The sequence below is a fragment of the Sapajus apella genome, unplaced genomic scaffold, assembly GCF_009761245.1.
Source record: "Sapajus apella isolate SASKATOON/1434 unplaced genomic scaffold, GSC_monkey_1.0 scaffold86, whole genome shotgun sequence".
Taxonomy (NCBI): Eukaryota; Metazoa; Chordata; class Mammalia; order Primates; family Cebidae; genus Sapajus; species Sapajus apella.
The window spans coordinates 345,329-417,417 of record NW_022437026.1 but is presented as its reverse complement, the minus strand read 5'-3'; the positions used below and the strand labels follow the sequence as shown (position 1 = coordinate 417,417).

The 72,089-nt window shown below is 36.9% G+C and overlaps 3 protein-coding genes and 1 long non-coding RNA gene across 4 annotated transcripts; 1 reads left to right on the top strand and 3 right to left on the bottom strand.

Moving 5' to 3' along the window:
• Window positions 1-23,310: 23,310 nt before the first annotated feature.
• On the top strand, window positions 23,311-24,877 carry LOC116534129. Its single transcript, XR_004261599.1, has 2 exons — window positions 23,311-23,591; window positions 24,753-24,877. It is a non-coding gene; the product is annotated as an uncharacterized LOC116534129 (long non-coding RNA).
• Window positions 24,878-60,146: 35,269 nt separating this feature from the next.
• TAS2R7 (taste 2 receptor member 7) lies at window positions 60,147-61,298 on the bottom strand. Its single transcript, XM_032254303.1, has one exon. It carries the CDS (start codon window positions 61,223-61,225, stop codon window positions 60,287-60,289), a length of 939 nt encoding a protein of 312 aa, XP_032110194.1. The 5' UTR covers window positions 61,226-61,298; the 3' UTR covers window positions 60,147-60,286.
• A 3,697-nt stretch (window positions 61,299-64,995) lies between these two features.
• Window positions 64,996-66,303, bottom strand: TAS2R8 (taste 2 receptor member 8). Its single transcript, XM_032254317.1, has one exon. The coding sequence runs from the start codon at window positions 65,975-65,977 to the stop codon at window positions 65,048-65,050; it is 930 nt and encodes a 309-aa protein (XP_032110208.1). The 5' UTR covers window positions 65,978-66,303; the 3' UTR covers window positions 64,996-65,047.
• Window positions 66,304-68,004: 1,701 nt separating this feature from the next.
• TAS2R9 (taste 2 receptor member 9) lies at window positions 68,005-69,006 on the bottom strand. Its single transcript, XM_032254302.1, has one exon. The coding sequence runs from the start codon at window positions 68,920-68,922 to the stop codon at window positions 68,005-68,007; it is 918 nt and encodes a 305-aa protein (XP_032110193.1). The 5' UTR covers window positions 68,923-69,006.
• Window positions 69,007-72,089: the final 3,083 nt, after the last annotated feature.

Sequence of the window (72,089 nt, the reverse complement as noted above, 5' to 3'; positions counted from 1 at the left end):
TTGACTCCTTTTAGTCATGGCTGGAGTAGCTGGGGTGCAGGGCACTAAATCCCTAGACTGCACACCGCAGGGGGTCCCTGGGCCTGGCACACAAACCATTTTTTCCTCCTAAACTTCCAGTCCTGTGATGAGAAGGGCTACTGCAAAGGTCTCTGACATGCCCTGGAGACACTTTCCCTGTTGTCTTGGTGACCGACATTCGGCTCCACAATACTTATGCAAATTTATGTAGCTGGTTTGAATTTCTCCTCAGAAAATGGGTTTTTCTTTTCTATCACATTGTCAAGCTGCACATTTTCCAAACTCTTATGCTCTGTTTCCCTTTTAAACAGAATGTCATTAACAGCACCCAAGTTATGTTTCGAATGCTTTGCTGCGTAGAAATTTCTTCTGTCACATACCCTAAATCATCTCTCTCAAGTTCAAACTTCCACACATCTCCAGTGCAGGAGCAAAATGCTGCCAGTTTCTTTGCTAAAACACAAGAGTCGCTTTTGCTCCAGTTTCTGACAAGTTCCTCATCTCCATCTGAGACCATCTCAGCCAGGATTTCACTGTCCATATCATTATCAGCATTTTGGTCAAAGCCATTCAACGAGTCTCTAGGGAGTTCCACACTTTGCCTCATCTTCCTGTCTTCATCTGAGCCCTCTAAATTTGTCCAACCTCTGCCTGTTACCCACTTTCACGAGGTGGTGGAAAAGTTTGGAAAAGACAGACACTCCTGTCGCTCATGGAGCTTACATCAGAGAGGAGTCAAATGTTAAAAAAAATGATTATAATAAAACAAAGCCACTTCCACATATTTGGGTATCTTTTCAGCAGCAACCCACTCCTGGTACGAATTTACTGTATTAGTTCGTTTTTTTGCTGTTAATAAAGACCTATCCAAGACTGGGTAATTTATATAGGAAAAAGGGTTTAATAAGCTTACAGTTCCATGTTGCTGGGGAGGTTTCACAATCACGGTCGAAGGTAAGGAAAAGCAAGTCATGTCTTACATGGATGGCAGCAGGCAAAAAGAGCTTGTTTAGGGAAACTCCCCTTTTAAAAATCATCAGATTTCATGAGACTCATTAACTATCATGAGAACAGCATGGGAAAGACCTGCCCTCATGATTCAATTACCTTCCACTGGATCTCTCCCACAACATGTGGGAATTCAAGATGAGATTTAGGTGGAGACATAGCCAAAACATATCATAATTGAAACAGTTCTAAGCTCTTTCAATATAATCTTTACTATATTTTTGAGGGCAGTACTATAATTAATAACATTTTGTAGATGAGAAACTAAGAGATGGGGAAATTAAATAATTTGCCAGTGGTAACATGAGTTAGTTGGTAATTTGAATGAAATTTGAATGCAGACTGATTATTAGACTAGTAACCTAGTAATCCTAGCTACTTGGGAGGCTGAGGCAGGAGAATCACTTCAACCTGGGAGGCGGAGGTTACAGTGAGCCAAGATTGTGCCACTGCACTCCATCCTGGGCCATAGAGCAAGAGCATCTCAAAAAATAAAATTATTTAAAAAAATAATATAACATACACTCAATAATTGTAGTAGTTGTTATCATTATTGCTATAATTTTATCCAGCATCTTTTACTGTATATTATTGTATATAAGACATTTTACATAAAATGTAAATTTTCACAGTCCTTTTGAATTTAGGGATAAACCCAGAAAAAATAAAAGGACTCTAAAAGTACAATATGCAAAAATACACACATGCATACATATATGAAATTATTGTCAATCCATTTTGAATTGCTAGCTCAACCTGGTGCTTCAAGGTTCTAGACAATAAAATGTGTCAGGAAAATAGTGTTGAAAAAGACAGATACTCCTGTCTCTCATGGAGCTTACATCAGAAGAGGACTCAAATGTTAAAAAAATGATTATACTGAAACAAAGTCATTATAATTATATTAAGGGCATTAAAGCAATAAATAATTTGGCAATGTACTGCTCAAAAGGATCACGTTCAGTCATGACGACTGCAATTTTATCTCCTTGAAGCTATACCTGGAAAATATGGTAGTTGCTTTTTAAATTGTTAAAAAAAAAGTGGTAGCAGAATATTTGTACTTTTGTTGGGATAATTAAAAACTTAGAACATTTTTATTTCCATTTTTACTCTACAGGTGAGAAAAACAAAGAATCTAACAGGCAGGATAATTCAGGACTTCGGAGACATGCATTCCATTGTGAAGAAAATGACAGATGTTCTGTTGCCTTTGTTGTTAGAAAATTCTGGAAGTGGGGAGACGGCTAAAACAATAAGCATGCATTAGTATGTTCATGGATTGTAAGCAGTATGTTAGGAAAGTAAAAATAAACGCTTTCTGTGTATTGATCAGAGATTGCTACACACAAGAATTCTTTCATTACGCGTGTCGTTAATCTATATTTAACTCAAAGTGGAGCTAATAAAAACAGCTTCTGGGGTTTCTAACACTTAACGTTATATAAGATTATCAAATATATTCTGATTGCCTATCATGTCCTAAGCACTCTTCTAGGTATTTGGGAGGTATTAGTGAGCAAAATAGATGAAGATCTCTAACATCAATGCACCTCAAATAAGTCAACAGAAAATATCCACTGTGTTCCATGAACCCTGTCTTTGTGGAGGGAGATGAAGGAGGAGTAGGACTCGGCTTCTGAGGATAGAACTGAGGGCAAACTAAAGGTAGCTAAGTTCCAAAGAAAGGGACAGCTGTCATGACATAGTCATGACATGCTCCTCATGCTTGTTCCAATGTTGTTTGCTGTCCTGAGGTATCTTCATAGTTTACGCCTTAACAAGCAACTATACTTGGAGGCTCATTTGCAGCCAGGTAAACTGTTCAAGCAAAGTCATGAACTAATCCATGCATCTCAGGTCATCATTATTTCTAGACAGAATATTCAGGGCATCAGGAGATACCAGATTACAATGGATTGAGAAGTGAATGATTGCTACAAAAGTATTCTTAGATGACAGAGTAAGATTTTGATGGCATTAAAACAATCATTCAGGATCCTGCTCCTTAGATTTTTGCCACACAATTCCTGTTGTAGGAGCTTACATGAAAATAACAGTGGAAAAAAGAAAAGCACACTTCTGTTGAGTTGCATCTAAAATAAACATAAGAACCAAAGCTAGAATACCAGGGGAAAAATTATGTATTGACAGAAGTACCCTTCATGATCCCATAAATCCCATAAAAGCTCAAGTATTTGGTACCAGTTTTATTTTTACAACTATATATCAATTCCTGTAATCTTTCATTAGTCAGTGTTTTTTATGCCATTAGTTAATTCTCCAGTTGCTGTCTCAATTATATTAACAAATCCATCACTGCTCACATCCCCAGTCATATGAACCATGCATTTCTTTTCTTCTTCTTTTCTTTCTGACTCTATCTCAAAAACTCTTTCGAATCAATTGTTTATTATTTCCTTAGGTTTTCCCTTGTATACGGACTTATTTCAGCCTGATTATACTTAGTAAAGGTGATCATCAATGTAGTATATGCTACATTTCAAAAATTTTAATGTGTGAATGGAAAGTTTCCGTTGTAACATTTGCAATTATCTGGGTAAGAACTGGGTAATGCAGGACTATTTGGTACAAACCAGATTACAAGTACCTTTGACTCTATTTCTCCCTTGAGAAGGCTGAGCACAAGAGGGGACCCTTAACTATTTATTGACCTAGCCAAATGATGGCAAGAGAGGAGAATAATCAGTCTGCCTTGAGGGAAAAAGACCAGCTAAAATACATTCCAGGAGGTAAATGACCAAGAGTGTGCACTGCACATAGATTCTGAAACAGCAAACATATCCCTAAAATGTAATCTAGTTAATATCCTTGGTTCTGAACATTCAGACAGAAAATCCTTATCTCCTGGGAGGGAGCAGCAGGGGAGGTGGGCAGAGATTGGAAACATGGAATGAAGGATAAAAGTGTATGAAAAATAAGCATGCCTCTCTTTTCCTAAGTACCCCATTGCAAATCCATTATCCTATAGCTACAAAATGAACCCAAATTTTACAATAAAAACACTGCCAGAGTAAATGTTGTCTCTTACTATTAATTTTTCAAACAAAATATCTCATGCTTTATCAATTAAAATTTTTTAAAACTTAATTCCACATTACTCTGTTCTCCAATGTCATCTTCGGCTCATTTTATTCAGGCCATTCAGATACTTCATTAGATTCCACTTTCCTTTCATTGTAGCTGAGATTGAGTCATTTTCACTTAAGAAATTATAGGTGCTTCAATCTCCAAAGTTGAAAAATATTCCCTTGCCTTTCACCAACAGTCTCACACATATCCATTTTCCAAGTGATAAGAAGGATGATTACACATTAAGATATTACAAAAATATCTCTATGGTTAAGTTTTGAAAATTTCCTTGAGCAATACCATTTAATGACCAAAAGCAATGTTCTTTTATTACTGTTATCAGTTACAGAGGTAGAAAAATGAAAAAAAGAAAACGAAGAAAAGGAAAATACTGTTTTCAGTGTAATCAGTCAATTTCTAACAGATGTCCATAGTCCATAAACTGTAAACTTAAACTCCCCAGGAAGAGATATCACCTTTAAGAAGTTAATAGTGAGTTTATGCCTTATCTACACTCTTAGAGAGTAAAATGTGAAGCTCTCTGTCATCTTTAAAATTGTGTAAACATTGTATACAGTTTTCTTAAGGAATTCTTCCCCTTAGTTTTTGAGAAATCTGAATTTCTATTTCCTTTTGAAGCTCATCTTCCTAGTATCATAATACTAAATGGAACATAAATTCCACAATATATATTTTTAAAAGCAGGACACTCTTATTTGTAATAATATAGGTTCAAGTAAACTTAGCTATCATTCAAAATCTTCCAATCTCCTTTCTGTATGTCTTTACTTCCAGCAGAATCCTAAACATTTTATCTCTGCATTACAGAGTCTGTCTTTATTACCTCTGGTAGTTAAATTCTCTACCACCAGCTTATAGAGGTATAAATGACAAATAAAAATGGTATATTCTTATAATGTACAATGTGATATTTTGATATATGTATACATTGTGAAACAATTTCCAAGAGTTAATTAGCTATGGAGCTAATTAACCTATTCTTCACCTCACATAGTTATCCGTGTGTGTGTGTGTGTGTGTTTGAGTGTGTGTGTATAGTGAGACTATTTAAGATCAACTCCCTTACTGATTTTCAAGTATATAATACGTTCTTATTAACTATAGTTACCATTCTGTAAAATGGATCTCTAGAACTTATTCCTCCTGTCTAGCTGAAATTTTATACCTGTTAATCAACATTTGTCTCCCCTTTCTCCAACCCCAACCCCAGTAGAATGGCAACCACCATTCTACTTTCTTTAGTGTCTACTATAAGTGAAATCACGTAGTATTTATCTTTCTGTGTCTGGCTTATTTTGCTTAGCAAAATGTCTCAGGATTCATCCATGTTGTCACAAATAACAGAATTTCTTTTTTCTTCCTTCCTTTTTTTTTTTTTTTGAGAGAATCTCACTCTATTGCCCAGGGTGGAGTGCAGTGGCGTGATCTTGGCTCACTGCAACCTCCACTTCCTGGGTTCAAGCAACTCTCCTGCCTCAGCCTCCTGACTAGCTGGGACTACAGGGGCCCACTACCACACTTGGCTAATTTTTGTATTTTTAGTAAAGATGGGGTTTCACCATATTTTCTAGGCCAGTCTTGAACTCCTGAACTTGTGATCCTCCTGCCTTGGCCTCCCAAAATGCTAGGATTACAGAGTTGAGCTACTGTGCCTGGCAGAATTTCTTTTTTTAAAGATTGAATAATATTGCATTCTGATACACACACACACACACACACACACTACATTTTCTTTATGCACTCATCAGTTGATGGACACTTAGCTTGATGTGTCCATAAATGGCTGCTGTGAATAATGCTGCATGAAAGTGCAGCACTAAATCAATATATTGATTTTATTTCCTTTGAATATTTGCACAGAATTGAGATATCTGGATCATATAGTAATTCTATTTTTAACTTTTTGAGAAAGTTTCATACTGTTTTTCATAATGACTGCACTAATTGACGTTTGCACCAAAAGTGTACCATATGCAATAGTTCTCTTTTCTCCACATCCTTGCCAATACTTGTATTTTTGATAAAATCCATTTAAACAGGTGTGAGGTCATATCTCATTGTGGTTTTAATTTCCCTTTTCCTGAAGATTAGTGATGCTGATCATTTCTTATATACTTGCTGTTCATTTATATGTCTTCTCTTGAGAAATGCCTCTTCAGGTTATTTACCCATTTTTAAATTGGTTATTTGTTTTCTTGCTAATGTTTGAATTTCTTACATATTTTGCACCTACACTCATCAATACATACACGGTTTCAAATATTTTCTCTCATTCTGTAGGTTGTATTGTCACTCTGTTGATTGTTTCTTTTGCTGTACAGAGCTTTTTAGTTTGATGCAAGTCTATTGTTGCTTTTGTTACCTGTGCTTTTGGGGTCACATCTAAAAATTCATTGGCCGGATCAATGCCAAACTTTTCTCCATGTTTTCACTTAGTAGTTTTACAGTTTCAGGTCTTACACCTGTCTTTATTTCATTTTTTGCATATGGTGTGGTCCAAATTCATTCTTCTGCATGTGGATATTCACTTTTCCAACAACATTTATTGAAAAGATTGTTCTTTCCCTATTGTGGCACCTCTGTTGAAGGTCAATTAATTACAAATGCATGGATATGCTGGACTCTTTATTCTGTTCCAGTGGGTTATATGTCACTTTTATGCCAGTGCCATGCCATTTTAATTACAATAGTTTTATAGTACATTATGAGATTAGCTGGTGTGGTGCCTCCAGCTTTGTTATTTTTATCCAAGAGTGGTTTGGTCTTTTTTTTTTTTTTTTTGTAGAAATTTTAAAATTTTCTATTTCTGTGAAAAATGTCATTGGATTTTGGTAGGAATTACATTAAATATGTAGATCACTCTGGGTATTATGGACATTTTAACAATATTAGTTCTTCCAATTCATGAAGACAGGCTATTTTTCCACTTATTTGTGTCTCCTTCAATTTCTTCTGTCAATGCTTTATAGCCTTTAGTGTACTGACAATTCACCTCCTTGGTTAAAGTTTCCCTTTCAATATATTTTTTGACCCATTTTCTGCACAAGAGTATGTTGTTTAATTTCCACATTATGTGAGTTTTCCAATGTTTTGACTGTTATTAATTTCTAATTTAATGATATTGTGGTCAGAGAAAATACTTGGTATGATTTTAGTCTTCTTAAATTGGTTAAGACTTGTTTTCTGACCTAACATGTGATCTACCATGTTGAATGTTTCTTGTGTGCTTGAAAAGAATATGTATTTGACTGCTATTGGATGGAATGTTCTATATATGTCTGTTAGGTTCATTTGATCTATAGTGTTATTTAGATATGCTGGTTTCCCCATCCCTGTTGATTTTCTGTCTGTAAGATATATTCATTGTTGAAAGTGGGGTATTAAAGTCTCCTTCTATTATTGTATTGTATTTCTCTCTTCAGTTCTGCTAATATTTGCTTCACATAGTTAGGTGCCCTGATCTTGGGTGCATATCTATTTACAAGCATTAAATCCTCTTGATGAATGGACCCTGTGATCATTATATAATGGCCTTCTTTGTCTCCACTTACAGTTTTTGACATAAAGTCTGTTTTGTCTATGTAAATATAGCCATGTCTGCTCTCTTTTAGTTATCACTTGCATAAAATATTTTTCCATCCCTTCACTTTCAACCTGTATGTGTTCTTAAAGGTAAAGTGAGTATTTGGAGGCAGCACATAGTTTAACGTTGTGTTTTTAAATTCATTCAGCCACTCTAAGTTTTTTGATTGTAGAATTTAATCCATTTACATGTAATTATCCATAGGTAAAGAATTACTGCTGCCATTATGTTAATTGTTTTCTGACTTGTGTGGTTCCTTTGTTCCACTCTTCATGTCTCGATGCCTTCCTTTGTGATTTGATATTTTTGTAGTGATATACTTTAAATAATTTATCTTTTATATACAGATTATAGATTTTCTTTCTTTGTGGTTACTATGAGGTTTACATAAAATGTGTTATAGTATAATAATCTATTTTAAGCTGATAATAACTTAACTCTGACTACATTAAAAAACTTCTCCTCCCCTGCAGATTTTATTTATTGATGCCACAATTTACATTTTTAATGTATCTATTAACAAATCTATTATTAATCTATAAATTTATTATATGGGTATGATAGGTATAAAATATATGGATTAACAATATATTCATTGTTATATCTATTAACAAATTATTGTGCCTATAGTTATTTTTAATGCTTTTATATTTTATTATACTTGAGTTGAAAGTGATTTATGCACTACTATTATATTAGAGTATATGAATTTTACCATATTCTTACCTTTAAGTGAGTTTTATTTTATATTTTTTATTCAAAGTTAATAGACTCTGTTTCTTAGAGCAGTTTTAGATTCACAGAAAAATTGAACATAATACACAGAGTTCCTATGTACTCACCTCCTATCCCTACAGTTTCCCTTATATTAACGTTTTGTGTTGGTGTGGCATATTTGTTACAATTGATGAATCGGTATGGACATGCTATTATTAACTAAAGTTCCTGTTTTACATTAGAATTTACTATGCATTGTACAATTCTATGGGTTTTGCTAAATGCATAACTTTAACTTTTATCCATCGTAAGGACTAAGGGATATACAATTTTATTAGAATAAATAGGCAAGAAGTGAATATAATTATAAATCAATGTGTGCAATAAAGTGGTTTAAATTATGTGGATTGTTGCTGCAGAATGTAATAAATTTTTAATTGCACTGTAACATACTTCTAAAAGTAGACATACAGTGAGTTACATAGTTTTATGTTTACATGATTATAGTTAGAATTCTTTCATTTCAAATAAAAAATTTTTCTTTAGTATTTCTTGTAAGGCAGGTGCAGTGATGAACTACCACAGCTTTTGCTTGGGAAAATATTTCTGTCTCCTTTATATCTGAAGGGCAGTCTTAGTGGGTGTAGTATTCTTGGTTGCCACTTTTTAAAAAGTTGAGCTCTTTGAATATATTATTCCACTGTCTTCTGGCTGCAGGGTTTCTGCTGAGAAATTTGTTGAAAAATTTTTTGGGGTTCCCCTATATGTGATGTGTTACTTTTCTCTCTGCTTTCAAATGTTCTCTTTGTCTTTGACTTTTGAGAATTTAATTATAATGTGTCTTGTGTGTGTGTAGACTTATATTTATTCTGTTTAATTGCTTTTGGTTTGATGTATCTAGTCATTAATTTCCCTCTCCAGATATGGGAAGTTTTTGCCATTATTTCTTTAAGTAAACTTTCTCCTTCTTCTCTTCCTTCTCTCATTCTGCTACTCCTATATTGCATACATTGGCTTTCTTGATAATCTACCATAAATTCTGCAGGTTTTCTTCACTTATTTCACTTTGTTTTCTATAACTAGATAATTTCTAATGATATGTCTTTATGCTCACAGATTCTTCTGCTTAATGAAATCTGTAGTTGAAGTCTCTATGATATTTTTAAGTTCAGTCTTTGTGTTCTTCAGCTCCAGAATTTATATTTAATTTTACTTTTAATAGTTTCTATTATTTTGGAACTTTTCATTTTATTCGTGTATTATTTTCCTAATATTTGCTTAGTTGTATATTTGTGTTCTCTTATTCTCATTGAGCTTCTTTAAGATGATGGTGTTGATGACAATAATGACAGGATCTTGCTCTGTCACCCAAGCTGAGTATAGTGGCATGATCATACCTTACTGTAGCCTCAAACTCCTGGGCTTAAGTCATCATCTCACCTCAGCCTCCTGAGTAGCTGGGATTACAGGGTGTGCCACCATAGCTAGCTAATTAAAAAAAACAAGTTGTAGAGAAGGGGTCTTGTTATGTTCCCCAGGCTGGTCTCAAATTCCTGCCTTCAAGTGATCCTTGAACCTTGGCCCCCAAAAGTACTGATATTATAGGCATGAGACACTGTACCTGCCCAAGATTATTATTTTGAATTTTTTTACGTGTAGCTAATAGAGCTCCATTTCCCTAGAGTTTGTGTGTTTGATAGAGTAGGCACCTTTTCCAGTTTTTATAGACTGACTTCAACAGGGAAAACCCTTCACTAGTCAGTTCATCTAGAGATTCTGTGTGGGCCATGTAACAGAATCTCTGGAGAGAGTTTGGTGTCTAGATTAATAGTTGAGCAGGTCTGGCCCCTGGAACCACAGAAGCTGGCCAGGCACCATGATCTACTGGGGTGGGCCTTTTGTCTGGGTTTGCAGAAGCAGTCCTGGAGCTGGGGTCCACAAAGACCAGCCTGAAGCCTGGGTCCATAGCAGCCAGCTGGAATCTGGGGTGGGCCTGGGACCTGGGTCTATGATATAATAATAGGCTTGGGTCTTTTGTCCTGGATCCACAAACTCTGTCCTGGAGCCTGGATCTGCAGCAGTGGTCCTGGTGTTTAGGTCCATGGGGCCAGCCTGGTATTGGGATGTAGTGTAGCAGGTCTGAACCCTGGGTCTGTTCAAGTAAACTGGTAATGTGGAGTTCTAGGGGCTGGCCTGAACACTGGGGCCATGGGAACCGTCTAGAGCTGGGCAGACCTGAAGGCTGAGTCTATGTGGGCCAGCCTGGATCCTGGGGCCATGAGGTCTAGCCTGGTTACAGATTTCACTGAAAAAATATAGCAAAATTCTTTATGCCTATGAATCCTGTCCACTGGAAAAGTTTAATTAATTGGCTCACTTCACTTTAATGGAGGCATAACCTGTGTACACTATAGTGCATATCTTAATTCTACAGCTTGACAAAATTTTACATATAAATAAACTTGTGTAATTACTTATGAGATCTAGATAAAGAACATCTCTGTTAGCTTATTCTTAAATTGAACTCTTGATTTTTTTGGGAGCAAAGTCTGTGTCCCCAGGTCTAGATAAAGAACAATACATCCCTTTCTGTAAGCTCTCTTCTTCCCCTAAAAATGTTTTTTCTGGCTTCTAAATTTTTCAGGCCATGAGTATATCACCTGCTTCAAGGGAAGCAGATATATCCCTATATTCCAAATCCTATTCTGAAGCAGTGGACTTGGCCTCTTGTACTCTAAGATTTTTTGCAGGCATGCCTTTTCTTTTTTCTCTAAAGCATATCTAACCTAATTGTTTTAATTCTGTATCCATAATGACTAACAAAGTTGAGTATCTTTTCTGTGTTTATTGGCTATTTCAATTTACTGCTTTGTGAAGTGTCTGTTCAAATTATTTGCTGATTATTGAATGGGCTATCTCACATTTCTTATTGATTCATAAGAGTTCTTTCTAAGTTCGGGTACAGCCCTTCTTAAAAGAACACTTTCCGAGGACACCTCTCAATAAGTTTTGCAAATAGCTCCGAGTAGAACAATTATTCCACTTCGTAGGATTTTGCTTTTCCTTCTCTATTAAACCAATCCTGACCTATTGAAAATGAAGTGAGGCCATTAAATAAAAATTGTACTTTATCCAAAATGTAATATAGAAACATTGCACATACCTTTTTAAAATTAAACCTTATAATGGCATCATGAATAATTAATAATAGACAAAGGAATCTGAGCAGTGTTCCATAACGAAGTTTGTTCATTCAAGAATAAAAGAGAGTGAATAATCTATGTATTTATATGTTGTAAAGGTATTATAAATATATCTGAGTAAGCATGTAGGAGTATAACCATTTTAAGGCAGGAGAACAGACCACTAGATGCTATCGCATTGTTCCTGCATACCTTTGATTCTAAGTGCTTTTATAAAGGGAAACTATAACTTCTGAGAAATAAGACTTTAGACTATAGATTATTTGTTTAATAAAATAGCAAGACATATCAGGAAGCTCAGCATATCTCATTTAAATAGGCACTGGCCTCAATAAAGAAACTATTTTCTCTCAAAATTCTAATCCTTTTAAATAATACATTTTGTTAATCAGCAAAAATAATCACAGTCCCCTTACTTTCTCTTTCTTATTTGTGTGATATGGTGGTTGACACTAAGAAAATTCTCAGAAGCTCTGTGTTCGTATAAGTGTTAAGGAAAAAAATTGCAAAATGAACAAATATATTTAACCTTTGTATATAAGGACTGACACCTAATATAGATCGACATCATCTAAATAAAGTTTAAATAATAGCACATTTTTTAGAAAATTCCATTCCCAGTCAGGAATATCAGATCGCTTTTAGTGTTTGTTAGTGTTTCTCTTGCTGTTCCGCTTAGTGCTATTGGCTTTTGATCTTTAACCTTTCCTTGAATATCTAGCTCTCCTGCCAATCTCAACAACCGGTGGAAATCTGACTGAGGAGTTTTTCTAAATCCTGTGACAGAAAAGTTTTATAATGAGAAGGCCTATTCTGTGTCATTGAGGATAAAGCTATCAATCATAAATAATCCATGGCAATAAAATAATAAGGATAATAATGTTTTGCCTTTATCTCCTAGTTCTCGTGTTTTAGGATCCCTGTAGGACTCAATCTAATGTTGAAGGATAGGTAACATTCCACTGATTATTTCTGTGTACCCACCAATTCCCAAAGCGTTGTGATGGAGGCTTACTATTTTAAAACTGAAGGTACAGAGCAAAGTTAATAAGCTTTTATTCAAGGAAGATTTTCAAAATTATTGATATGACATCTATTTCAAATTGTCGTGAATATGCACAGCACAGGAAAAGAAAGCAAGAGTTAAAACTCAAGTTTTACTTTTGATTCTTCTCCTATAACGAATAACAAGTACATGAGAAAGTCATTAAAACACTTCGGGCTTTACTTCACTGGTCTCATTTTCAAATTAAAGTTTTGTGAAAAAGTTTCCCTGATATTTTTTGCTTTATTATTTTAATATAAAGTTTAGTTTTATAAAGTTTAGATGAATAAAAATTTAGGTTTTAAAGGAGAAAATCAAAGAACTGTATCTGTTGTGAGATAACTGGGTTTAATAATACTATAGATACATTTTTCACATACATCAGAAACAACATTGCTCTGTAAAGAGGATACAAATGGTAATACCAGTGTCGAAGCCCACGTTTCATTACTCATGAACAGAACATGCTACTTTTTCTCAAATTTGCACCACTAGATGGAGGCCTTGACGGAATAACATTTCAGGAAATAGAACTTTGAGAATTCAGGTTTGAAATGGAAGATTCCAGCTGGGCACAGTGACTCACGCCTGTAATTCCAGAACTTTGGGAGGCCAAGGTGGGTGGATCACTAGGTTAGGAGATCGAGACCATCCTGGCCAACATGGTGAAACCCCTTCTCTACTGAAAATACAAAAATTAGCTGAGATTGAGTCTCTGCACTCCAGCCTAGGCGACGGAGTGAGACTCTGTCAAGAAAAAAAAAAAAAAAAAAAAAGACAATCCTCATACAACACCAAAGGGAATTAAGCTCTTCTCTTGTAGTTCAATGCACTTTAAATTTGCTTTGGATAGAGTGCCAAGCTGAGCTAATGATTTTCCCCAATTTCTATGGCTGTTCTTGCTCCCCTCATACTGTTTTTTGAAGTAGACATCTTATTAAATTTTCTAAACTGAAATTCTAATAGTCTTCCTATCCAAATTGTGTGAGTCTGGGCAAAGAAAAAAGTTGAAAATACTAAGCAGATATTTGGATACGGCTGTAGCATATCTGTAGAAACTCACGTAAGGGTTTAAGAGGAGACAGGAGTGGAATTATAATGTGAAATTGGTCTATGTTTATAGAAACTGTTGCTCTGTTCCCTGATAAGATTACTTTTGTGTTACTTTAAAAAATACTACAGTGATCATCTGGTCAGTTCTCTGTACAGCTGCCATTATTTCCGCAGTGTGCTCCTGTGGCCCACCACCACCTCTGCATCTCATTCTGAGTACTATACGGCTTTCAACTTTTTCTTTGACACTGGTTATCCTATTTGTTTTCTAATTTCTGCCTTTATCTTGTATAAAAGAGAAATAAAAAGACATTTGGCCTCAATATTGCTTCCTCCCTGTAATAGCTCTGATCCTTCTCTGCCAGTGTCTTCCTCCCTCATGCCAAAGATATGTCCATCCCTGTCTTGGATCCTGTCTCTGGTTTTAACCTTCTACTTGGCTCTCTTACCAACTCACTGTCACCCTCCATATACTATAACATGCTGTCAGTGTGTAGGAGGTAATCTTTTCTTTCATTCTGCTGTAAACATCCCAAAGAAGAAATGCATGCATTCTAAGGAAGAACATCCATATTCTTCATCGTCATGATGACTATTTATTGAATATTTATGCATGTACCAAGATAAGTAGTTTATAAATGTAATGTTATTTCATCATCACAAAACGCTATGAGTTAATTACTATTTCTCTTATATAGATAAAGATAATGCAGCTTAGAGAAGTTAATTTGCTCTCATTACACAGCAAGTGATGAATACAGATTTTGACACTGCATCTGTCCTCACAACATAAAAACTTAACCCCTGTATTGTATTACTTAGAGTTAAAGGAAAGTTTTCTTCTTTGGGTGTATTCTCTCAATCAAGCCTTTCCCCTGCTTATAAAATGGCCTTTTTTATTTTTGTAATTTTTCATTGACAATTTGATGAACTATCAATTTCTACCATTAGAAACCCTTTTTCAGACACCTAGCATTTGAGAAAAGTATAAGTCTTTAGAAAATGATTAATTCAATTCTCCAAGTTTTAATAATGCTCCAGTTCAAAAAGGTAGCAAATGGAGGAGCCAAGTTCTGAGTTCATGAAAATCACTGGATTTGACCTTTTGTGTTTATGTGAGAGCCAATATACGTATTTTTTTCCCTATGGAGGCAAGTTTGTCTTAATTTTCTTTTCAAGGTGCTGTGAAAAAATGCCACTGTTTACCTTCACAATGTGTTCTCTGTATTCTCTATACAACTTCCAACATCTCACTTCCAACATTTTTGCTAAGGGAATGCAGAAAGTGTCATCCATCTTTATTTATTTATTTATTTTTGAGACGGAGTCTTGCTCTGTTGCCAGGCTGCAGTGCAGTGGTGTGATCTCGGCTCACTGCAGCCTCTGCCTCCTGGGTTCAAGCGATTCTCCTGCCTCAGCCTACTGAGTTGCTGGCATTACAGGTGCCCACCACCATGCCCAGATAATTTTTGTATTTTTAGTAGAGATGGGGTTTCACCATGTTGGCCAGGGTGGTCTCGATCTCTTGACCTTGTGATCTGCCCTCCTTAGCCTCCCAAAGTGCTGGGATTACAGGTGTGAGCCACCGTGCCCGGTCCCATCTTTATTTTTTAATTGAATTTCTATGAACTAAATTAAATCTTACATTAGATATTATACATTAATGTGGTTCTCTCCATTATAGATGCTTTCTCTGATGCTCCTTTGTGATTCCTTTTTTTCTACTGACAAATCAGAAAGTTGTTCTAGATCCTTTCCCAAAATAGTTTTTGGGTCATCAGGCAATTACGTTTGTGTTATCTTAACCTTTTGTTGTTTGTCATTCTCGTCGCAGTTAAGGAAGACAGCAGAATCCATATACCATTTGACAATTGTTAGTAACAGAACACCATGAAATAGGCGGTAAATCATATGAAGGAAATGTTCCGGTTAAAGCCACCCCACCTCCAGAGGTCATTCCTGGATATCAGTAATGCTGTTATTGTTCTCTATCAGCTATATAAGTGAGGATCCCCAGATTTCTCCAGCAGAGAGGGAAGTACAAGTCTGATTTAAAAATGTTTTCTTTCTTTCTTTTAGCTACTTTGCTGGCTTTGAGCACAACCCAGAAAGAAGTTCAAAACCAAGAAAATGGTAAGTCTGATATGATAACAGGTATCATAAAGTTTTGAGACATGTTAGCAACTAGACTGTCATATTTTCTTCAGTCATTTTTTTCTTTCATTTTTCCTAGACCATAGAGAATAAGACGTAACAGAATTATATGAAGATTTCAACCCTAATTCTAACATAGCAAATGACTAGACAATCTACTCAGCGTGTGACTTGTTAAATCATAATTCCATTTTGATTGCCTTTTAAGTCTACTGATTTCGCTACAAGTTATATACGATTCAGTTCTTCTAATCAGTAGTACAGATTAACAACCACTGCACACTAACATTTCTAAGATTTCTCTAATCCGTTCTCAAGGGTCTTGCCTCATTACTTTAATCATGTGGTGTTGGAATTTGAGGGACATATATAGCTTATTTTGAACAGCATTTCTAATAGTTAATTGAAATAATCAAAGGACAATTTCTTGTTGGTACCTTTGTCCCTTTGGTCAATTAAAATATAATTTTAGAATGTTAAATAATTAAATTGATCAAAGAAGTTATTTTTTCTACAGAACTGTAGAGATAAGCCTTCTTCAATTTACTCATCTTAAATTAAGTATGTATTTATTGAAGACCTATTACACAGAAGGTACAAAAGGAACATGTGATGTGTTTACTGCCTTTAGGTAACAGACCATCGTCATGGGAGAGTAAGACTTGAATATACTTACTAAGGTAGTATGTAAAAGAAGTACTAAATTCAACATTTTTACTGATAGATCATGTAATACAAACAAGTGAAACACACTCCGTAGACCTGCAGGATTAAAATAATGACTAAGATGTCTCTCCTTGAAGTGCTGTATGAGAGCAGAGTGTGAGTCAGTGGTAAAGGGGCTAATTGCAGAGCATTTTTTTAATCTGTGAAAAGCATTTATTCTGAGGATCTAAAATCTGGACAGAGAGTACTGGACTTTCGAAAAAGCCTACACAAAATTGCCTCATTTCTTCCCTAATACATTAATGATCTAAGAATAAGGAGGTGAAAAAGAAAACCCTTTAAAAATAACATTGCTCCAGTCTGTCTGCAAGTATGTGATTTAAAATATCCTTGTTCTATTGAGGTGTCGGCTGCAAACTTTGGTAAAATTAGAAAAAATTAAAAACCCTTTCAAAAAACATACAAAAACAAAAACAAGCAAACCCTAACGTTATATCTTTCTTGGTAGGTATACAGTAAACTACAAAAAAAAAAAATTCATTTAGAAAATGTGTCCATTAAAAAAAAAAATCCCTCTTGTAAGTTCTCAATTGCAGAGCTAAAAAATTGAATTTAAACGACCTGTAAGACTCGGACTGTTCCCAAACACTCAGTTGGTGTCAGAAAGAACTGGATGACCACAGATTCTAGAATCTGGTTGGCATTTTCAACAATTCAGTGGAAGTTTGGAAAGTTACTTCCACTCTTTGACCAAGTATTGGTTGAAATGCATGCTGCTAAAACCGTAACCAAAAGAGCCATTATGCTTCCAGAAAAATCTCAAGGAAAAGTATCGTAAGCCACAGTAGTAGCTGTTGGATCCGGCTCTAAAGGAAAAGGTGGATAGATTCAACCAGTTAGTGTGAAAGTTGGAGGTAATGTTGTTCTTCCAGAATATGGAGGCACCAAAGTAAATGACAAGGATTATTTCTCATTTAGAGATGGTGACATTCTTGGAAAGTATGTAGACCAAAATGAATCCTATTGAAATGGCATCAACATGAAACTGCCCATTCCACTGAAGTTCTGAAATCTTTCATCATGTAAATAATTTCCATGTCTTTCTTGTATACTAAACTAATGATAATGACAAAAAATAGTAATGACTAAATTATTAGACTCAAGTAAAAAGAGTTAAAAGGAGCTAGAAGAAAAGAGCAAGAATGGAGTATACTTGAGTTATTTTTTCATAGTTATGTTTGCATCTATTGTATGCTATGCTATTGCAATGAACATGAAAAAAGTAGTGCTTGAAATAAGATTAGCAACTATTGTAAATGTATCATTTGAACCTCTCCACCCTTATGGATTTTATTATTTTGAAAAGTACTTTTTCACATAGAAATAACATAAAACATTATTTAAAATGTGGAATATTTACAAGTCAACCTCAGGTGTCATTACAAAGTTTTCAGCTAAATTTTAAAATCATATATTTAGTTTTAAGAACTCATTTTAAAAATTCTTGTTACTTTAATATTTTTTCGTAATTTACAGTCTATATTTGGTCATATATTTTCAATGTTATATATCACGTAAAAATAAACTTAAAGTAGGAAGCCACATTAAGAACAATATAAAAGGACCATGAAAATTGTTGCAATTGATTTCTAGAAATAGGATAATGTATAAAGTGGGTTGCATCAAAGCTATACTTACATTTACCACAGGGTGACACCCTATCATCGTGAGTGACAATAAAACTATACTACACACAGAAGCACAATCACAATATGATGAAAACTAGCTCAAATTATTACAGGTTCTTTCTTTCAAGGAATTCATCATGAGAAACCAGAGTTTAAGCATTATGCTTAGTATTGTATAAGTTTAATTTTTCCTGACTCTAGTTACCTCAAGATTTTAATTAATTATAAGTAATTATCTAAAATAATTCTAAATAATTACCCAGGATAATTTTATAAAATTATCTAAATAAAACTAGATAATTCTAATATCTAATTTTACCTCTCCTCTTGGCATCTGCCCTTTCCTCCTAGTCATATCTTCTTTATTTAAAGAGAAAAACATGAATTCTACCTAATCTTCAAGCCAGCTATATATCAGTTCACTCACTCCTTGATTTGTAGAATCCACTTTGTAATTACTCTCCAATCAAGAGGAGTCTGGTCCCCAATGTCATCTTTCTATTGAAACTAGCTTTCAAAGGTTCAATGAGCTCATTGAGTATCAAAATGAGCTTGCATTTGACACTAACTGCTGTGCATCCCCCTTCTTTGGGAGCTTTCTTCTAGGGAGGTTTGGTGGCATTAGCCTCTTCTAAATTTGTTGTTATCATTTAGCTTGTTGCTATTCAGTGTTGTTAGTCCCTCTCCCTTAGTCTCTTTCTTATATGATTGCATCCTCCAGAATTTTGCCACCAAAAGTTCTGTCAGCCGATCAGTTTTCTGTACAGGAGTCCAGATACTATTTTATCAATCCCTTTCTTTGAGTTCAAGAAACACAATCCAACCAATATTGATTTCACAAGGTAGTGGGCTTCGGGGAGTGCACATCTTTTTCTTGAGTTTCCATTCAAGGTGTAAGGTTTTAGTTCCCAATGCTGAGAACACCCAAAGCAGATGGAAGGTGGCTTCCCCTCTGAATCCTTTTCAGACCCACCCTTCTATCTTTTCAACTTACCCACTGCCACCACTTGCCTTTTCTTGCATTTAATTCCCATGAGTGGTTCTATTGTTGGGCTCTACTGTTGGGTAGGGAGAAAAAAGCGGTCTTGGGCCCTCCATGTGAAGGTGGAGAGGGAAATAACTCCAAGTGATGTATTGTGTTAGGTCAGATTCTTCAGAAGCCAGTCCTTAAATGGGACTATTTTAAAAAATATTTATTGAGGGCTTTCCCAGAGAGAGGATTCAGGAAACAGGGTAGATAAGGAATAAAGCTAAGCAAAATGTGGTCTCGTGTGCAGACTAGCTTAGTCTAACCAAACAGAAAAGTCTGGAGAACCAATTGATCCATAGAGTTGGTCCCACTTGAGGCAAGGAGGTCAGACTTTTATACACTCATGCCAGAGAACCACTGCTGAGGGTAGCTATCTGGAGAGTGGGGTAGCTGTGGGTTGCTAAAAGCCAATACTCACAGCAAGTCAATGGCCACTGGCCAGTGAAGGGGATGAGGGCAGGGCTCCCATAACTTCTACAGTTGTCTTCTGATGGAGGATCTGAAAGAAAACACTTTTTTCACTGCAAAGGTTAATCCTTGCAAATATCCTAAAGGTAGACACGTTCTGTTTTTGTCTTATTATTTAGTCACTTTTAAAAACTCCATTTACATATGGAAAACGAAAAGTAGAAACTTCACAGTGGAGAAACTTGGCAGATACTATCTTAACTAAGTAATCAAGTTAACGTGATCAGTACCGAGACACAGTGATATCAGGCACCCCCTGATGTGCTGCAGGGAGAAGGGCTCTTCACCTCTGCAGTACTCTTTCCAAAACCCATAACTCCAGTTTAGTTATAAAAAAAATCAGGCAAACACAAATTGAAGGACATTCTATATAATAGCTGACCAGTACTCTTCTTAAGTATACAGGTCATAAAAGACAAGGAAAGATTGTGAGGCTCAAACAGATTAGAGGAGACTAAGAAGTTATAAATAAATGAAACGTGGGATTTTGCATTGAATCCTGGAACAGTAAATGAACATTAGTGGACAAACAGGAAATTTGAATAAAATCTATAGTGTAGTTAAGAGTATTCTACCAGTGCTAATTTCTTCATTTGGATAGTTGTACCATGATTATGTAAGAGGCAAACATAAAAGGAAGGTAAGTGAAAGGTATACATGCACTCTGTATTGTCTTGGCAACCACTCTGAAACCTAAAATTATTCAAAAATTAAGTTTTTTTTCTTTTGAAAATTCTTATTCTGTTTACTTAGAAATGAGAGACTGGGTCTGTGATGAAGAAGAATCAATTCTGCCATATTACAAGTGCATGAAATAGTTGACAGAACAATATTTCTATTGAACAGTGAAAAATCAATAACATAAAGGAATATTGATGTCAAGCATAATTTGATGGTACATATTCACTGAGGTGATACATGACAAATGGCTGTAGTATGGCAAACAGAGAAGAGCTACTTTGTTTTCCAATAACTTACTATCATAATTGCCTTAGAGTGAGAACAACGTATTATCAAGTCACTTTAGATTTTGCTAAAAGAAGATGTTTGGGCAAGAAGAGAGCACTTACTTTATACTTTACTCTCCACTTCCCCTACGTGTTTGGCAAGACCAGTCTGTGCAATGGCAAGGTGAGTCCCTGGTATCTCTTTTTCTTCTAGCATTTGTTTCTCTAAGTGGAATATGAGATTCACTGCATTTTTTTTTTTTTGGTGAATGATATGAAATAGAGGACAGATGTTGATGATCGGAGAGCTTATGATTGTGAATTATGTTAAGCTGGAAGTAATACAATTCTTAACTAACTGTAGCTTAAACAAATAGAAGTTTCATTTTGTATATCACGCGAAGTCTGAAGGTTGACAGGCTCTTGTATTTCAGCTCCTCCATCTTCTTTTGTGGGTGCTCCACCCATTGCAGGACACCCAACGGCCCTGCCTCACTTACTGAAGACTGTTAGGGTGCTCCAGTGCTGTGACAGCCAAATCAGCCAGCAAAGATTTCCAAAATGCTCCCAGTTGAGAACCACTGGGCACATTGCTCCCCTGAACAAAATCAGAGTTGTATTAGCAAGAAAGAGGAGAAAGAGACCTTGGGCTAGCAGTGCCTGCCAGAGAAGATGATGACATAGAAAATGAAGGGCAGAGTTAAACTGAAAAGTAAAAAAAAAAAAAAAGGATGAAAAAGTTATTTTTTTTTACTTTTACTCTCAGGTCAGGGACTGACTTGCATCTAAAATTAGTTACTGAGTACATCGTGCAATGTGCAAAAGTAACATAGCATAATGTAACTGCCACCTGAAACTGCGACCACGGAACAGTAGCAAAGAGGGAGTGAGGGAAAGGAAGGTAAGAGGCATCACTATCATCTGATAAAAAAGCAAGGATTGGAGAATAATTACCCACATGGTAATTGAGAGGATTAAATAAACTCATAGTGAAAGAAAATGTTGTAGAATGAACTGAACTATGCAGAACACTTTGTCAGGTTTTTTTTTTTTTTCTCCAGAATTAAACAGACTGATGAAAGAAAAATTGTAATATGTATAGCTCTTCCACGAAAAGGATTGTAAGCTTCTCCAATTCTGTTACTCTTCTATCAAAGGAAACTACAGGTTATACAGAAAAGATAAATGCAGTTTTAAGCTGAAATTAATATTGGTTGATTCTATAATTCTACTATTTTTCCTTTTTTCTTTTTTAGGAAGTAAATTCAGACAACCGTGTTAGTTTTATTTACGATTTAATTTACGGGTGTGTGTGTGTGTGTGTGTGTGTGTGTGTGTGTGTGTGTGTGTGTGTTTATTTTTTTCTTTTCTTTTCTTTGAGAGACAGAGTCTTACTTTGTCACCCAGGCTGGAGTGTAGTGGTGCAATCACAGCTCACTGCAGCCTTGATCTCCTGGACTCAAGTGATCCTCCCAGCTCAGCCTCCCAAGTAACTGGGACTACAGAAACACACCACTACACCTGACTAATTCTGTATTTTTTGTAAAGACAGGGTCTTGCTATGTTGCCTAGGCTGGTCTTGAAATCCTGGGCTCAAGTGATCCTTCTGCCTCCAGCCTCTGACACTCATGTAATTGACCTCATGTAAAGGAAGAGAGCTATTCCTGTTAGTCCTAGTGAAGCTTGATCAGTGCTTCTTGAATGACAGTAAATGTGAACAGATAACATATACAGTGTGCAAAAACTTCTGAAAATAATCGATTTATGCAGATGACATAACTAGGGTTAAAGTATTAGGGACCCTTAGCATCACAAGATACCTTTAGGAATCTCCTTTGATTTAATTACTCTGTTTAGCAGTAATCTTTGTCTAATATACTGTAAATTTTACTAGTTTATCTTTATTATCTATCTTGTCCACTACAAAATAGAAAGAACGTCTTTGTTTTTTCTATTTACTACTGTGTCTGCAGTACTGACAGCTCTGGAATACACAGTAGTCACTCAATAAATATAAGGGAGTAGATGAATGAATTAAAGCTCTCTGTATCTGTTGATCATCCACAATTTAGATGTCCTATACCACATTCCAAGTAAGCTTACATTTGAGCACATCTGGTAATTTAAAAAATGTATGCATGTATGAAAATATTTTAATAGTATACAGCACTGCAATAAAACTCTATTAAAATAGAAAAACATGAGTTGAACATCTTTCCACATTATATAAGTAATTTCTTGGTCCCAATTTATTTCAAATGCATATATTCCAATTAAACATACATATACTAAATCTATATATATTCTGAATATATACTTTCTACATATGTATATAAATATAATATATATTTTCTAAATGTGTATATTTCATACATACATACTATCTATCAAAGTATTACAATAATCAGATTGGACATAGCCTAGCAGCCAGTTTATAACCTTAAAAATGTAGTTGGTAGTGCTTTTAAAACATGATTTAAGCAGCAAAATCAGCTAAGAGAAGAGCATAATTAAGGAGATTATAGACATATCTGTTAAAGAAATTAAATTCCTGGTAGAAATAAGAGAAGGTAAAAAGCTCACAAGTCCTTTTTTCTTTCATAGTTGAGGGCAAGCCGGGTACGTGTCCTGAATTTATAGAACCTTTTGACACAAAGCGACAGAGCTACAGTCAAGACTCAAGTCAAAAGAAATTTAGACCCAGTTTTGGTAAACAGGCCTCTAAGCAACAATCTAAGATTTCCACCTACTGTTCCGGGGTTGCTTGTAGAAATGATTACGACTGCAAAGACCTTATGAAGTGCTGTGGTACCTTTAGGTGTGGCCTGAGGTGCACACATGCTCTTATGGTTGACCCTGTATTTTTCAATTCGCCTCCACAATCTAAGGCATAAGTAAGTATCAAGCAACATGGTCTCCTAATCAGCTCTCTGATTCTCTTATCTTAAAATACTTTCTGTATCTTTTGTCTTAGTATTCTTCCAACCCAACCTCATATTTCATATTCAATTATAACTATAGTATAGAATTTATAGTTAGAATGGTCTAGTTCAAGCATTGTGGAAGACAGTGTGGTTGCTTCCTCAAGGATCTAGAAATAGAAATTCCATTTGACCCAGCAATCCCATTACTGGATATATACCCAAAGGATTATAGATTATTATATTATAAAGACAGATGCACACATATGTTCATAGTGGCACTGTTTACAATAGCAAAGACCTGGAACCAACCCAAATGCCCATTGATGATAGACTGGACAAGGAAAATGTGGCACATATACACCATGGAATACTATGCAGCTATAAAAAATGATGAGTTCGTGTCCTTTGTGGGGACATGGATGAATCTGGAAACCATCATTCTCAGCAAACTGACACAAGAACAGAAAATCAAACACTGCATGTTCCCACTCATAGGCGGTTGTTGAACAATGAGAACACATGGACACAGGGAGGGAAGCATCATACACTGGGGTCTGTTGAGGGGGGCAAGAGGGACAGCGGGGGAGTGGGAAAGTTGGGGAGGGATAACTTGGGGAGAAATGCCAGATATGGAGAAATGCCAGATGTGGGTGACGGGGTAATGGAGACAGCAAACCACATTGCCATGAGTGTACCTATGCAACAATCCTGCATAATCTGCACATGTACCCCAGAACTTAAAGTACAATAAAAAAAAAGAATGGTCTGGAATACAGTCCACTTTCTCTATGACATATAAAAGGGCATGCATCTCACAAGAAATTCTACATATATGCCACCTGATTTCAATTATTTATTAATTCAATGAACATTTATTGGATGCCCACAATTGTCACACACTGAGAATACAGAGATGGACAGGACAGATGCAACCCCTGTAATTATTCGGTTGATAATATTAGCATATGTTCTTCATTCTTCACTAATGACCAGAACTTTTCCTCTCTTTTATTCTGTTCTGCACCCCTTTATTCTCCAAGGAAAAGAAAGCATAAATCTCACCCCACTTAAAAGCTAGGCATCAGTTTTTAATACTTGATTGAATTACTTTCTTTTCTGTTTTCCTCCCAGATATTGGATGGAGAAATAGATTCAGATGGAGGCATGATTTAGCTTATTTTTCTTGACTCATCTCTACCCAAACATTACTCTCTCTTGTTCTTAAAATCTGCATATTAAAAGCTCAGCATCATCTATTTTTGAGCTCTGTGTCTCATTCAGGGGTTTTAATTAATTTTGAGTTCTAAGGGTACTGGTGATAATTGGATTAGCAAAGCATATGGTCTTCTCTGCTGTCCAGTTGGGATACCTATGAACCAGTGGGGGATCCCCAAAGTTTCGTTAGAATACGAAATCTAAGGGATTCTGGAAAACATTCAGAAGACACATATCTCAATTTAATCGTCGAAATGGCCTGCAGTTAATTCTGAAAGTTCACATGCCATACAGGTTCTTTGTTCCTGTTTTGTCTTGTATGTAATTGGTATTATTTTAATCTTTAATTTTATATTGATCTGACCTTTTACTATTTGTTTTGGGGAAATATATGGAAGAAATCCATGCCGTTGACATTTACTAATCTGCTTAAGTTAAAGCACAAAGTAGATGAGTGAGATCCATTAACAAGATCCATTAGGGAGCCATCTCTTCTGATGTCAACTTCAATATGACACATTTTTCCCATTCGTATAATATCAACTTGTTAATTTAAGAAATAATTAATGAACTTTAATAAAGCCTACCTTTGCAATGACGTGCTTTATAATATGGCATGCACATACATGAATCATATGCATAGTAACTTGTATGAATTCAAAGAACAAATAAATTGCTGGTATAAGCTATGGCTGACTATACTGGCAAATATTCTCATTTCTTCTTACATTTTATTCAGGGATGGGGAAGAAGAAAATCCAGAAAGAAGAATTCTACATAAATATTAGTATGTTTCTTTTATATTTTTTCAAAAGAAAACTTGTTAGAAAAAAAAGGAAAATTATGTTTACCAAAAAGTAGTAGCCAAAAGTTCCATATAGCTCAGCATTGTACTATGTCGCTCAAGGAGTACATTCAATATACTCCTCTGCAAAGCTGTAATTCTGATTTTGTTTTACTGAGTCAATGAGTAAGAAAATTATTGTGTTCTGTAGTACTGAAATAAAAGTGAGGTTGCAGCTGAATTGATGAGTTAAGACTAATCTTGCTGTTAGTGTCTAATTGACCCTAACATGGTGGGTTTTAGGCACTTTGAATATCAAAAGGTAGGTTGATGATAATGTTAGTGAAAAATTGGAATTGACCACTTTAGCTGCTTACTAAGTAAGATTACTTCCTACCACCATGAGATATGTAGTTTAGCTAGCAACTTTTAAAATATATTTTTATTTATTTTGAATTCCACAATTAATATATCAATTCATTCTCAGTATAAACATATTTTTAAAAATTATAAATAAACTAAATTCCCTCTTGACTTACCTAGAAATAACTACTATAATTTATTTGAATTTTTATCCAAATGGGCCTTTTGGGGTGCGTTCATGCATAAATATGTAATGTTATTTTGTGTACTTAATTAAACATAAAGTATGCATTATAGCATATCCATTATGTTCCAGCCTTAATTTTTTACTGAACAATATGTCTTGGAGATAATTCCATGTCAATTTGTAGAGAATTGCCTCATTCTTTTTCACTGCTGCTGAGGATGTTATACAATAAATATATTAGAATCAACTCTAGTATGCCTCCGCTGGGAGCCATGTATGTGGCTATAATTTTTTTGCTATTAAAAATGATTTTTAGTGACTATCCTTACATATACATGTTTTAATATAATTATTATTTGGATATGGTAAGACCGACAGATCAGAAGACGACTACCACTGAAGAGGTAGTGTGTTATTTGCAGATCCCGAGAGAAGGGGACATGCCATGGGTGACATGACATGCTGTGGGTGGTCACACATGAAAGCCTCCATGACAGGAGGCAGAGGGAGCAGGAGAGGACTGTGGGCAACATCTTCCATTGTGGTTTCTGTGGGAAGGAATGGTTGATGCAGGATAAGAAGGTTAAAGATAAGCTAGTCTGTTTCAGTGCGCTCTGGGGTACAGAGACTGCCCCTGGTTGTCTGATACCCTGTGGTGATTAGGACAGGTAGATGGTGGTCTGGAGTGTGAGAGCCCAGAGGAGCTGGTTGTGGGGAGTGGACACTGAATCGCCTTGCCTTTGTAAAGCAAGCTCACTGGATGGGTTGCTTGCTGTCTCTAAGAATTGGCTAATCCTGGGAGGGATGGTCTTTTTAGGGTGAGCAAGGCCACAGATGTCAAGGTATCAACACTCAGAAAATAAAAGCCACTTGCTATTATTCTTCCATTTTATGTCCCTATGTTAGCTTCTAATGGGACTGTAGAAGGGAAAACAGATTAAAGCTTTTCTATGTGACTCATATTAAATATACACGTAATACGATTTTGAAATTTTTATGTGTAATATTTATTTACCAAGGGAGCTGGATAATCTGCATATTTGAAAATAGGATTGAGTCCGTACAGTAAATAAAATGATACTTTGTTCCCAAAGCAAAAGGATGAAATGTGGAATCTCAAAGTGCTAGAGATTAGTGCCTCTGTGATTCCCAACATTCTTATCCATAAAACTGGAAAGGGGGTCATATAGAAACCTAGTCCAGATAGGCAAGGGAGCAGATTAATTTTGGTTAAATAAGTAACAGAACCTGATATTTTTAGGTGTGTGGTATTCAAGAAATAAACGGCTTGAGATGGTAAACCACCAACTGAATCAGTTGGAACGACTTTAAAACACGTAATACTTTATTTTTCTTCGTGATTCTAGTGGTGATAACAGATGCTGGGGAGAGGCCTGTAGCCCAGGTTGAATCATTTTCACAGTTGCTACTCAGTAGATATATGTAAGTAGTTCCTCTATTCTTAGATCTTGGTTTTATTCCTTCCTTCCATATCTGCTCACTTTTGCCCAGTGGTTTGAGAGGGCTGGCGTTCATTTCCTCTGAAACACCATCCTTAGGAGCTAGTCTTTTAATCTACAGTTTCTTCTAGCTGTCTCGAGGCTTAACATACCGCTATCCACTCACTATCTCTTGGATGTTTAAAAAACTTTGTCATTTACTAACAACCTCCTTTTCTCTTCCTTGTTAAGGGAATTTTCACTTCTGTGTCCCTAGCTGGTATTATCATAGGGTCTCATAATAAAAAGGAAAGAGCAAATAGCTATGTTGTGTTTGCTTCTTTGAAGACCTTCCCACTTTAAAAATTGTTTAGATTGAGGTTTACCCATGGTTCATAGGTGAAGAAGAAGTCAAACAGAAAATATTTAAAAAATAAACCCATGGTGACGGGTACAAAGTGTGAAAAATCTAGAATATATTTTCTGTTTCACTTATTATTAAATCACCACTTTTAAACAACATACACTGAGAAAGAATCAATATTCTTCCACATTACCTGCTTAGATAATAAGACGCTTTCATGCCTTAAGTGGTTGAATTCATAGCTTTTCTGTTTCTGGACCTACCTGTTTTTTAATATTTTGTACTTCTAGAAAGAAGTACATATTGGGAGAGTGATCTTCTGTTTCTTCAAGTTTATGGTAATTAGCCAAGAGAATTTTTCAGAAAGACAATGGGTGATGCTTGTTGAAATTTCAACTCCTCAAATGCTCAAGAATTTATGGTAGAAGGATGGATATAGGCTTCAGTTTGGCATTTCAAGTTGTATAGTGTCTATGAGGAAGTGTGGGTCCTTTTAGGTGATTCTCTTTGCCATGTTTCTACAGAGGTAAAGCACAAGCATGCTTGCGTAATAATGCTAAGATGAGACTCTCAGTTTTATGAAATCCCTTAGATGATTAGAACTAACTCTTCTTACCTTCCAAACAAAGTACCAGATATCCTAAGCAGGATTTGCAAACCATGTGACTGAAAACCTAATTAAAACTGATGTGGCATGCCTACTTTCAGGTAATGTATACCAAGCATCCTGGAGATGAGAGTGAAGTTCTTTGGGGGAAAAAGTGGTGAGAATGCTGTGACAATATTTCTCTCTCCCCATGGAGATGAGTTGAAGAAAATGCTTCCTTCTCATTGACAGCTTAGTAAGAGGAGCTCAAGTGCTTAACATGGCTTTCTGGAATTTGAGGAGTACCAGTTAATCATTGTCTAAATCACCCCTAAGGAAAAAAGCCTTCAAGTGAGTGGTTGGCTGAACAACCCTTTTGGCAGCATTTGAGAAGAAACCGCATACCTAGCTGCAGTAGATGAAAGGTGCATGCTTTCTGTGGAGCAGTTGTGGGCTACCTAGCAAAGAGAGACTGAACTCCCCTAGGAGATTTTCTGAAATGGAGAAGCAACTCAGCAGAGACAGGTTGGGACAGATTCTGGGAAGAGAGGGGGAATGATCAGAAGTTGTCAGCGGAAGGCAGGGTGCTGTCCACATCAAGGGAGTTGCAATCAGAGGCTGCAGGGTTGGAGAAGGGGTATCACTCTTTCACACCTACCCCCCTACTTCACCCACTGCCCCTCATGTCAAATAAAAACAAATAAATAAACAAATCCATAAGAGAAAGGGCAGCTTTCAGCATGTGTTCCAGCGGCAAACTGTAAAATAAATTTCAATAAGCTGAAGTTAACTAAAAATTATTTAATATTTGGTGAAGCAAAATTGTCAAACATAGAGATCCTCTTAACTAAAAACAAGACAATCAGAGAAAGCCATCTTAAAAATATTATCATGTATTTGCTTCCATGAAAGCCAGGAAAGTAAAATTATAACAAATTATGTTTTTGTTGTATTAATAAAATATTTAAACTTAAAAATAATTTTGTAGGTTTCAATATACCTATGTTTCAATTTTTTAGTGTATTTTCCCATTACTTTAATGTTCTGGAAAAAAGTCATTAAAATATATAAAAACATGTATATAGGAGAGCATATTTTCCCTTTTGCCTCTAGTTTCAATGTAGATAGTAAGAAAATATTTGTAGTATCTAATATAGTATGGGGCTGGTATTTATTTAAAATTTTTACATTTTGCTCATCAATTTTTATGTGTTAATTTTGATTCTTAAATGTTGTATTAAAATTATTGATAAGAATAATAAACAAACAAATAGAGACAATTTGACTTCCTTCTTTCCTAAATGAATACCCTTTATTTCTTTTTCTTGCCTGATTGCTCTGGCTAGAACTTTCAATACTATATTGAATAGGAGTGGTTAGAGGGGGCATCCTTGTCTAGTGCCAGATTCCAAAGGGAATGCTTCCAGTTTTTGCCCATTCAGTATGATATTGGCTGTGGGTTTGTTGGAAATAACTTTTTATTATTTTGACATACGTTCTGACAATACCTAGTTTATTGAGAGATTTTAGCATAAAGTGCTGTTGAATTTTGTCAAAGGCCTTTTCTGCATCTATTGAGATAATCATGTGGTTTCTGTCTTTGATTCTGTTTATGTGGTGAATTATGTTTATAGACTTGTGTATGTTGAACCAGCCTTGCATCCCCGGGATGAAGCCTACTTGATCATGATGGATAAGCTTTTTGATGTGCTGTTGCAATCGGTTTGCCAGTATTTTATTGAAGAGTTTTGCATCTATGTTCATCATGGATATTGGCCTGAAGTTTTCTTTTCTTGTTCGGTCTCTGCCGGGTTTTGGTATCAAGATGATGTTGGTCTCATAAAATGATTTGGGAAGGATTCCCTCTTTTTGGATTGTTTGGAATAGTTTCAGAAAGAGTGGTGCCAGCTCCTCTTTGTGTGTCTGGTAGAATTTGGCTGTGAACCCATTTGGACTTGGGCTTTTTTTGGTTGGTAGGCTATTAATTGCTGCCTCAACTTCAGCCCTTGTTATTGGTCTATTCAGGGTTTCAACTTCTTCCTGGTTTAGGCTTGGGAGGATGCAAGTGTCCAGGGATTTATCCATTTCTTCCAGGTTTACAGGTTTATGCGCATAGAGTTGTTTGTAGTAATCTCTGATGGTAGTTTGTATTTCTGTGGAATCTGTGGTGATATCCCCTTTATCGTTTTTTAATTAGGTCTATTTGATTCTTCTCTCTTTTCTTTTTTATTAATCTGGCTAGTGGTCTATTTTGTTGATCTCTTCAAAAAACCAGCTCCTGGATTTACTGACTTTTTGAAGGGTTTTTTGTGTCTCTATCTCCTTCAGTTCTGCTCTGATCTTAGTTATTTTTGTCTTCTGCTAGGTTTTGAGTTTTTTTGATCTTGCTCCTCTAGCTCTTTCAATTTTGACGATAGGGTGTCAAATTTTGATCTTTCCTTGCTTTTCATTTGGGCATTTTTTGTTATATATTTTCCTCTAGACACTGCTTTAAATGTGTCCCAGAGATTCTGGTATGCTGTGTTTTCGTTCTTGTTGGTTTTGAAGAACATATTTATTTCTGCCTTCATTTCATTGTATCCAGTCAACATTCAAGAGCCAGTTGTTCAGTTTACCTGAAGCTGTGCGGTTCTGAGTTAGTTTCTGAAGTCTGAGTTCTAACTTGATTGCACTGTGGTCTGAGAGACTGTTATGATTTCTGTTCTTTTGCATTTGCTGAGGAGTGATTTACTCCCAATTATGTGGTCAATTTTAGAGTAGGTGTGATGTGGTGCTGAGAAGAATGTATATTCTGTGGATTTGGGGTGGAGAGTTCTGTGAATGTCTATTAGGTTTGCTTGGTCCAGGTCTGAGTTCAAGTCCTGGATATCCTTGTTAATTTTCTGTCTCATGGATCTGTATAATATTGACAGTGGAGTGTTAAAGTCTCCCACTATTATTGTGTGGGAGTCTAAGTCTCTTTATAAGTCATTAAGAACTTGCTTTATGCATCTGGGTGCTCCTGTATTGGGTGGGTATATATTTAGGATTATTAGCTCTTCTTGTTGCATTGATCCTTTTACCATTATGTAATGTCTTTCTTTGTTTCTTTTGATTTTTGTTGGTTTAAAGTCCATTTTATCAGAGACTAGGATTGCAACTCCTGCTTTTTTTGCTCTCCATTTGCTTGGTAAATCTTCCTCCATTCCTTTATTTTGAGCCTATGTGTATCCTTGTATGGGAGATGGGTTTCCTGGATACAGCACACTGATGTGTTTTGACTTTTTATCCAATTTGCCAGTCTGCGTCTTTTGATTGGGTCATTTAGCCCATTTACATTTAGGGTTAATATTGTTATGTGTGAGTTTGAATCTGCCATTTTGATGCTAGCTGGTTGTTTTACCTGTTAGTTGATGCAGATTCTTCATTGTGTCACTGCTCTTTACCATTTGGTACGTTTTTTGGAGTGGCTGCTACTGGTTGTTCCTTTCTATGTTTCGTGCTTCTTTCTTGTAAAGCAGGCCTGGTGATGATGAAATCTCTGAGTAATTGCTTGTTCGCGAAGGATTTTATTTCTCCTTCACTTATGAAACTTAGTTTGGCTGGATATGAAATTCTAGGTTGAAAGTTCTTTTCTGTAAGGATGTTGACTATTGGCTCCCACTCTCTTCTGGCTTAGAGGGTTTCTGCTGAGAGATCCACTGTCAGTCTGATGGGCTTCACTTTGTCGGTGATATGACCTTACTCTCTGGCTGCCCTTAGCATATTCTCCTTCATTTCAACCCTGGTGAATCTGACGATTATGTGCCTTGGGGTTGCTCTTCTTGAGGAATATCTTTGTGGTGTTCTCTGTATTTCCTGGACTTGAATATTGGCCTGTCTTGATGGTTGGGGAAGTTCTCCTGGATAATATCCAGAAGAGTGTTTTCCAGCTTGGATTCATTCTCTCCATCACATTCAGGTACACCTATCAAATGTAGATTAGGTCTTTTCACAAAATCTCATATTTCTTGGAGGCTTTGTTCATTTCTTCTTACTCTTTTTTCTCTAATCCTGCCTTCTCATTTTATTTTATTGAGTTAATCTTTGACCTCTGATATCCTTTCTTCTGCTTGGTCAATTTGGCTATTGAAACTTGTGTATGCTTTGCGAAGTTCTCGTGTTGTGTTTTTCAGCTCCATCAATTCATTTATGTTCCTCTCTAAGCTGTTTATTCTCATTAGCATTTTGTCCAACCTTTTTTCGAGGTTCTTAGTTTCTTTGCATTGGGTTAGAACATGTTCTTTTAACTCAGAGAAGTTTCTTATTACCCACGTTCTAAAGCCTGTTTCTGTCAATTCATTAGACTCATTCTCTATCCAGCCTTGTTCCCTTGCTGGTGAGGAGCTGTGATCCCTTGGAGGAGGAGAGGTACTGGTTTTGGGTGTTTTCATCCTTTTTGAGCTGGTTTCTTCCCATATTTGTGGATTTATTTACCTGTGGTCTTTGTAGTTGGTGACTTTCAGATGGGGTCTCTGAATGGACATCCTGTTTATTGATGAAGAAGTTATTTCTTTCTGTTTCTTTGTTTTCTTTCTAACAGCCTGGCCCCTCTGCTATAGGACTGCTGGAGGTCCACTTCAGACCCTGCTTGCCTGGGGCTCACCTGCTGCGGCTGCAGAACAGTAAGGGTTGCTGCCAGTTTCTTCTTCTGCTGTCTTTGTCCCAGAAGGATACCTGTTGGATGTCAGTCTGAGCTCTCCTTTATGAGGTGACTCTTTGGATATACAGGGGTTGGGGAGTTGCTTGAGGAGACAGTCTGTCTTTTATAGGAGCTCAAGTGCTGATCTGTGAGCTCCATTTTTCCATTCAGAGTTTCTGGGCAGGTACATTTAAGTCTGCTGCAGAAGATCTCATAACAGCCTTTTTTTCCTGAGGTGCTCTGTCCTGGGAAGGTAGGGTTTTATTTATAAGTTTCTGTCATGCTGCTGCCTTTTTTCAGGGCTGCCCTGCCCAGTGAGGGGGCAGCCTAGTCACAGTCTGCCAGCAGAGGCGTTGCTGAGCTGCTGTGGGCTTGCCCAGCTGCTGTGTCAACATCCCTGCAGTCCTTTTTATAGGGGTATAGTTAGAAGTGCCTTGGCAATGGAGGCCCACCTCTGTAATGTGGACTCTCTCTGTAACGGCAGACTGCCTCGGCAATGGAGGGCTGCCTCAGTAATGGCAGGCTACCTCGGTAGTGGTGGACTGCCTGGGTAATGGCGGACACCCCTCCCCCACAGAGCTGGACTGTCCCGGGTTCAGCTGCGCTTGCTGTAAAACTCTCAATCTAGAGCGTTTCAGATTGCTGGTCTTTGTGTGGGTGGGACCGGCCATGCCTGATCACCTGGTTCCCTGCCTCAGACCCCTTTTTTTTCAGTTGAACGGGTGACTGTGTCTCCCAAGTGTTCCAGTCACCAGTTGAAATAGTGCCCGGATTGTGCTGGGGGCTCATGGTGCTTTTTCACCCATGAATCTCCTGGCCTGACTCCCTGTTTCAGTACCCTTTTTTTCAGTTGAATGGGTGACTCTGTTTCCTAGGTGTTCCAGTTGCCAGTTGAAAAGGTGCCCGGATTTGTGTGAGATTTTGTGCAGAGACCCACTGCGTGGGCTGAAACAGCCATGCTGGAGGCATTTTTCCACCCAGGAATCTCCCAGCCTGGCTCCCTGTTTCACTCCCCTTTTTATCAGTTGAATGGGTGACTCTGTCTCCCAGGCTTTCCAGTTGTCTGTTGAAAAGATGCCTGGATTTGTGTGAGATTTTGTGTGGAGACCCCCTGCACTGGCTGAAATAGCTGCGCTGGGGACTCATGGCATTTTTTCACTCAGGAATCTCCTGCCCTGGCTCCCTATTTCAGTCCCCTCTTTATCAGTTGAATGGGCAACTCTGTATCCCAGGAGCTCTAGTCGCCAGCTGAAACAGTGCCTGGACCAGTGTGAGTTTTTTTGTGTGCGGAGACCCACTGCACTGGCTGAAACAGCCATGTTGGAGACCCGTGGCGCTCCTCCATCCAGGAATCTCCTGGTCTGTGGGCAATAAAAATCCATCTGGAAATGCGGCAACCACTCACCCTCTGTGCTCTCGCTGGAAGCTGCAATCCAGAGCTGCTCCTACTCGGCCATCTTGGATCCACCCAGGCATTGTGTTTGAATAGACATTTCTCAAAAAAAGGCAGAAATGGCCAAGAGTTATGTCAAAGGTGCCCAACATAATTAACAATCAGGGAAATGCAAGAAAGGAAATCTCCTTAAGATGATAAGCAACTTTGGCAAAGTCTCAGGATACAAAATCAATATGCAAAAATCACAAGTATTCCTATACACCAATAACAGATAAACAGAGAGCCAAATCATGAGCGAACTCCCATTCACAATTGCTACAAAGAGAATAAAATACCTAGGAATACAATGAACAAAGGATGTGAAGGACCTCTTCAATGAGAACTGCAAACCACTGCTCAAGGAAAAGAGAGGACACAAACAGAGGGAAAAACATTCCATGCTCATGGTTAGGAAGAATCAATATTGTGAAAATGGCCATACGACCCAAAGTAATTTATAGATTCAATGCTATCCCCATCAAGCTACCATTGACCTTCTTCACAGAACTGGAAAAAAACATCTTAAACTTCATATGGAACAAAAAGAGAGCCCACAAAACCAAGACAATCCTAAGCAAAAAGAACATAGCTGGAGGCATCATGCTACCTGACTTCAAACTATACTACAAGGCAACAGTAATCAGAACAGCATGGTACTGGTACCAAAACAGAGAAATAGACCAATGGAACAGAACAGAAGCTTCTGAAGTAATTCCACACATCTACAACCATCTGATCTTTGACAAATCTGACAAAAACAAGCAATGGGGAAAGGATTCCCTGTTTAATAAATGGTGTTAGGAAAACTGGCTAGCCATGTGCAGAAAGCTGAACCTGAACCCCTTCCTTAAACCTTATACAAAAATTAACTTCAGATGGGTTAAAGATTTAAATATAAAACCTAACACTATAAAAACCCTAGAAGAAAACCTAGGCAATACTATTCAGGACATAGGCATAGGCAAGGATTTCATGACTGAAACACCAAAAGCAATGGCAACAAAAGCCAAAATAGAGAAATGGTGTCTACTTAGATCCCATTTAGATTTTGGGGTACATGTGAAGAACATAAAAAATTGCTGCATAGGTACATACATGGCAACGTGCTTTGCTGCCTTTCTCCACATCACCTGTATCTGGCATTTCTCCCCATGTTATCCCTCCACAACTCCCCACCCCCCACTGTCCCTACCCTAGTCCCCCCCCCCACAGACTCCAGTGTGTGAGGCAATACTATTCAGGACATAGGCATAGGCAAGGACTTCATGACTGAAACACCAAAAGCAGTAGCAACAAAAGCCAAAATAGAGAAATGGGATCTAATTAGATTCCATTTAGATTTTGGGGTACATGTGAAGAACATGAAAAATTATTGCATAGGTACATACATGGCAGTGTGGTTTGCTGCCTTCCTCCACATCACCTGTATCTGGCATTTCTCCCCATGTTATCCCTCCCCAACTCCCCATCCCCCATTGTCCCTCCCCTAGTTCCGCCCCACAGACCCCAGTGTGTGATGCTCCCCTCCCTGTGTCCCTGTGTTCTCATTGTTCAACATCCACCTGTGAGTGAGAACATGCGGTGTTTGATGTTCTGTTCTTGTGTCAGTTTGCTGAGAATGATGGTTTCCAGGTTCATCTGTGTCCCTACAAAGGACACAAACTCATCGTTTTTTATGGCTGCATAACCTGACACCTTACACTAAAATTAACTCCAGATGGATTAAAGACTTAAACATAAGACCTAACACCATAAAAACCCTAGAAGAAAATCTAGGCAAGACCATTCAGGACATAGGTATATGCTTGTTGTTTGTTATGTCAGCACCATATGTTTTGATTACTGCTGCTTTATAATAGAGATAAATATAATCTATACCTCAATTTACTTACTTACAACATTGGAATGATAATAGTGCCTATTTTGCAAGGTTGTCAGGATTAGACTAAATAATAAGATGGCTGAAAGGACTTATACAATACTTTGGGGATGTATTATGAATCTCAAGTTTGGGCATGTGAATATGAAAATCAAGATCATGTCCATTAATTCTAAAAGGCAAGAGGGTGAAGGTAAAATTACATTTGGAAGAAGGCTTTGAGGAATAAATCAAAGGTCAGTTATCAGGTAAAAGCAGGTAAAGGTCAAAGCCTCATAGAGCCACGTGGAATTAAAGGCTAAACAAGTTAATTATTGGATGATAGAAATGAAGGTGTCAAGTGTTTACTGGAGCAAAACCTAAACTTGAAGTGATGTCTAAAGGATAAGATCTGAACCTGGCAGAAGCAAATGAGGAAGTAGGAAGTTAAGGCTTAAGGCAAATTGCAGGGCAGTTCTCTTTCATTTTATTAGACTACAGCTTGCTGGCTAGGGTCTTCATTTTTATTAGTATTTTAAAAATGTTAAAAGTTATCATTATTAAAGTTTAAATAATGTAGAAACGTAAAACGTCTTACTGACTTTCACTACAATTTCATTGACAGAAATAAATCACTAATAACATTTTTGTCTATAATTTGAAAAATTTTCTGAACACAAATCTTCCTCTCATATATATGTACATACATTAGTTTGGTTCAAAAGTAAGTAATGGCAAAACTACACTTACTTTTGCACCAATTTGTATCAATGAAAATGAAAGAAAAATGATCTCTGCTATTAATAAAAATGGAAATGAACATACTTCTGTTATAGTCAACAGAATCCTGAGTGAAAACATCATTATATATATATGTGTATATATATTCCTTTTATACAGAAATGAAATCATACTAATCTTTGTTTTTATTTAATAATATAGTTGGGATACAATTCCATATGCATACCACACATTTATATCTCCTCAATTCTTTTTAATAATGAAAATATATTTTTTTGTATTGTGGCACATTATTTAACAAATTTGATGAACATTTATATTGTTTCCAGTATTTTGTTATAATAAGCAGTGTTGCAATAAAATTTTGTATTCATTTATTTACCTATTATGCAATAATACTTGCAGGATAAATTCTAAGACTGAGATTTCTGGATAAAACACCAGACACACTTTATGTGATGATAGTTTGTACAGCTCATCTTCCAAAAATTGCATCAATTTGAAGTCCCCAAAGATATAAGAGAATGGCTGCTTCCTATATGCTTACTAACAAAGCTTAAAAAATTTATACAGTGTACACTAATGTATATCATTTAATTAATAATTTTTAAGTAAATTATTGTTATACCTCTAGAAAAATGTATAGATTATAATTATGCAGATTTACAGATATTTACAAAGCAAATACATTACATTTTATAAAGCAAAATGTAATGCAGTCCAACTCAATAAATAGTATACTAATATTTTACATTATATTACAACACTCCAAAGGAATCCCTTGTGCTGTCTCTCAAATGCTACTCTCCACTGCCTGTACACAAATATCTTTCATATTGATTAGTTTCACTGGTTCTAAACTTTATGTAAAATGTAATAATACAATATTTACTCTCCTGAGTTCAGTTTCTTTCACTCAGAACTTCTATGAGTATGGTAGTAGCAGTGCTATTATTTTCATTGCTATGTACTGTTCCATTCTATGACTATACTACAATTTATGCATCTATTTTCCTGCCATTCCATTCTATAACTACACTACAATTTACTCATCTATTTCCCTCCTGGGTTATTTCTAATTTGGGCTATTTCAAATCACACTGCTAATAATTATACATTTTTTTAGTGCATGTATGCTGCATTACTGTTGTGTCTATTCCTAACAAAAATTGTTAGGTCATAGAATATGGGCATGTTCACCTTTTTGTACATAAAAATATACTAAAATGCCAAACATTTTTCCAAGTTGTTTGTATTAATTTATAATCTTCACTAAATACTCCTGCTGATTTCACATTTAGAAAATGGCATCTCCCAACTTTAGTGTACAATTCCTTAATTTTATGGGTCAGATATTATTGTTTCTTCCATTTATTAGGCAAGTCAATTTTATTTCCTTGTGAATAACTGTACCTACCATTCTCTACAACCTAGATACTTTTATAAAATAAAATACAGTCATGCGTTATTTAATGATGGAAATACATCTGAGAAATGTGTATTTAGGTGATTTTATCATTGTGTGGACATGATTTAGTATATTCACACAAACCTAGATGGCACAGCCTAATACACACCTAGGCTATATGATATAGCCTATTGCTCCTAGACTACACACTTATACAGCATGTCACTGCACTGATAACTGTAGGCACTTGCAACAGCATGGCATTTGTGTATCTAAGCATAGAAAACATATAGTAAAAATATGGTATACAAGATTAAAAAACAAAACACCTGTAAAGAGAACTGCAGTGGTCTGTTCTCACACTGCTAATCAAGACATACCCAAGACTGGGTCATTTATAAAGAAAAAGAGGTTTAATGGACTCAGTTTCACATGGCTGGGGAGGGTTCACTATCAAGGTGGAAGGTGAAGGAGGAGCAAACATGGTGGCTGGCAAGACAAGTCCCTAGCAAAAGGGGAAAAAGCCTCTTTTAAAACTATCGGATCTTGTGAGAATTTTCTTGTTATCATGAGAGCAGCGTAAGGTTAACTGCCCTAATGATTCAATTACCTTCACCTGAGCCCACCCTTGACACAATGGGATTATTACAATTCAAAGTAAGATGTGGATAGTGACACAGCCAAACCATATCATCCCGCCCCATCCCAAATCTCATGTCCTCACATTTCAAAACCAATCATGCCTTCACAACAGACCCCCAAAGTCTGAAGTCATTTCAGCATTAACTCAAAAGTCAACAGTTCAAAGTCTCATCTGAGACAAGGCAAGTCTCTTCCACATAGGAGCCTGTAAAATTAAAAGCAAGTTAGTTACTTCCTAGATACAACGGCAGAACAGGCATTAGGTAAATACACCCATTCCAAATGGGAGAAATTGGCCAAAATGAAGGGGCTACAGGCCCCATGCAGGTCTGAAATCCAATGGGGCAGTTAAATCTTAAAATTGCAAAATGATCTCCTTTGACTCCATGTCTCACATCTAGGTTATGCTGGTAACCTAGATGGGAGACATGGAGTCAAAGGAGAGGTGGACTTGCACAGCCCTGGGCAACTCTGCCCCTGTGGCTTTGCGGGGTACAGCCTCCCCGCCAACTGCTTTCACAGGCTGGTGTTGAATGTCTGCAGTTTTTCCAGGTACATGATGCAAGCTGTTGGTGGATCTACCATTTTGGGGTGTAGAAGATGGCGTACCACTTCTCACAGCTCCACTAGGCACTGCCCAACTGGGGACTCTGTGGAGGCTCCAACCCCACATTTCCTTTCCACACTGTCTTAGCAGAAGTTCTCTATGAAGGCCCAGCCCCTGCAGCACACCTCTGCCTGGACATCCAGGCATTTCCATACATCCTCTGAAATCCATGTGGAGGTTCCCAAACCTCAATTCTTTTTTTTTTTTTTTTTGAGACGGAGTTTCGCTCTTGTTGCCCAGGCTGGAGTGCAATGGCGCGATCTCGGCTCACCGCAACCTCCGCCTCCTGGGTTCAGGCAATTCTCCTGCCTCAGCCTCCTGAGTAGCTGGGATTACAGGCATGCACCACCATGCCCAGCTGATTTTTTGTATTTTTAGTATAGACGGGGTTTCACCATGTTGACCAGGATGGTCTCGATCTCTTGACCTTGTGATCCACCTGCCTTGGCCTCCCAAAGTGCTGGAACCTCAATTCTTGACTTCTGTGCACCTACAGACTCAATACTATATGGAAGCTGCCAAGGCGTGGGTCTTGCACCCTTGGAGCCATGGCCTAAGCTGTACCTTGGCCCCTTTAACTATGGCTGGAGCAGCTGGGATGCAGGGAACCAAGTCTTTAGGCTACACACTACAGGAGGCCCTGGGCTCAGCCCATGAAACCATTTTTCCCTCTTAGGCCTCTGGGCCTGAGATGGGAGGGGCTGCTGCAAAGGTCTCTGACATGCCCTGGAGACGTTTTCCCCATTGTCTTGGTGATTAATATTGGGCTTCTCATTAATTATGCAAATTTCTGCAGCATGCTTGAATTTCTTCCCAGAAAATGAGTTTTTCTTTTTTACTGCATTGTCAGGCTACAAATTTTCCAAACTTTTATGCTCTGCTTTCTCTGAACCACTTTGCCTTTTAGAAATTTCTTCTACCAGATACCCTAAATCCTCTTTCTCAAGGTCAAACTTCCACAGATCTCTAGTGCAGAGGCAAAATGCTGCCAGTCTCTGCATAGCAAGAGTGACCTTTTCTCCAGTTCCCAACAAGTTCCTGATCTTCATCTGAGACCACCTCGACCTGGACCTTATTGTCCATATCGCTATCAGCATTTTGGTCAAAGCCACTCAACAAGTCTCTAGGAAGTTCCAGACTTTCCCACATCTTCCTGTCTTCTGAGCCCTCCAAGTCTCTAGAAAGTTCCAAACTTTCTCACATTTTTCTATCTTCTTCTGAGCCCTCCAAACTGTTCCAACCTCTGCCTGTTACCCATTTCCAAAGTTGCTTCAGTATCTTTACAGCAGCACCCCCACTACCTGGTACCAATGTATTGTGTTAGTGTGTTCTCACATTGCTAATAAAGATATACCTGTGACTGAGTAATTTACAAAGAAAAAGAGTTTTAATGGACTCACACTTTCATATGGCTGAGGAGGCCTCACAATTATGGCAGAAGGTGAAGGAGGAACAAAGGTACATCTTACATGAGCAGGCAAGAGAAGTGCCGAGAAAAAGAGGGCAAAGTCCCTTACAAAACCATCAGATCTCATGAGAGAACTCACTAGCACAAGAACAGCATGAGGGTAACCACCCGCATGCATCAGTTACCTCTGCCTGGCCCTGCCCTTGACACATGGGGACCATTACAATTCAAGGTGAGATTTGGGTAGAGACACGGCCATACCATAAATGGAGAACTTACCATCAAGAACTTACCATGAATGAAGCTTGCAGGACTGGAAGTTGCTCTGGGTGAGTCAATGTGTGAGTGGTGAGTGAATGTGAAGGCCTGGGGTATTACTGTACATTACCGTAAACTTTATAGACACTGTATGCTTAGGTCACATTAAGCTTATTTTAAAAATTCTCTTTCCTCAGTAATGAATCATCTTTAGCCTACTATGAATTTTTTTGTTGATCATTTTTTAAACATTTTGACTCTATTGTAGTAATACTTAGGCTAAAACACAAACACAGTGTACATCTATCCAAAAATAATATTTTCTTTCTTGATATCCTTACTCGGCAAGTTTTTCTTTTTCTTTTTTTTTTTTTTTTTTGAGACAGAGTCTCACTCTGTCTCCCAGGCTGGAATGTAGTAGCGCAATCTCGGCTCACTGCAATCTCCGCATCCTGGGTTCAAGCAATTCTCCTGCCTCAGCCTCCTGAGTAGCTGGGACTACATATGCACGCCTCCATGCTCAGCTAATTTTGGTATTTCTTAGTGGAGACGGGGTTTCTTCATGTTGGTCAGGATGGTCTCGATCTCTTGACCTCATGATCTGCCCACCTCGGCCTCCCAAAGTGCTGGGATTACAGGCATGAGCCACCGCGCCCGGCCCAAGTTTTTCTATTTTTAAAATTTTATTTTATTTTACTTTTAAAACTTATTTTGTTGAGAACTAAGACACAAGCACACACAGTAGCCTAGGTCTACACAGTGTCAGGGTCACCAATATCACTGTCTTCAGCCTCCACATTTTGTCCTACTGGAAGGTCTACCTGGGCAATAACAAGCATAGACCTGCCATCTCCTAGGATAACTGCCTTCTTCTGGAATACCTCTTGAAAGACCTGCCTGAGGCCATTTTATATTGAATTTCTTTCTTTCTTTCTTTTTTTTTTTAAATAAGTATAATTTACACTTAACTTTCTTTTTATAAGTAGAAGTATACTTTAAAATACTGAAAAGAAGTATAGTAAATACATAAACCAGTAACATAGTCATTTGTTATTATCAAATATTATGTGCTATGAATAACTGTGTGCACTATAGTTTTGTACAACTGATCATGCAGTAGACTTGCTTTCACCAGTGTCATCATAAACAGGTGAGTGTTGCATTGTCCTATGATGTTAGGATGGCTGCAATGTCACTAGACAATAGGAATTTTCAGTTTCATTAGAATCTTATGGGACCACTGTTGTGTAGGCAACCTGTCATTTACTGAAATGTCATTATGTGGCACATGACAATAATTATATTCGTAGTTTTAAATTTTTGATGAGATGTAACTGGTTTGAATTTTGATTTTTATTGATTTGCTCTTTCAGTCTTTATGGGACTTTTGTAGCTAGGAATTTTTTTTTCTACTAATCTTTCATTTTTGCTTCTGTGCCAAATTGTCTATATGTTGGTTGCCCACCCTCTGTTCCTTTTTGTTATTGCATTACAATTTTTTTTTTTTTTTTTTTAACAGAGAGGGTTTCACCATCTTGGCCAGGCTGATCTTGAACTCCTGACTTTGTGATCCACTTGCCTCGGCCTCCCAAAGTGCTGGGATTACAGGCATGAGCCACCACGCCCGGCCTGCATTACAATTTTTATGCTATATTTTTTAGCATTGCATTCTAGAAACATATTCATTGTTATAATAACTAGCATTAATTTTGAGCATTTACTTAATGATCTTTACATATTTTGACTCAGTCTTCATGATTACCCAAAAAAGTGAGCTCTATTACCATTTCTAACACGTACATGAGGAAACTGAGGCCAGATTAGATTGAGTAATTTTCCCAAGTTTCTGTGACTAGGAAGCGACACAGTCATGATTTTAACCGAAGCAGCCTGGCTTTGAATTGTCGACTTGTAATAAACATTCCACTCCATACGGTCTGGCCTAGGTATTTACATAGTCCACAACACATGCTATTTTATTTTCTGATGAATATTTTTTGTTTCTTTCTGCCTTTGCTGTGGATTTAAGTCGTGATTTTCCAGTTTTACTTTCCATAGGAGCCTTTCTTGTTTGATCCAATTCTACTTTTGTCTCACATCATGATGTTCTCTTCGGCAGACTTTGTGCTGCTCCTTCACAATGGCTGCGATTCATTCTTCATCTTAACTGACTTCTTCTGTTGATGTCACTAAGCACTTTCTGATGGCATCCCCACCCTGGGCTCTTTGATTTTTTTCTCTATCTTAACCTTTGGTTTTTCTCAGGAGAGTCTTAAACTGTCTTCTTCCTTTCTTGTCTAACCTACACATTGGGGTTTATCTTATTCACTGCTATGGCTTCAAGCACCTCTAAATTTGTGACTCCAAAGTATATATTTCACCCCAAGCATAATCCAGAGCTACATAGCTGTATATTTATTCCTGTAATATTTGTTGAGCACCTGTTTTCCAGGTGCATGTGAGACACTAGAAGGTTCCATATGACTCTTATCCACCCACCTTAAGTTTTTCTCCAAATCTGCTTTTTATTCTTTTGATTACCTATCTTGGTGAATTCTAATGTTGCTCTTTGTGTAAACAAAGAAATAAAATTAATCTCAGAAAACTCTTCGTCTTTATTCTATTTCTGAAAAATCTCTTAGAGTAGCTCTCTTCATTTCAATTGTCACTGTGTATTTCTTGGGGGAATTGCAATAGACTACTTTTCTTCTCAATGGTCATTAACTGTCATCTTTCAAATGTGGTGCTCTAATGATCTTACTTTTTGTGTGACATCTGTTCATTTTCTCCCATTCCGTCAAGTATAATTAATGCCACCACCTTTGCATGGTGCACACAACTTTTATCATCTGGTTTTATCATTTGGTCCCTGCCTACATATCTAGTATTTTCTCCTTTCACTTCAAATCTTTTCTATCTTAAGACACTGTAATTCAGAAATACTGAGCTATATTTAATGTCTCAAATATGGTATGTTCTTTTACTCTTTTTGTTTCTTTACACATTTTCTTAAATACACTCATCATTCAGCTATCTACCTGAGGTTTAACTATTAATTTATTACTTCTTCGGAAACGCCATGTTCTTTATGAAGTTGTCTTTGATTTTCACAGGCATTCATGAGTGCTCCATTTACTGCTTCTGATTTGAATTTGTATGTACTGGCCTAAAGAAATACTTGCATTATAATTGCCTTAATGTTTATGCTTCCAAGTCAGATCATAGTCTGTTTTTGTCCAGAAATCTTATCTTTGCACACAATACTAGCATAGGCCTGGAAATCAGAAGCTACTAAATGATTACTTATGCTACTGGAGAATAAAGGAGAGAGATAGTATTTTAGTCAGTTTGGGCTGCTCTAACAAAAATATCATAGACCGGGTAGCTTATAAGCAACAAAAATTTATTTCTCATAGTTCTGGAGACCAGGAAGTCCATGACTACAGGGCTGGCAGATTCAGTATCTGGTGAGGGCTTGCTTCCTGGTTTACAGATGGCCATCTGCTTGCTGTGCCTTCACCTGGTACAAGGGGTGAGAATGTTCTCAGAGGTCTTTTTTACGATGACACTAATCCTATTCATCAGGACTCTACCTTTGTGATCTAATAGCTTACCAAAGGTTTCACCTCCTAGTTCCATCAGATTGGGGTAGTATTTTAACATGAGAATTTTGAAAGGACAGCAACAGTGAGCCATGAACATACCACTGCACTTCTGTCTCTAGCCTCCTGGGCAACAGAGTGAGACCTTGTCTCAAAAAAAAAAAAAAAGCAAAAAAAAAAAAAAAAGCGATTAGTCCCATAAAATAAGGAGTCACAAAAATAAGGAGTCATGCCTCCCCAGTCTTGTTTTCTTAACCTATAGTCGTCTAAACAGCACACATAAAGTTATGCATTTCACCCAAACAATCAATCTACTGCAAGAATAATCTGTAGATGTGACAGTTAAAGTGATGAAAATTATTATATGATTGATAATTATAAGGTCAAAGTTACAAACTTGAAGGCTCAGCTGGAAATGCATTCATTCTGTTGCATTTCTAACTACTGGCAACTTAACCAATTATTTTTGTTTAAGCAACAACATATCTCAAGGCCAGGGCTGGTATGAAAGTTCAGTTACGCTATCGGGAACTAGGGATCTTTCTATTTTCATTTCTACTGTAAAAATGTGTCGATATTCACCCTCATGTTGAGGTCCCATATTGTAAGATGGTCATTAAGATTTAAGATATTGCATCTGCATTTCAGGCAGTAAGAAACAAAAAGAAAATTGGTAAATGGTCAAATATTATGCCATAGGTACCTGCTCTTCCCCCACCCCTGCCCAGATGCAAGGTTTCTCTCAGGAGCACCATCCAGTAGATATCAACCAAGTTCTGACTTTCTGGAATTATGCTTCATGGTCACCCCCAGCAGCAAAAGAATCTGAAAATAAATATTAACAGGAAATGTTGCCATCCTGATCACTATTGGGTTTCTGCAAAGAAAATGGGTAAAAATTGATACTGGGTAAGTAGATAGTGCTACCTGCCCCAACTTGTAGGTAATAATAAAAATGAATATTCAATGAAGCAGATAAAAAGGATATAAAAATAATCAAGAGATTTCAGTGTTACAGAAGTCAAAAAAACTGTAAGAGGGAAGAAATATATAGTAATTACAAAATTTTAAAGACATTCAAGACAAAAGGACTAAGAAAATATTACTAACTTTGATCATCAGAGACAAGCTGAGACCTCCAGGGAGAGTAATTTCCGGACGCTTTTTTAAAGTGAGCAATTGTTGTAGTAAGAACAATGGGTAGCTCAATAGGTTAGGGAAGTTAGGAAAGTTTATGGAAGACTTTTTTTTAGGCTAAGGGAGACTTGAGAAATTTTGGGCTATGCATAGCAGAATAGTGAAGACTGAAGATGTAACGAAGGGGAAGCAAAGTTGTAAAAACAAAATATGGAATTTTCATCCAGAGAAAAAAGAATCCTTTCTTTTATTAACTATATTTTGAAGAGATGGATACGGTGATTCTAGTCTAATGGGTCTCAACCTCTTTTTTTTTTTTTTTTTTAAACATACTAATTATAGATCTCTTAGTGCCTGAACACATTCAGGGATAAGAAGCTAATTTTTCCTGGATAACTCAATCGTCTCAAGTTTTAACAATTCAAACAAATTTATTTTAATATTGTTCTAAAGTAATTAAGAATTATTAAAGCATATAAAAATAAATTTAAAATTCAGAATTATTTAAGATAACTTAATTATAAAAATTATTTTAAAGTATCAACAAATTATACTCCTTTTAAAATCCAGAGCTCTTTTTGTATCCTCCAGAACTACACAAACAAAATTACTCTTTGTTCTATGTAACTAGGTAGTACTATCATGCTTAAAGAAGCATGAATAAGCATGATAGTTCTAAGCTTTCTCTTCTCTTTCCAAGCCGAACACTGAATTCACTCAGAGATTCTTGAATTATATTGTTTTCCAGCCCACTGATTACTCTGATTATGTTTAGTTTTAAGATTTCCAGTCCATTCAAATCATAAACTCAAGCACATTCTGAATAGCTATAGTTTTCTGAGTCTGAAATTGATTTTAGTCTCTTATTGACAATGGCTTTCATTTACCCAAGCCATGTAAGATAGCTTATGCTAATCTTTCTTGAGGCTTTATTGTTCTTTCATCTTGTGATTGCATTTCTGTTATTTTAGCCTTTCATTTCCTGATGATGTTGTTGGCTCATTAGATGGGAAAGGGACCTGAAGTAATTGATATTTGGACAGCTTGAACCGTGTTGAATTTGGTAACGGAAGAGAGAACCATAGTTCTGAGTGGAATGTTAATGAATGAAAGACAATTATTAATACATACAACTAATAGTTGAGGAGGATGAACAATTGTTTTCAGGAATCTTACTAAATTTATGGTTTTCTTTTGTGCAGCTTGACCAGCCCTTTAAAGCAACACAGCAAGTCTAGCTGATGTGCAAATGGACAATTAAATACGGGTAAGAAGTGCCCAACCCATGGGCTTCAAAGATGACGTTTTTCTCCTTGGTCTTACAGCATAAAGGACTGTGTCTGAGATTCCTACAACATCAAGGGAGAGGGGCGCCATGGCTTCCATCAAGGTGCTGCTGGTTCTGCTCTCAATGGTTTTGCTGACCCTGAGCTCTGCTCAGAGCATAGATGATGGCAAGAGGAGGAAATGGAGACAATATAATGGAAAATGGGTTCAAATGCATGGAAAAGACTGGAGTTAGATTGAGCCTTTCAGAAATTAAGGACTTTATTTTCAGAGAGTAGGTCAATAAAAGAGGAGGCAACCATAATTTCTATTTTTCACTAATTACAGATATTTCTCCGAAAATCAGAGAAATGCCTAAGTCCTAAGTCAGCATCTTCATGATGTGAATTTGCTGTTCTAATGCATATGGATTTTCAGTTATTGATTCTGTATGAAATAGGTCATCTAAATTGAATGGAAATTCTATAACTTGCATTTCCATAATCTATAATAGAATTCTATAATTCATCTAGATATCTAATTTCCTTGACATCAAACTTTTAAACATTTAAAAAATTGATAATTTTGATTAAATTTGTACTTAATCAAAATTTGAATACAAAGCAGGCCCTATCTAATTCTTTCCATTCCATCATTTACTCCTTTAAAACACAGGTCACCCTTCATTCGGAATCAATGATTGGGACTAGGGTTCTACTTTGGGAGGTTTTGATTCATTGTATCCAGATCTTTATAATCTTGTTTCCTAAAGCTCACTTAGGCATTTTTAAACCTCTTGTGTCTAAACCTAAATGTCTTTCTACAAATGCACAGCTGGGATTTTTTTTTTAATCAAATCATGTTTTAAATTTGTCTTTTTAAATCTTTTTTTTTTCTTTTAAAATCCTGAGTACTATTGCTGAAGAGTTCTTTCAAGAGTGAGGTAAATCTTTATTCATGAATGTGCTCTTTTCTTTTTTCTTCAGAACCTACCATACTTTTCTTTTTTGTTTAATGAACATTCTAAAAATTCTTGAACATTCTCAAATTTGAGTTTAGGCAGTCCTTTTTTTTTTTTTCTTTTGAGACGGAGTTTCGCTCTTGTTACCCAGGCTGGAGTAATTGCAGTGGCGCGATCTCGGCTCACCGCAACCTCCACCTCCTGGGTTCAGGCAATTCTCCTGCCTCAGCCTCCTTAGTAGCTGGGATTACAGGCACGCGCCACCATGCCCAGCTAATTTTTTGTAGTTTTAGTAGAGACGGGGTTTCACCATGTTGACCAGGATGGTCTCGATCTCTTGACCTCGTGATCCACCCGCCTCGGCCTCCCAAAGTGCTGGGATTACAGGCGTGAGCCACCGCGCCCGGCTGAGTTTAGGCAGTCCTAAAGGGCAAAAGAGAATTACAAAACCTGCAAGTTTTAGTGGTTCTCAATAGTAATATCGACTGATTGGTTCAGACAAGCCTCCCCTGTCATCCAGGTAGGAGTGCAGTGGTGTGAACACAGCTCACTGCACCCTCCACCTCCTGGGCTCAAGCAATCCTCCTCCCTCACCCTCCTAAGTAGCTGGAATTATAGGCATACACCACCACATCCAGCTAATTTTAAATGTTGCCCAAGCTGGTCTTGAACTCCTGGGCTGAAGAGATCCTCCTGCCTCGGCCTCCCAAGTACTGGGACTACAAGCATGGGCCACCATGCTTGGCCTGATAATGTTAAATATAAACCATCTCCTTCATTTTGGCATTAGAATCTCTGGGTCAGAATTGTAAATAGCTTCTGAACATCAGCAGAACATAGACACAGTACTTATTGGTAAATGCTTTTCTCTAAATCTTTCTACAATCAATAGCTAATGACTGAATAACACAAATCTCTTATATTTGCAAGGGCAATATCTCCCTTTATGTATAACATAAAGATACTGTAAAATTTATCTACATTATTATAGTCAGTCAATCAGTCTGAATTTATCATTGCACTTTATTTCTCTTGCCACTCTGAATTAAAACACAAATGCTTCATTCTTTAGTTTTTAAGTCCTGATATCTGCTTAAATACGAATTTGTCTCAGAGTAAATGAACTTTAAAGCCATTGATAGTCACACACACTTCAGATGAAAAATTCGAAGTCCATTTTAATGACCTGGATGAGAGACTGTGTGTAGAAGGAAGGATATAATATATACCCAGAGTACACAAGAGAGCTAATGAATTATGCTACCAAAGAAGTGGCAGAATTGAGTGAGTCAACCAACAATTTTAATGTTTAAAGAAAACTTTTATGCTTAATGACTTTTTTCCTTGTCTCTGACGTGTCAATGACCCCTCTATTGAGTTTATGATGTCATTTCAATCTTCATTTTTTTCCTCTTCTTTCTTTGAAGGAGCCTCTCAAGAGGAAGATGAAAAGACCCAACTACCATGTGAGGTATTTTGAGTTCAGTTAAGTTATTAAGAACTGTCCTAAATGAATTCAAGGAACTTCTGGGTTACTGTTCTAATAAAAAATTTCTACAAGTTTTTACTGCAATAAAAAAATCATGTTTAACCATTAACACTTCTTTTTTCCTCAACCATTTTTCTAATAGATTTTAGTTCCACAATGTAGAAGAACAAAAGACCAAAAAAAGGCCGTGCATACAATCCCACCACTCTGGGAGGCCGAGGAGGCTGAATCACTTGAGTTCAGGAGTTCGAGATCAGCCTGGCCAACATGATAAAAAACCTGTCTTTACTAAAAACACAAATAATTAGCCGGGCGTGGTGTTACATGCCTGTATTCCCAGCTACTTGGGAGGCTGAGGGAGGAGAAACACTTGAACCTGCTAGGCGGAGGTTGCAGTGAGTTGAGATTGCACCATTGCACTCCAGCCTGTGCAACAGAGCACGACTCCATCACACACACACACACACACACACACACACGCACACACGATTTGCTTTAGATGAAAGGGCTCTCTGAGGTCCAGTGTGGGATCCCTGCCTTCTTTCTTGTTTTCTTTCTTGCCTAAGGTACCTGGCCTTGGCTGGTATTGTGTGGCCATGCCTGATTGATAATTCCTGAAAGAAATGTTTTGAATATCTACACTTCCTTCCCACAACACTAATTCAATAAAATTCAGTGCTTCCCAATCACTCTGGCAGGGCCCTATTCTCTGCACTGGGGATTCAAAAGTAAATTAAACACTGTCACTGTCCTTAAGGAATCTAGCGGAAGATGTAGCATAACACCTAATAATAATCACCGTCAGAAGAGTGACAAAAAAAGGGGGGGAGTTATGAAAGCTCAGAGCAGGGGGTGAAAGGGAAAGTCTCACATGGGAGGTGATATGTGATCTGTGCCTGGGAGAGTGGCAGGAAAGGAACAGAAGGAAATTCACAGCTAAGTCTACACATAGCTCATGGCATTTTCAGTGGCTTAGGAAACAGAATAATCCTGTAAGGCTGAAATGAAAATAAAAGATAATAAAGTTGGAAATGTGGGTGAGTTCCAGATGGTGAAGGTTGTTACAAATGGCAACATGAACTTGTTTAATTTTGTGGCAAAGAGATTTTTGAACAGCGGAGTGGCACAATCATTTCTTTGTTCATCTGACAACAGTGAAGAGGAAGCAACTTGAGGACACAGGCTACCTTTGGTTCTTTGAATCTTAGTGTCTGACATGTCTAGGACATGCAATTCAAAGTATGTTAATCTGCAAGAGAATGATCATAAGAGTCGTGGGCATGAGATCACAAAGTTGTAACTGCAAGTCGATGCAAAAGACAGTGAGGGCCCACAGTTTTTGGAGGAGTTTCTGTTTCTGTGACCAGCATGTAAAACTTGGGAAACTTCACATAAATATATTTCTGGGTTCTCTGAAAAAAAAGAACAGGATACACTGGACTCTGTTTTCACACTTGACTGAAGCTACCTGGCAATGGGTAATGGTCTTTACCTTTACATGGCAGTGGTGGTACTCTTGTTCGCTACCTGGTCCACTCATGATTCTCCTGGCTCTTCTATGTTTGAGTTTGAGGCTCCTAATGTAGGGTATTATCACACCCTGACAGTGATGGGAATCATCTAGATAGAACAGGGGGAAGATCTGAATTAGGTGTGGGTTGCTGGTGCTTCACATATGAAAAGAATTTGAGGATGTCATTTACTGAGGTAGAAGAGCCAGGATTAAGTAAGAAATATGGAAGAAGGCGAGTGTATTCTGGGCTGAATTGTGTTCTCCCCAAACTAGTACAACCACTGTGGAAAACAGCATGGGGATTCTTTAAAGAACTAAAAGTAGATCTACTGTTTGATCCAGCAATCCCACTATTGGGTATCTACCCAGAAGAAAATAAGTCATTACATGAAAAAGATACATGCACACGCATGTTTATAACAGCACAATTTGCAACTGCAAAAATATGGAAGCAGCCCAAATGCCCATCAATCAACGAGTGGATAAAGAAAATGTAATATATGTATATATCTGCTGTTAATCTGATAAGGTTTCCTTTGTAGATTACCTGCTACTTTTGCCTTGGCTATTAAAATTCTTTCCCTTTGTCTTGAATTTGGATAACCTGATGACTATGTGCCTAGGTGAGGATTTGTATGAGATGAATTTTCCAGGTGCTCTTTGAACTTCTTGTACCTGGATATCTAGATCTCTAGCAAGGCTGGGTTAGTTTTTCTCGATTATTCCTTCGAATATATTTTCTAAACTTTTAGATTTCTTTTCTTCCTCTAGAACAGCAATTACTCTTAGGTTTGGATGTGTAACATAGTTGCAAACTTCTTGGAGACTTAAAAAAATTTTTTTTTCTTGAAGAGCATTGTCTTCAAGCTCTGAAGTTCTCTTTTCTGCTTATTTGATTCTATTGCTGAGACTTTCCAGAGCATTTTGCATTTCTCTAAGTGTGTCTTTGATTTCTGGAAGCGGTGATTGTTTATTCGTGTTATCTGTTTCACTGAAGAACTTTCCTTTCATATTTTGTATCATGTTTTTGATTTCCTTAAGTTGAACTTCACCTTTCTCTGGTGCCTTCTCGATTGTCTTAATAATCAACCTTCTGCATTCTCTTTTTGGCAATTCAGAGATTTTGTCTTGGTTTGGATCCATTGCTGGTGAGCTGGTACGATCTTTTGGAGATGTTAAAAAAACCTTGTTTTGTGATATTGCCAGAATTGTTTTTCTGGTTCCTTCTCATTTGGGTAGACAATGTCAGAGGGAAGATCTGGGATTCAAGGACTGCTGATTAGATTCTTTTGTCCCACAGGTGCTCCTTTGATGTGATGCTCCCCAGTCCCCTAGGAATGGGGCTTCCTGAGAGACAAAACAGAGTGATTGTTTTTGCTCTTCTGGGTCTAGCCACCCAGCGGAGCTACCAGGCTCCAGGCTAGTACTGGGGAGTGTCTGCAAAGAGTCCTATGATATAATCTGTCTTCAGGTCTTGCAACCTAGGATAACAGCACAGTTTTTCAGTATCTCAGGGAGCCTGCAGTGGTGATCCCATTCTTTCAAATGGCCTGTGGATTCTCTTGGCTTTCCTAGTGTGTTCCTGCAGTAGTTCTTGGAGCTAAAGTTCACAATGTGAATCACCACACACTGCTCATCTGAGTGGGAGCTGCTAGCTAGTTCTGCCTCCTGTCTGCCATCTTCTAAAGTAAATTTCTTGATAAAGAGATACACATTTTCCAGCAAAAATTTATCATTATATTTATTTGTTTATTTATTTTGAGGCAGAGTCTCACTCTGTCACCCAGGCTAGAGTGCAGTGGTGCAATCTCGGCTCCCTGCAACCTCTGCCTCCAGGTTCTTGCAATTCTCCTGCCTCAGTCTCCCAGACAGCTGGGACTACAGGCGTACATTACCACGCCCAGCTAATCTTTTTCTTGTATTTTAGTAGAGACAGGGTTTCACTGTGTTGCCCAGGCTGGGTTCAAAATCCTGAGCTTAGGCAATCTGCCGGCCTCAGCCACCCAAAGTGGTGGGATTATAGGCATGCGCCACTGTGCCCAGCACAAAACCTTATAATTCTAAATAATTTATAACCCAGTCTGAAGTATTTGTAAAGGAATGATCATCTTACTCCCTCTCAAAAGTCTCTTTGTTGTTTGCAGAAAAAATAATAAATTCAGTTTACTATTTATATCGATGTCTTTCAACAGTCTCAAACTAACCCACATTTTCAACTTTACCTTCCTTTATTTTCACTTCAGTCTTGCTGCAGTATTCAGTGCTTCTAAATCACTGAAAATGCATGAGCTATGCATAGACTTAGTCATGCATTTCATTCCACTTTCCCCAGCCCTCCACTCTCCCTGGTGCAGCTCACATGTCACCTCCTGCATGAGACTTTTCCTTTCATCTGTTGCTTTGAACTTCACTAAAACCTTCTTTTGTCACTTCTCTGACAGTGATCATCATTAGGTGTTAGGTGCAGGCTAAATCTTCCATTGGATTATGAATTGCTTAAAAATACTACGAAATAATTACCTTTGTATCCCCAGTACAGAGAATAGGACTCTTCCAGAATGACTGTTTGAAGACAATGAACAGAACAATGAAGAAATTGTTGATTTGTGTATTTTTGGCCATATTAGCTTATTATATGATTCTAACTGGGACAGAGAGTCGTTCCCCAATATAAATCTCTTTTGCCATACTTAAGGTCCCTAGCAGAAATTTTCTAACAGTTTTAGAACAGCATTTTTATTCTGGCTACACTTAAATTCCAGTGACAGAGAGCATTCTACTACCTGACTGAGATATTGTAAGGATAACTGTTGGCATTTGTATATAAATTTTAATTAAACAATTTATATTTCAGCATATAGAAGCTAAATACCAGATTATGTGGTTCTTTATTAGACACATAGATGTCCTGATCAGGTTTGAGTAAGACTTGTCTCTCCACACCGTTATGATGCGCCTGGACTGAGAATCACAGTAGTTTATCTGTATATATATATTTTGTCTTTTGAAATGCAACCATATGATTGGTTACAAACCAGTCATGGCCAATATCTGCCCAGAGATTCTAGAATTACACTAGAAACCCAACCATCCACCTTTTTTTTTTTATGTGAGAACTGCTTTCTAAATAAGTCAAATCTGCACACATTTTACCTTTTTGGCACCCAATTACTGCCTGTCTTTCAACATCTACTCAAAATTTGAATAGGTGAAGACAGAATAGTTTACATGCTCCAGATGAGTCATTCTGTCCACCTAAAATTTGAGAGCATTGATATTGTGTCTGATAGCTGCTAAGTATATCTATCCCGATTGTATTTTTTTTTTTTTTTTTTTTGAGACGGAGTTTTGCTCTTGTTACCCAGACTGGAGTGCAATGGCGCGATCTCGGCTCACCGTAACCTCCGTCTCCTGGGTTCAGGCAATTCTCCTGCCTCAGCCTCCTGAGCAGCTGGGATTACAGGCACGTGCCACCATGCCCAGCTAATTTTTTGTATTTTTAGTAGAGACAGGGTTTCACCATGTTGACCAGGATGGTCTCGATCTCTTGACCTCATGATCCACTCGCCTTGGCCTCCCAAAGTGCTGGGATTACAGGCGTGAGCCACCGCGCCCGACCCCCAATTGTATTCTTGATAACTAGGGAAATAACCATGAGATAGGAATGTGGATTCACTGGAGCCACCAAGGATTTTGTCACCTAAGCCTCCACTCTTGCTGGAAGATCACAATGGCATTTTGATTGCTCTGATAATAGTGTCAGGGCAAACCCTTTATTTAAATTTCTTAAAATATATAATTACTCCCCTTTCTCAGTTCTGTCAAATGAGTGCAGTTCCCTTGGAGAGGACTGAGAATTGGAAAATTGTTTACCATGAAAACTTGCAGTCACTTGGCAGAGTCTTTGCTCAACAGGACACAGCCTCCTCCTCAATCAAAGGACTTTTATTGAAGTGACTTTGTACTTGAAGCTTGAAGAGGAACAGCAGTTTTTCATTGCAATAGCTTCTTGGTATTTCATTTTTTTCTTATGTAATTCAAGAAACAATTTATTTCACTTTCTGTCTGAATCCTAAGAACACCATTTCTGTTAGTTATCACTGCAGATTCCTGTACATCATGGTATTCTGATTAGCTCTGGTTGGCCTTGTTGTCAAATGTAGTAACTGCACGTAGCAATTTCAACAAACTAATTGACACTGGGAGTCCAGTTTCCTGACAGACTCTCCCACTAGGCAACTCTGGCTTGCAGAGAACAGCCCATCACAGAGTTCCCATTGCCGTCAGCGCTCCTCTCACCAGGACATTAGTTATGTCTCAGCGAAGGGACATCCTTTGGACTCTCTCAGGGCGCCTAGTCAGGTAATAGTTTCTCAGATCTTACGTAGTTTGTCTTTTGTGTCACTACCATCTCCCTGAGTTTCTCTGATCTCTTCTTAATATCATATCAAGGAAGTTGCAGCAACTTCAACTTATATACCAAGTCATCAATGTGCCCAAGTTCCGTGGAGCCATCCAAATAAAATATGAGGTCTGGATTTATGTGCCTATGCCAGCATATTGAGTCCTAAGTCATTACTGAAAGCCTCTCATTCAATAAATTTTCCATATGTTAGGTTGATGCAAAAGTAATTGCCGTTTTTGCCAATTATTAATAATGGCAAAGCCACAATTTGTTTTGCACCAACTGAATACAAGCAGTCTAACTAAAGAGGACCCCTTGGTCCACCACCCTCAAGACCCATTTCTAACACGTTCCCTTATTCCCTCTGAGATATTAGCAGTATAAGATAGTGTTACCTTACAGCTATTTTCTTTTGGAAGAGAAACTGTGCTTAACTGATTGGGCTGTACTGAAATCTTGATCTGAAATATTGAGGACTGCTAGGGCAGATCTTGCCAAGAACAAACATTAACTTGCCTAAGGTTGAGTTAGTTGAACAATACCCAGGAATAGGGTGCTGTTCTTCTCTTGTGACGGGGAGGAATCTGCTTCTGGTGGCCCTGAAGTTTCAGGGAATCTGGGAGTTAAACATTTTCAGCCTCATTCACCTAAATATCCTTATCTCTGGTCTGAGGGTTTACATTTTGGGGTCAGGACCGTGATTGTAACGTAACTGCTGCAGGAATTACTAACCGTCTCCCATATTATTAATATTGTCCTCCCTATTAAATCATTTCAATTTGCATGATAAAACCAATGAAAACACTAAAGTTTTGCCTCGCTTCTACACTCCATTCTCTATTCTCTTCAGCAACAAAGTTACTAAAAATATCATGTGTTTACCATGTCTCTGTGTTCTCATTTCATTCTCTCGCTAATCTTCCCCACTGAACCTAGCCTCTGCCTCTACACTCCATTACCTTTGCCCTTGTTAGGGTCACCAATTCTATCTATGTTGCTAAATCCAGTGGCTACTTTGTCAATTTAGTTCTTCTCAGAAGCATTTGGAAGGCTGATATCTCCCTCCTTGTAGTATAGTGATACGTGCTACATTTCTTTATTACATCTCCATTCCACCACACTCTCCTTACTTTTTTCTTACCTTCCTAACAGAAGATAACAAATGAGATTCTTCTCATTTTCCTTTGCTGTTTTATTTTCCTCAGCCTTACCTCTACAGATTCAAACATCTCAGGTCTCAGATATGGTGTCACTTCCTCATCATTGACCTCTCTCTTTTTTTTTTTTTTTAAATGAAATCCCACTTATAGGGTGACGACTTTGAAATTTATATCTGATATTCTATCCTTAGTTACAGATTCATATATTCAAATATCTATCTGAGTTCTTCACCTTGTTATTTCATAGATGTGCCAAGCATAACATGCAAAAAGTGCAATTTGTATTTCTGGTAATTACTCTCTCAATTCTAGGTAGCCATGTACTCCCAGTTGTTGAAGTAAAAGTTTTTTGAATCCTCTTGCCCTCAATCCCTGCCTTCATCTAATCATTTAGCAAGATCCATCAGGTCTACCTATGTAATATATAGAATTGATTCATTAAGAAAATCCCCTAACTCCATTGCCACCATCAGATCTGAATCACCATGATATCTCACATGGACTACTTACCGTAATAACTTACCAGCTGGTCTTCCAAATTGTACTCCCTTCACCAAAATATACAGTATTCTTCCTATAACCAAAGTGAACTTAAATCTATGTTTAAGTCAAATTACGTTGCATATGACTTTAAATTCTTCAATGTCTTTCCATTGCACTTAAATCCAAATTCCCTCTCCCGACCTACAAGGCCGTTCATAATCTTGATCACGGTCTCCTGCCATTCACTCCTCGCTCACCACGCTTTAGTCATTCAGATCTTTATCACACTTTCTCAAACATTTGCTCCTTAAGGTCTTCCCACTGTTCTGCCATCTTTTTGAGATGTTATTTCTCCAGGCTGTTTTATGGCCAGATTATATTTGTCATTCAAGTCTCAGCTAAGAGTTCATTTTCTCAGGTTGATCTATCCTGACTATGCTATATACAGATATCCTTCACCTTCAGTTGTTCTCAATTGCGTTAATAATGACTCATAACTGTTTCTTTGTTTATTTGATCATTGTTTGTCTTCTATAAAGTTTTCTGTGATTGTACATTCCATAAGAGCATAGATTTTGTCAAATTTTTCATCTGTATTTCCTGCATCCGGGATAGAGCCTAACAGTCAGACATTCAAGTGCTAATGGATATCTTTTTATTAAGCAAAGAATAAAAACAGAAAAAGGAGTCTGTCTGTGTTTTCTGTAACCCCTTCACTATACTCACTTAGAGAAGGCCTGAAAACTCTATCCTAAATAGTGTGAGTGAAAGAAACAGTGCAAATATTTATTTCAACCCCGAGTTATCATCTTGCATAATTTCTCAGAATGAATATAATCCTAGAAGAAAAATCTACCTACTTTGGTTATATTACCTTCATCCTAGGTAGGCCAGTAAAGGGAATTACATACAGTAAGAGGGGGTAGGCCAGTAAAGAGAATTACGTACAGTAAGAGGTTACTAACACTGCTACTGTTTCTACTTCAATATCCTCTGCCTGGTTTGCTGACCACAGAGAAATAGAATTTTGAGGTGCTATGTTTGCAATGTAAGTGGCAATTAGATTTCCGGGGTCCACAATATAGAAGCATCAAATGTGGAGTTTCCAAGATTCCAATCAGTCTTTAAGTTTCTTTTGTTTCCATGCCTAATAAATAACACGAACCGGACCTTGGCTCATTTAGGGTATGGAGAAAGGTATTCTTTGAGACAACATTAAGAAAAGTAAGTTTTAGCCTATGCATCTAATTTTCATTTGTTTCTTTAAATTACAAGGCACCCAAAACATCTTTGTAAATTTAGCAATTAAATCCATGTGTATCTTTCGCACTGTCAGAGTCAGAGAAGAAAATTAACATATAAAACTAGTGTAAAACTAATTTTGGTTTTTGCCAAATTTATTGATGAGAACATTTACTATCTCTTTATTTATAAATACTTTCTTTTTTGTACACAAAGTTCATGGCTACTCCAGGCTGGTTAGCACAGTGCTGATCACCACAAAATATCTTTGCCAAAACACAAATGATGTGCTTTTGATGGTATGTCCCAAATATATTTTCCTTTTGCGCCCTGATATATGGTATTGTCTGAAGAATATTCAATATATACGTGAACAGAGAATGTGTTCTCTCTTTCTTTTATGGAGTCTTTCATAAATATCAGATCAGGTTAGTTGATAATGTATTCTATATTCTTACAGATATTCTGTTCTACAAATTACTGAAATAGAATCATTGAACCCTTAAACAAAGATGTCTTATATACAGTCCAAACAATATTTCCCTGGGGTATGGAGATATTCTACAATGAGGCAATATATCCTTCAAGAGTTTTGACATTTTAGCATACCCATATATAAGCTTTTGATTGAAGGTCTTATCACAGCATCTTGACAATCATTGCCTGGTATAGTCCATGGACACACATCTTTTGTGGAGAAATTTTCTTTGATAAATAATTAATAGTTCAATTTAGTCTTCTTATTTTATAGCCATTTTCTACATAAATTTTCCCTCTTTTACTTATAGATTGGCCTTCATTCATTGATTGCTGTTCTCAAATAATCTTTGAACTCACTGTGACAATATATTTAGCCATACTATATACCTTAACTGTGATTATAATAAGATTATTCATAGAATTCCACAGCATTTATTAAGAGCTGTCACTTTATGGAGTCTTTGCCAAAGGTAGAACTTAGTTGGATGATCTGAGAAGAACAATCTAACTAGGACCATGAGAATGAACCAGCTGCTTTTCATAAGGATGCAAATAACAGCAAGATGCTATTACGGTTGTTTTGAATTAGTCACACATCTTTGCATCTGGAAGTAGGATTTAGGATTATGAAAATGCCCTCTACTCTCAGTAGTTGATAGTAGGATATTAATTTCTGTTTGTTCCGAAATACATTAAAAAACAACAACAACAACACACCAACTCTAAAGAAAGGAAGAGTGAGAGAAGGGAGAAACAGGGAGACACAGGCAAAGTCAGAGACGGAGACAGAGATAGAGAGATCCAGCCAGCTGTACACGAGATTCACTAAATTACACTTACAGATATACTAAATAAGTTATAGGAGTGATTAATCACATAAAACATGAATGCAAGGACTGAAGTTACCTTAGAAACATCTTATTTTTGTTTGTCCTAGAAAAACATAGTTTCTCTTCAGATCTGTTTATGTTGTTAGAATTGTCTTACTTTTAGAATATACATTACCTTCCAAAGCACCCTTAGGGATGCATGTCTTAGTTTATTGTTCCCCAGTATTAGGATAAATGAGTGGCTTGAAGGGTAGGTTAGAGCTATAGACTCACCAAAAATCACAGCTAATTCCGACTCTGACATAAAGTAGCTGGAGGTGGCGATGAGAAAGCACAAACAGTAGACAATAAAGAGGAGAAGGAAGGAAATGACAGCTTTCAGGGCTCGCACATGGGCTTCTGTGCTGGGGTCTCTGCACCCTGTGGCACTGAGCCGCATTCGCCTTATATGTCTATGCAGGGAGAGAATCAAGAGGAAAAAGGACATCAGGGACACAGAGAAGGGGAGCAGCGTTACCAGATTGAGAAATAACTTGGTAGAAGCATGTTGATCCTTATTTACTCTGCAACTCCAAGTTAAGTTTGTTTTCCTTTTTGCCTTCACACAACGCCTAAAATCAGCATTCAAATTCTCAGTGGCTGGAAGGCTAATAAACACAGAGAGAACCAAGCACCCCAGTAGAATCCAGAAAATCACCCTGTCAATTCTCCACTTCATCCAGAGGAAAACTGGGTGAAAGAAATTAGCTATCTTGAAGAAATAGTAAATGCTGAGGCAGGTCGCAAACCAGATATTTAAATGGTTAGTTAGTGTCCAGAAGAAGTCAATGATTCTCATTTGTTTACCGGTGGCATAGACATCTGGATACAGCACCAATGTAGAACAATCTAACAGTATTATGCACAAGAGACAAATTCTGGATATGGCCAGACTTGTGAAGATTAAATCAATGGAGGCAATCTTCCTCTTCTTTACCCAGTCCATGCAGTTTACCAATCCAATGAATGTATTCCCTAAGATCCCAACTGAAAACTCTCCAACTGCTAAGATCAGTAAGGCAGTCTGCACTTTATCTGTCATGTTTAAATAGAGAAATAGGCAATTCGTTTCTAGTTGACCTGATGGAGCTTGACATCTACACCTGCTTCTTAGATTTTGATGTAACTGTCTTTATCTCTTCGTTGTGGTCTGTCTTGTGATGGAGACTGGAATGATAAATGAAGACTGGAGCTATCTTCATTAAATCCTAATTAGTCTTGACAAACAATGTGGTTGGCGATACTTGGCCTGGCCACTGTATGCCCATTTACCTACTCAGCAGGTTGTATTTTTCCACATATGGTTAACTTAGGCTGAGCTACTGTTTACTAAGATGCAAATTGGGCCAGTTCCCTTTCATAGTCCTGCATGGTCTTTCTGAGGCTAAAGCGTATGCATTCTGAATTCATTAATTTGTGATGTATACTAGTAACCTCAATAGAGTTGCTAGATTTAGCAACTAAAAATTCAGGGCACCCAGTTAAACTTGAATTACAGGTAAACAAATGAATAATTTTTTAGTGTATGTGCCAAATTACATAAGATCAGTGCTTTCAGGAAGTATTGAAGTTCAAATTTGGTTGAGTGTTCCATCTTTTGTCTGGCAAACCTAAACATCAAGAATTTGGTAGCAAGTATGAAGTTGGCAAAAATTGAAATTCCTGGAAGAATATTTATTTTGTTATATGTTACTATTGATAATTAATAAAGAATCCAAAATTTGGCTTGATAGTGAGAGTTATATATTTTCAGGAAATTAAAAAAGTTAACACTAAATGTAGATTATTTGGTTCCAAAGAAACTTCAGCTTATTATTTTGGCTGTGCAATGAACAATTATATGGCATAGTGTCTCTTAATGTAACACATTGTCTTATTGACAAAGTGACATTTAATGGTTACTTAGTGATGTTATATAATAAGGTAGAGGTCCTATAATAAAAAAAGACAATTGATTATCTTTAAATTTTTCATTTTCACTTAAAATGTTCTCAAGGAAACTTTGGGATATATTAGATACATCCGTAACTTTGTTTGTGATGATAATATCATGAGTGTTTGAGCATGTTCAGTCTCTCCAAATTGTATATATTAAATATATGAAGTTATTTTTATACCAATTATACTTTCATAAGGATTTAAAAAAATTGTAAAAATGTTCTCAAGGGTAGTTGTATGCATGAGAGAGAAGATAGTAAAATTCTATATTTCATTCTCTCCACTCTCCTATTTACAAATTGCATGAGTATCAAGATCTTTAACCCTTCTAGCAGGATACTGAAGATTTAACTTTCCACTTCTCTACAGATGAATTCTTAGTTTGAAATAGCTTCTCTAGTTACTGAGAAGCACTTTACTATGTGGTGTTTCCAGAAGAGTTCTCGGGTACTGACACCTTCCTGGGAATGTGTGTCTCCTCTTATCCTTCCTTAAAGGGCAAACCTTCTTTCTGGAGATGTAGCCTTAATTTTTGGACGAATGGCATGATTAAGTGGCTATGTTTGCAGGAAACTGGCACATCACCTACGATAGGACAACATTGGAAACGATAACCGACCTAGACTCATCATTTTTACCCCACAGTGTATCCTGGTAAATGAAGTGCTCACAGGAGCTCTGATGACATCTTTGCACAAATAATTTGTAGACCTATTTTTGTTTGGTTTTGAAAATAAATGTAGATTTTATGCATACCAGTGTTGTATAGCATGAAGTTATGTGAATATATAGTTAAGAAAAAAAGTTCTGGGCCGGGCGCGGTGGCTCACGCCTGTAATCCCAGCACTTTGGGAGGCCGAGGCGGGTGGATCACGAGGTCAAGAGATCGAGACCATCCTGGTCAACATGGTGAAACCCTGTCTCTACTAAAAATACAAAAAATCAGCTGGGCATGGTGGTGCGTGCCTGTAATCCCAGCGACTCAGGAGGCTGAGGCAGGAGAATTGCCTGAACCCAGGAGGCGGAGGTTACGGTGAGCCGAGATCGCGCCATTGCACTCCAGCCTGGGTAACAAGAGCGAAGAAACTCCGTCTCAAAAAAAAAAAAAAAAAAAAAAAAGAAAAGAAAAAAAGTTCTACAGGAGAGTGTTTTGTCAAAAGTCTACTACTTCGAACTCTAGTCACTGCGGTCACTGAAGATGCTTGAAACGTTGGAGATGCAGGAAACAAAATATGGAAGAAAAATCTTAAGACTAATAGGATAAAACCTTCCCAAAAAAGTACTAATTCAATAAAATATTTATTTCATCTAAACATTTAGAAAAATATAAAGTTCATCCTAGTGTAAAATCTACAGGTTTTTTTTTTAGAATATATTAATATATTTCATCCAAAGAACATGAATTCTTCCGTCTTGTACAACAAAGAGTAACATAAACAGCTAGCATATTAGAAATATAGTTCATAAAGTTTACATACTTAGAGTTATAAGTATTATTACTTTACAAAGTGAATTTTACATAATAGGACAAATGATAATTTTCAGGTAATTAGGATTTTAGTTATAATACAAGGAAATTAGTAGATTGAAATACATCAGAATTAAATATAGAAAATAATGGGAGTAAAAGCAAAGACGTGCAGCCATATTAGAACATACACAACATGAGACACCACAGAGCACATGTTTCAATATTATAGCGAGACTCGATTTCATCTTCACAGCAAAATTAAACATTTTTGGTGACACACTTTCCTTCTTTTTGAATAAAAGATTACTCTGTATTTTTTGCAAACATTCATTGCTTCTTCCACTGACAGTGTGTGCTTCTTAAATGGTATATGCTAATGTCTTCCCAATTTATTTCTTTTGTTAAGTCCTGAGTGAAAAGCTTTGCAGGCTCTGGTTAGAGAAAAGAATCTGAGTGAGCAGTATAACTGATATGTGTTATCTCCATTATTTTATCCAGATGGTCAAGAGGGCTTAGGAGCACCCCATAAGTGAGTGGAACTTGAATGGGTTCAATTCCCACCCAGGTGTGGCATGAAAAGCAAGTTGTTTGAGAGGAAATTTAATTTCAAGGGAAATAATTAGAAAGCATCAGAATAAGTTCAACCAGGAAATATTACCTAGGAGACCATGGATCAGGAAAACCAAAGACAGACCAGGGAAGATCTGAGCTCCTAGTCAATAATCCAAATGGGAGGGACTCAACAGAGCCACGAAAGGAGCACAATTAAGGACCAGCAATAAAAATGTATGACAGAGGCTGGGCGAGGTGGCTCGTGCCTGTAATCCCAGCACTTTGGGAGACCGAGGCGGGAGGATCACGAGGTCAGGAGTTCGAGATCAGCCTGACCAACATGGTGAAACCCTGTCTCTACCAAAAATACAAAAATTAGCTGGGCATGATGGCACGCACCTGTCCTCCCAGCTACTCAGGAGGCTGAGGCAGGAGAATCTCTTGAACCGGGGAGGCAGAGGTTGCAGTGAGCCGAGACCGCACCACTGCACTCCAGCCTAGGAAACAGAGTGAGACTTCGTCTCAAAAAAAAAAAAAAAAAAAAGGTATGACAAAGGAAAATGAGAAAACAGGAAAACAGTGTAGCTCAGGTTCACTTTACCATGAGCCAAAGTAAAATCTGAAAAGACTTTAGGTAATATATGCCTAACATTTGCATTGAGGAGACAAGAAGAGAAGCATGAGCTCTGAAATTCTTCAAGGAAAGGGGGTGTGAAGATGAGCATTTCTGGGTTGCAAAGAGACATAACAGATTAGTTTGCCACTAAGCCCTAATAACACCTAAAAAGGTATGCATCAAAAATAAATGAGATAATGGGAAAAATGAGAATGGACTTTTAAGAAAATTATATTTTTATTAGAGAAGAAGATTTGATTTTAAATTCCATTTATAAAACTAAGATTTCATATATTGCAGGCAATTTTTCTACAAGTTAACATTCTGACAGATGCCTGTCTCAGTTTCTTATTGAAAATAATTAAAATAAGTGAGTGACTCAAGGGATAGAGAATTGCTACGATCTCTCCACACACCATAGCTAATTTATATTTTGTAATAAGATAGCTAAAGGTCACCAAAAGAGAAATAACATAGTACAGGAAAAAAAAGAAGATAAATGAAGTCATAGTTTTAATGGCTCTCACATGAGCCTCTGTGCTAGGGTCTCTACAGCTGGTAGCATGGAGTTTTATTTGCTTGGTATGTCTCCATAAAGATCTTACTAAAAGGATAAAAGATATCAGTGACACAATAAATGGGACAATTGCAAACAGGTTAAAGAGAGTCAAGGGTTTGAAGGACAGCGTTTTACTCACATGGAACATTTCAGTGATGTTTCTTTTATGTTTTCCAGTTGCATGAAACTTATAATCACAACTCAGCACGATTAGTACTATAAGACTGACCAACAAGGAAATGGCAAAGCATCCCAGCAGGATCCAGCGAACCACCATGTCAATTTTCCGCTTCAGCCAGAGAAAAAGTGGGTGAGAGAAATTAGCTATCTTGAGACAGTAAAAGACATTGAGGCAGGTGGTAAACCACATATTTAAGTAGTTGGCAAATGTCCAGAAGGTACAAATGACTATCTGTAGCTTCCTCTTTGTGTAAACATCTGGGAAAACTACTATTACAATGCCATTTAGAACCATGACACTGATCAAACAAATTCTGGAGATAACTAAATTGGTGAGGATGCAGTCAATTGTGGAGATCTTTTTCTTCTTAATCCAATCAATCCAGTTGACTAGTCCAATGTATCCATTCCCCAATATTCCTATTATGAATTCTCCAGTTATTAGGATTATAAAGATGCTATCTGCAGCACTGAACATGTTTGTAGAGATAACAGTCTGATCTCAAATATCACTGTAGATGAGCTAATTTACAAATGACCTATTGACGCATGATTAGTAAATTCTTTGAATGATGCAATAAGGTTTTCATCTGCTATTATTTTGACGTTGATGTCATTCTAGAAGTGTTCAGCTCTCCTCTGAAATAGTATTGTCTCTATGCTCCCGAAGACGAAACCAACTAATTGCTCCAAATGAACAGCTTGACTAGTTATTTATAGCCTGGAAAAGCTATAATTATTACCTTTTAGTGAATGAAATCTGAGACGTTTGGCTGAAATTTCTCTCATGCAAAACCAAAGAGATTTTATATCACAAATTTGCAACAGGCTTCTTGCTGCAGCTCTATATTTGGACCCATCAAATTGAGTTTTGAATAAGGAGTCACCAAAAAAAGAGATAAATGTTTAACAAAAATCCAGTTGTGTAAGTAAAACTTCACTTTCATCACATAACTTATAAATGACCCACAAATCAGGTCTCCCAGATGGAAAAAAAATTTCACTTTGGAAATAATTAGTACAATTAGAGTGTAGACAGTTAACATTTAATCAGAGGATAATAATTCTTGTCTTTATTTAAATGGCTAATTAGGGAAGGATATGATACAAATCTAATTATAAATGACATTTTTTTTTAAGGCAGGAACATGGCAATATTTACTAAGCATTTGCTTTTTTGTTCAATTGTTTCTTAGAAGTGAAATATGCCAGATAAAGATTTGTTGTCTTTATTTTTTTAATGTGAGAAATACCCTTGAAGACAATCCACTTCCTGAAAATTTCTCTTGTATAATAAGCATTTTAATCTAAAATTAAAAAAATTTAAACTTTACGTTATTCTAGTTCCAATCAAGTCCTTTTATAAGATTAGTGATCTTACAGTGCATGTTATTGTATTATTTCTAGATAGGGCAAACATGTAAAAAAAATTTTTTAGCCTACCAGTATTTTCAAGGAATAGGACTAATTCTAGTATTAAATTAGATTTATTTGTTTTGGGGTGAGGGAGAGTACAACTTAGCCCAAAATACATTTGAATGTAGGTAATACAAATCACAGTCCACTAGGGATCTTCTTGTATTTAAATAGTTCTACAATGTGTATAACACATGCAGATTTTTCCTATTTCTTACATGTGTGTAATGTGTAAGGAAAGCATAAACTTAATAACTTAAAGCAACCTAGTTACCTATAAAATGTTACTGGAAACAAAATAGAAAAGAAAATGATGCAGGGGGAAAAACAGGTCATGTCAGAGATTTCTGAGTTAGAAGGCTATAGAACATTCCAAAGAATCTTTAGGAAGTGACTTCTAAAATTGCCATCTCCAGCTAGTGTACTTATGAGCAAACTGACTACTGGGACCCTCCACCTTCTTTCTCAAGGTGGTTCTGCTATACATAACCACCTGTGCATCCTCTCCTGGTCAAACCTTCATTCTTGAGATTATACTCCTTTCCACACATCGTATGTCATCCTAGGCAGAATCTCATTAACGACTGTTTTTCTCCCCTCTTGATCAAGACAAATCCTTCCAGAAATGGAGGGGATAGGGCAGTGATGATAAAGACTGTCCTTCATTTCAAAGCAGAGAGTTGTTTTGCGTGACTGATTTTATAGAAAGGATTGATGAGTTCTAAAATATTTTCTCCAAACCTGTTTGCCTGAAATTCTTCTCCTCATTGAGTTCAAGACCTTTTTCAGTATTTGTCAGAATAGAAGTAGAACCTCTTTGTATTTAGCCAATGAAATGAAACGATGAAATGTTAACATGGAATTTAAATTCCTGTTTTCTACAATGACAAAGAATATGTGGTGCAATAACATTAGATTACCAATTAAACAAGACAAAAATGTGAAGGAACACACAACAAATCTTTGGAACTATGATAGATATTAATGACTTCCAATAGCATATAAGAGAAAATGAATGCAAACAGAAGAAGGGAGAATGCCTTTTGTTGATTTCTTTCTCCTCTTTAGGGGTCTCTATGGAGCAAAAGGCTATCTTCTTCTAAAGAAACCCTTCACAAATCTTAACATCTTCAGAAAAGCTTCCCTCAACTTGCTGTTTCCCATGATTAGGATTAATGAATGGCTTGCTGGAAAAATGACAGCTACTATGCCACCAATCATCAACACTAATTTTCCCTGAGGAATCAGAGCGCTAGAGGTCATAACAAGAAAGACTGAATAGTACACAATGAGGAGGAGCAGAAAGATGATCACTGCCTTCATGGCCTTCATGTGGGCCTCTGTGCTGGGGTCTCTGAACCCTGTAGCATGCAGTTGAATCTGCTTAGTGTGTCTAACTAGGGAGAAAAGTAACATGAAAAATGAGATCAGGCAAATAGTAAAGGGAACCATCGCGCCCAGGTTCAGCGTTATCAGTTTGAAAGCATTTGGAATTTTACTCTCTTTGAATTCCTGAGTAATGTTTTCTTCATGACTGGCCTTGAAAAACTGATACCATATATTCACTGAAATGCTCACAATTAAGGAGATAAGAAAGGACCCGAGAAGAATCCCAAGGATGACCTTGTTGATCTTTAGCTTCAGCCAGAAGAAAAATGGGTGGGATATATTGACTATCTTGAGTAAGTAGAAGATACTGAGGCAAGAAGTAAACCAGAGACTTGAATTATTTGCAAGTGTCCAGACAACATCCACAGTGATTAGTAGCGTGCTATTTTCGTATGCATCTTGAGAGAGCAGTATAAAGAAGCCATCTAAAGATATTACACACAGCAAACAGATTCTGGAGACGGCCAAGCTGATCAGGATGATGTCAATCAAGGAAATATCTCTTCTCTTGAGCCAGTCAATGCAGTTAACTAGTACAATGAATCCATTTCCCAAAATCCCTACGGTCAATTCACCAGCAATTAAAATGATATATATTGCCTCTATTGTACTTGGCATGGCAGCAGAGACTTCTGATTTTGCGTATCACTGATGATGAACTGACTTTCAGCTGACCAGGGAAGAATAATATATTTGTCTGCTACTTAGGCCGTGGTATAATTGTCTTTATCTCTCCTTTTTGTCAGCTGTGATGTAGATCAGGAAGATAGTCGGTCCTGCGCTGGGCTAGAACTGCCTAAACACTTCAACGACTGGGGCCAGTAATTTCCTTTTGCACAGTAATGACTGAAAGGCTCTAGGATGCAAATTGGAATGGATCTGATTTCTTAAATTTGCACATTTTTTCTCACTTTAAGCTCTGTATATTTTGGATTTATCAATACGATCTATAGACTAGGAACTTCAAGAAGGAATCAATTGCTTGGAAAAAGTGGCCAGAATTTAATTTGCTGGAGGACTATCCATCCTGGTTAATATATTGATATTAACTATCAATAATAGTAATAGCTATTTCTATTACAGATTCTGCTTTTAATGTGTTAGCTTGTGTAGCCAGTTTAGTGGCTTCGTCGACTAAAGCTTTAAACAAATTGTCATTAACATTAAATGAGGCTTAAATGCTGTAACTGGTGGAATGTAGAGGAAAGAATCTAAAAGTGTAGGAAGATAGGAGTGTTAAGTTGAATTTATCATATGGGGACTTTACCTTCTCCCCATTATATGACTTAGAAGGGCCAAAGGGACACTGCATTGAGAAATACATTATTGAGGTAATTGCCAGTATCCTCAAAAAGCTCTGCAGCGTTGGTCTTCTCAACAGAAGGTACAATGAGGGTGCTAAACATGAAATTGTAATGTTGTCAGTAAACGGGACACAGAAAATTCTGGTTTAGATGTTAGGATTTCTTGGAGTGCTCTTGCTTTGTGCCTGAATGTAGCTTGCACGCGTAGAAAAAATAGTCAAAATACTAGTCACTTACCTTTAAAGAGAATGGAAACAGATCAGCCTGAACAGTAGGGAGGACAAGGAAAGAACAAGAAAGTGATATGTTTGAAACTGAAAAGCCTGATAGATATACAAGATTCTTCAATCTGAACTGAATCATAAGAATACATGCTCTAAATTTTCTTAGCTCTATTGTTTGGCAGCAAGTGTATTGCAAAGATTAGTATACATTGGAAACACACAGTTTGCTTTATTGGGACATATTGAAACATGTCATTGGACATAATGGAACATATTTGAAATAATAGAAACAGGCACACAGCAATACAGTTTCCAGAAATTTTATTTTAAAATGATATTAAATTTTAAAGCAATATTAAATATTGTTTATCAAATAAACTAACACAATAATACAAAATATTTAATTAGATAATTTCTCATATGTTTAGGGTTTTAGACAAAATAAAGATATAAAAATTAATCTTGCAGATTTTTATGAGAAAGTAAATGGGTATTGTTATTCTATTAAGTGAAATTTGGGGTTTCTTTCATGCTTATCTGTGAATTTTGTTTCTGAGGAAATATCAGATGATACAGCTCAAAAGTACACACTGTGCTCGTCATGACCAAAGCCATAAAAGAGGTAATATGCTGAGAAGGACTTCACTAGAGTAAAGAAATTGATTTGCATCCAAACCGACAGACGGGGTTGCACCATGTTTACATCTCAGGGTATGCAATATCTCATTATTTTAATTAAACTGTTTGAATGATAAGACTTTGAGGAGGGGAATTAAGTAGGTTCAAAGTTTGGAAGTAGAACTACTCTCGGATCAATTTTTAATGTCCAGAAAAGATGAAGATGAAAATATAGCATGTAGGTGGGTGATTAATAATTGACATTTCAAAATTTCTTGGTAAACCCAGATAAAGAATCCAACCTTGCCTTCTGAATCATGGTCTTTCCCCTATATCCCTTCTTTTCTTTAGCTGTGTGGAATACTGATCAGTTTAGGGAAGTTATTATGTTTATATATTCAAATGTAAATGAAAATATGCCATAGTATATGACCGGAGTTACCTAAGGGCCTATACTTGCTAAAATATCACCCTCTTCCATCTTTCCTTGCTATAAATAAAACTCAAATATCTCAATTTATTTGGCAGCATTGAATATGTTTGTGTGTGTGTGTGTGTGTGTGTGTCTGTGTGTGTGGGTGTTATTTGCCATTTGGATTTTATTTTAGCATTGAGAAGTTAAAGAGGGATCCTAGCTGACCGAGTTTAACGTCTTTCCATCGCAGAAACACTTTAATCTAGAATGTCAGTTTATTGATTATTTCTGTCTCTAGTAGAAAACAGATGAAATACTGGGAAACTTATGACATCATTTCCTGCATGTCTTTCTATGAGAAGTGAGCAAACAAAAATCTACTTAGGCAGATTTTTTTTTAAAGTTCATTTTCTTTTCTTTGTTGAAATATTGTTTACCATTCTTTAGAGCCTTATATCTTTTACAGGCATTTGTCCTTGAATTATGCCACTGATAATTACTGATTAAGGGAAATAACTATACTCTTCACATTCATAAGAACAGAATGCTGCTATACTGTCCTATCTTCTGTCCTATTTTGAATAGCTGCTGACTTCATCTACCACCCCACTCTAAACTCTTCAATATATCCATTGGGATTCCTAGTAAACCATTAGCGGAAACCTAATATTCTCATTCATTCCTCTAACAATTCACTTTATCTTCTTCATTTGAACTTGAGGTTCTTAAACTTTTTTGTGCAATGGACTACTTTGGCAGTCTGGTGCATACTATAATTTCAAAATAATGTTTTTAAGTGCACAAAATAAACATATTTGGAATTTATAAGGAATCCAGGTAGATTTCACATATATATATCTATATATATATATATAGATATAGATAGAGAGATGCTTTTTCCTACAGTATGAAATATATTTTTAATATAATTTAGGAATTTTTGTGCTTTTAAATTGACATAACAAAAATATCTGACAGAAAGAGCAGTGATGAAAGTAAATGATAATAGGAGGTACCTGTAACAACAATGATTTTTGACTTCCTGAAGTGAAAAAGTTACAGGTACTGCTGGTATGTTATGTGCTTGTTACTTACATTCAAGACAGAAGAAATACAAGATTTAAGTTAAGAATTAATAAAAATAAGTATATAATTTGGTGCCCCTTCCAGTTCATTCATCCCTCATTGCCCATGGGTTCATTTAAATACTCTACCGCTAAATCC

Bases quoted from the DNA above. Each gene is read 5' to 3' on its own strand.
- TAS2R7 (XM_032254303.1), bottom strand. From the start codon at position 61,225: ATGACAGATAAAGTGCAGACTGCCTTACTGATCTTAGCAGTTGGAGAG.
- TAS2R8 (XM_032254317.1), bottom strand. From the start codon at position 65,977: ATGTTCAGTGCTGCAGATAGCATCTTTATAATCCTAATAACTGGAGAA.
- TAS2R9 (XM_032254302.1), bottom strand. From the start codon at position 68,922: ATGCCAAGTACAATAGAGGCAATATATATCATTTTAATTGCTGGTGAA.